We start from the raw sequence: 54,958 nt of genomic DNA on the forward strand, positions 1-54,958 counted from the left end.
CCACACACTTCAATTCCACGTCCCATTCCCATTCTGATATGTCTATCCACGGCCTCCTCTACTGTAAAGATGAAGCCACACTCAGGTTGGAGGAACAACACCCTATATTCCATCCGGGTAGCCTCCAACCTGATGGCATGAACATTGACTTCTCAAACTTCCACCAAGGGCCCACCTCCCCCTCATACCCCATCCGTTATTTATTTATATACACATTCTTTTTCTCCCTCTGTCCCTCTCACTATACCCCTTGCCCATCCTCTGGGTTCCCCCCTGCTTTTCTTTCTCCCTAGGCCTCCTGTCCCATGATCCTCTCATATCCCTTTTGCCAATCACCTGTCCAGCTCTTGGCTCCATCCCTCCCCCTCTCACTTTCAAATCTCTTACTAGCTCTTCCTTCAGTTAGTCCTGACGAAGGGTCTCAGCCCGAAACATCGACTGTACCTCTTCCTAGAGATGCTGCCTGGCCTGCTGCGTTCACCAGCAACTTTGATGTGTGTTGCAATGTCTCTACTTACTGAGGAGTCTCAAGAGAGGTGGACTATACACATCACGTCATTCTACAGAGGGCAGTACAGAGTATCCTAACGTTGTATCACTGCACGGTACAGAAACTGCACTGCGGCAGACAGGAAGGCCCTACAACAGGTAGTCAAATCTGCCCAACACATCATTGGCAGCAGCCTACCCACCATCAAGGACGTATATACAGAAAGGTGCCAGAAAAGGGCTATCTCGCTCATGGACTGGTGTCCCATTCTCATCAGGGAGGAGGCTACATAACATCCACACTAGGACCACCAGACTCAAAAACAGTTATTTCCGCCAAACAGTAAGGCTGATCAACAGCTCCACCTATTATCCCACCCCACCACCAGTACTTTATCAGTTCCTGTCAGTCACCTTATGTACAGACACTCCTTTGCCTAGCATCACTTTGTGGATCTACAATTAATCTACATATATAAGCAATCTTATGTATTTATATTTATTGTGCTTTTGTTAAATTATTGCACTGTTTATCTTAGTGTTTTTTTTTGAGTTGCATCAGGTCTGGAATAACAATTATTTCATTTTCCTTTACACTTGTCTCCTGGAAATGACATTAAGCAATCTTGACTCTTAGAAATCACATCATTGTAAACTGCATTGATCTATCACAAGCAAGGCCTTTGCAGACATTGGAACAGGGGGCAGGGATTCAGATTTCTGGAAATTGGGACATCTTCTGGGTCAGTGTGACCCGTACAAAAGGGATGGGCTGCACTTGAATCAGAGGAGGATCAATATTCTTGCAGGCAGGTTTGCTAGAGTTGTTGGGAGTGGTTTAAACTAATATGGCAGGGAGATGGGAACCAGTGTGATAGAGCTGAGGATGAGCCAGCAGGTTTACAAGCAGATGATGGGTGTAACATGAATGTAAGGAAGGACAAGCCAATGATTGGATACAAATACAGACAGAGAAAATAGTTAAATTGTACCACAGACACAAAATTCAAAAAGGCGAAGAATGCAGGACTGGACATAGTATTTGAAATAATGTGGATGAACTCCTGGCACAATTAGATTGGTCCGTATGAAGTTGTGGGCATCACTGAGTTGTAGCTGAAAGGTCATAGCTGGGAGCTTAACATCAAAGGATATATTTTGTATCCGAAGAACAGGTAAGAAAGTATAGACAGTGGTGTGGCTCTGTTGGTAAGATATCCTGGACACCTTCAAAACGAGATGCCTCAAGAAGGCAGCATCCATCATAAGAACCCCCATCACCCAGGACTTGCCTTCTTCTCATTGCTACCATCAAGGAAGAGGTACAGAAGTCCGAAGGCATACACTCAACATTTTAGGAACAGCTTCTTCCTCTCCACCATCAGATCTCCGAATGGACACTACCTCACTATTTTCCCTCTCTTTTTGCACTACTTATTTAATTTTTAAAAATGCTTTTTATTGTAACTTATAGTTTTTATTATATTTTGCAATATACCACTGCCACAAAACAACACATTTTACGACGTATGCTTAAGAACATTGGCCAATCCTGCTCAGCTTCTCCTCACCACTGTTCCATTCATTTTGGTTACCTGTCTTGTTCTGCTTTACCTGTCAACACCTGTCCTGTTTGCATACTGCTGTGAAACAGCAACCTTCATGATTCAGTGCAGAACATTAAGGTTAAGAACCAAAACCCCAGATTTTAACCACACATCTTAGAATGAGGACAGATCATATGGAAGTCTCTGAAATCTCTTCCAAGAATAACCTTTATTTTGAAGAAATTTCTTACTGAAGGAAATAATGTCATGTAAAATTTTCACTACTCATGGTTTTGTGAATGAAAGTCTAAGATTTACATTTAAACTACAAAAACACAACAGTTCAAACTGAAGAATCCAGTGGGTCAAGTAGCATTTGAAGAAGCACAGGGATAGTCGACATTTAAGGTCAAGATCCTGCATTAGGTCTGACAGTGCAGACGGAATACATTTGAGTACCTGTAGTATATATTTATAACCAGCTTTCATGACCACACCCCATCCATTTAACTGCAATGATAGTTGCACTGTAGTAGACTGTAGGTGTATTTGTTTCAACTTATTTTAAAATATGCACCTACAGTTTACTACAGTACAGTCATAATTACAGTCAAAATTGCTTCATAGGGTGGGGTGTGGTCATGAAAGATGGTATATAAATGTATATATACCAAAGACCATAACATCTGGCTCTTGAATTAAGTGCATATCTTGCAGCTTAACTCTTAACCAAGTTACAATCACTGCAGGCGTACTTCAAAAAGATAGTATTAACCAACTTCAGTCAGTCTTTAAGACTAAGATGTCAACTCTTTTGCGCCACGTGGTTGTTCGATGGATTGAATCTAATAAAAGCCGCAACTTGTTTGGTATTTGACTCCCTTAAAAGTTCCAGCTGTCTCTGTCCTCTCCTCAGCAGGTACTCGATGTGCATCACATCCATTCTGGGTATTTGGGAGTTCTTATGAAATTCATCCCGAATCAGAGGCAAAAAGCCAGGTTTATCTTTAGCAGCTTGGAGGAATTGTTTGTAAAGTTTTAACACCTGTTTCTGTAATTTGCTGTGTCTAACCATTATGTCAAATCAGTCCGGGTTAATCTGGATCTATGAGAAACACAGAAATTAGGTTATGAAGCCTTCTGTCAGTCATTTACAATCAAAATAAAATGTTCACCAATTACAGTTTTAAAAATTATTCTTGTTCAACAAAGTGGATCCAAATGCCAAATTAATATACTCAAATCACATTGATTTAATTCCAAATAATTAGAGTTTAGATGGAAAAAAATAAATTGGGTCAATGAAATCATCATCAGAATGCTCCATTCTTTTTAATGGCTGACCATGAACAAGAATTAACACAGAAAATGCTGGATATAAAGTAAATTTATTATCAAAATACATATGTCGGTGTCAAAATGATTGTTGCGTGGTAGTGCTTGTTGCTCTCATTTTCAGCTTTGGCCACCACTGGCCAGCAGTTTTGCGAAAAGGAGAGCTGAGTGAGTAAGTCTCTCCCTGCCGGTACCTAGCCTCTCCAACAGCAAGCCTCATGTAGTGCCTCCTCGCTGGCGACACACGGAAACTGCACTCCTTTTGGACTCCGGCTGAACTACCGAGGACGGGGAGGATATCTGGACCCTGCACGTAGCACACAGGCCCATTGGCATGTGGACACACCCTGGTGCTCGTAAACCAGATCCCTGGCTCCACTGCCTTGTGGGCAGCCTCGGGAGAGATGAAGGATACAGGAGTAAACCCAGACAGCTAATCTGCAGTGGAGCCCCTACGGCGGCTGGACGTCACTGAACATTCTTCCGGCAGCTCCTGTAGCCAAGCCGGTGCCATATGTATCACTCCATAAGCTTTCCTTTGGACTGCACTGGTGAGGCCGAGAGGGGGATCTTGATGACTGGGCATCTCAGGATCTCCATACTTTCCACCCAGGCTTGTGATGATTATCACCACCCATTATCCTTTGAGACAGACATTTACCAACCAACCACATATACCTCACCATATACAACCCCGAGATTCATTTTCTTGTGCATACTCAGTAAAGAACACAATAGAATCAATGAAAGGCCATACTCAACAGAACAAACAACCAGTGTGCAAAAGACAACAAATTATGCAAATACAAACATAAATAATAATTAGCAAGTAATATTGAGAACATGAGATGAAGAGTCCTTGAAAGTGAGCTCACAGGCTGTGGGATCAGTTCAGTGATGGGGTGAGTGGTTATCCCCTCTGGTTCAAGAACCTGATGGCTGAGGGGTAATAACTGCTCCTGAACCTGCTGGTGTGGGTCCTGAATCTCCTGTACCTTCTTCGTGATGGCAGCAACAAGAAGAGAGCACGGCCTGGGTGGTAGGATGCTGCTTTCCTGCGACAGCGCTCTATGTAAATATGCTCATGGTATTCATTGAGCTGTCACTTCAAGTTCGCCCTTAATTTAGTACCCCAGAACTGAGGGCTCTACCCGTGACAGACTGGGCTGTGTCGTATCCACTCCTTCTTGTAGGATTTGCCATTCAAAGGCTTTGGTGTTTCCATACCACGCCATGACACAACTGGTCAATATACCCTCCACCACACATCTATTGAAGTTTATCAAAGTTTTAGACCTCATGCTGAATCTTTGCAAACTTCTAAGGAAGTAGAGGCGCTGCTGTGCTTTCTTCATAATGGAAATGACAGATCCTCTGAAATGAAAACACTGAGTAAGCAGCTGGTCAGGTCCATAAAGAGAGGGGAAAAGAATAAATGTTTCAGGTTGGTGAGCTTAAATGAGAGCTGCCAATTAAGTTGTTTGGTGGAGGAAAAGGAGTAAGGAGAGGAAAGAACTAAAGTACTACAGTCATAAGAGATGTCAATGATGAAGAAGAGAACACAAATTTAAAGAGGTTCCATAAAGAGGACCGGTCAACGAAGAATTGTGTGCCTCTGGATGTTTTATCACACCAATCTCTGTAAACATCCCAGGAGATGGTCAGTTTCTGAGATACTCAAACCTCTCTGTCTGGCACCTTTGACCATTCCGTGGTCAAAGTCACTTAGATCACATTTCCTCCCCATTCTGATGGGTGAATAAATGCTGAATCTCTTGACCATATCTGCAGGCTTTTTGGCATTGAGTTGCTGCCACACGATTGGCTGATTAGTTGTACCAATAAGCAGGTGTATCTAATAAAGTGGCCACTGAGTCTAAGGGCCATCATAAAGAAGGTACAACAGCTCCTCTACTTTCTTAGAGGTTTGCATAGATTTGGCATGTCACCAAAAACTTTGACAAACTCCTATAGATACACTGTGGAGAGTATCCTAAACATGAGAAAATGTGTAGATGCTGGAAATCCAAAGCAACACATAGTTGTGAGAGTACCCTATCTGGTTGCACTGCGTTCCATTGCAGTGGCTGCAACACCAATGCCCAGGAAGTGACAAAGGTGAAGGTGATGAAGGTGCTGCAGTCCATATGGTGTATATAAATTTTAGTAAGGCAGATGACAACGGTTCCCCAAGGTAAGCACACCCAGAAAGTTAGGATGCATGGGATCCAGGGAAAATTGGCTGTGTGGATTCAGAACTGGCTTGCCCATAGAAAGTAGAGTGGTTGTAAATGGGAGTGTAGGTCCCTGACCAGTTGTGTTTCGCAGGGATCTATTCTAGGAGCTGTGTTCTTTGAGAGTTTTAGTAATGACTTGGATGGCGGAGTGGAGGAGTGGGCTGGTATATTTGCAGATGGTGGTGGTGTAGATAGTGCAAAAGGTTGTTGAAGGTTACAATAGGACATTGACAGGATGCAGAGCTGGGCTAAGAAATTGCAGATAGAGTTCAATCTTGAAAAGTGTGAAGTGATTCATTTTGGAAAGTCAAACAGGAAGGCAGATTACAGGGTTAACGACAGGATTTTTAGCAATATGGAGGTACAGAGCTATCTTGGGGTCTACAACCAGAGTCCACAAAGTTGCCATGCAAGTTGATAGGGTGGTTAAAAGTCATATAATGTGTTGGCCTTCATCAGTCGGAGGATTAAATTCAACAGCCACGAGGCAATGCTGCAAATCTATAAAACTCTGGTTAGAGCACACTTAATCTATTGTCTGCAGTTCTGGTTGCCTCAGTATGGGATGTAGAAAGTGCAGAGGAGATTTACCAGGATAGTGCCTGGATTAGAGACATGTTTTATAAGGACAGCATGGGCTTTCTCTTTGGAGTGAAGGAGGTGAATAAGATAAGATGCATTATCATCTTATCAAGTTGGACAGTCAGTGCCTTTTCTCAAGGGGCTAATATAAGTGGGTCATAATTTTAATGATTGGTGGAAGGTATAGGTGGGATGTCAGAGGTGGGTATTCTACACAGAGAATGCTGGGTGCATGGAACATACTGTCAGGGGACGGTGGTAGAGGCATTAGAGATATTTAAGAAACACATGGATGAAAGAAAAATGGTTATGAGGAAGGGAAGATTTAAAGTGAACTTGCAGTACGTTAAAAAGTCAGCACTATATCCTACGTCGAAGTCCTGTTCTGTTCTGTGATCAAAAGAGGTAAATACAGCCCAGTCCATCATAGGTAAAAACCCTCCCCACCACTGAGCACATTTACATGGGCCACTAACACAAGAGAGCAGCATCCATCATCGAAGGCTCCCACTATCCACTATATACTCTCTTTCTGCCACTGCCATCGGGCAGGAACTCAGGACCCACACCACCAGCTTCAGGAAATTATTACACTTCAACCATCAGGTTCTTGAACCAGCCTGGATAATTTCACTAAGTACTCTGACCTGATTCTACAACCTGCAGTCTCAACAACTCACGTCCTCAGTGATATTTTCATTTGACTTCTTTTACACATTGGTTGTTGTCAGTCTTCATTTATAAAATTACTTTTGTATTTTTCTTTTAAATGTCTGCAAATAAATGAAACTCACGGTAGCATATACATGATTTGATGATAAATTTACTTTGAACTCCGTGTTTTCTTTGCCCTCGTCAAGTTTTATTTCCCACCAGTTACCGGGCCTGGGAACAGCAGCAACCAAGACCATCACCCGGCTGCCCGGCCTTCCTCTCTCCCCTCAGCAGCTGTTCGTGCTTCAGCTACCGGCCAACAAACAGAAAACGAACCGCAACGACGTATACATCCAGTAATTACGTAAATTAACTGCGCAAACACCCGCCACCATTTACCGACCTTCGCAGAGAACCTCCCTTCTACCAGCGCCGCGTCAACGCCGGCTCCCCCAGTCCTCCAAGCGCTGTACCCTCCAACCACTCCGGTCCTCCGAGAGCAGCGCCCTCCGACCACTCCCGGTCCTCCGAGAGCAGCGCCCTCCAACCACTCCGGTCCTCCGAGAGCAGCGCCCTCCGACCACTCCGGTCCTCCGAGAGCAGCGCCCTCCGACCACTCCCGGTCCTCCGAGAGCAGCGCCCTCCAACCACTCCGGTCCTCCGAGAGCAGCGCCCTCCGACCACTCCGGTCCTCCGAGAGCAGCGCCCTCCGACCACTCCCGGTCCTCCGAGAGCAGCGCCCTCCAACCACTCCGGTCCTCCGAGAGCAGCGCCCTCCGACCACTCCCGGTCCTCCGAGAGCAGCGCCCTCCAACCACTCCGGTCCTCAGCAGCGCCCTCCAACCACTCCGGTCCTCCGAGAGCAGCGCCCTCCAACCACTCCGGTCCTCCGAGAGCAGCGCCCTCCGACCACTCCCGGTCCTCCGAGAGCAGCGCCCTCCAACCACTCCGGTCCTCCGAGAGCAGCGCCCTCCGACCACTCCCGGTCCTCCGAGAGCAGCGCCCTCCAACCACTCCGGTCCTCCGAGAGCAGCGCCCTCCGACCACTCCCGGTCCTCCGAGAGCAGCGCCCTCCAACCACTCCGGTCCTCAGCAGCGCCCTCCAACCACTCCGGTCCTCCGAGAGCAGCGCCCTCCAACCACTCCGGTCCTCCGAGAGCAGCGCCCTCCGACCACTCCCGGTCCTCCGAGAGCAGCGCCCTCCAACCACTCCGGTCCTCCGAGAGCAGCGCCCTCCGACCACTCCCGGTCCTCCGAGAGCAGCGCCCTCCAACCACTCCGGTCCTCAGCAGCGCCCTCCAACCACTCCGGTCCTCCGAGGCAGCGCCCTCCAACCACTCCGGTCCTCCGAAAGCAGCGCCCTCCAACCACTCCGGTCCTCCGAGAGCAGCGCCCTCCGACCACTCCCGGTCCTTCGAGAGCAGCGCCCTCCAACCACTCCAGTCCTCCGAGAGCAGCACCCGCCAACCACTTCCGGTCCTCCGAGAGCAGCGCCCTCCGACCACTCCCGGTCCTTCGAGAGCAGCGCCCTCCAACCACTCCAGTCCTCCGAGAGCAGCACCCGCCAACCACTTCCGGTCCTCCGAGAGCAGCGCCCTCCAGCCACGCCCGGTCCTCCGAGCGCAGCGTCAATTCACTCCCAGTCCTTCGAACTCAACGCGCCGCGAGAACACTCCCTGTTCTCTGAAAGCAGCTACCTACTCCGAGCCCTCTGACCACTCCCAGTCCTCCAAGTGCATCATTTCCGATGCTTCGAAATCAGTGCGCCCCGACAGCACTCTCGGACCACCGAGCGGCCCTCCCAGCTGGTCAGACAGCATTTATGGAGAGGAATAAAGGGAGACCCTCCATCACGGCAGCGCAGCGTTCCGAGACAACTACGGAATACAGCGCCCTCAGCCTGTGGAAGAAACGGTTTATAAATAAACACAGCCACCTATGTCAAATAAACATGATTTCGTTAGGAAAATGTACTGTGGGTGATGTGCGGCATTGATTGGAAGGTAAACGGCAGGTTGTCTTTTAGTTCAAGAATAGAGATGAACCGATTGCAACCTGATGAAACCTTCTGTTAAGATGGTGGCGTGCTCGGGCGTAGCGGCTTTCATGGGGTCAACCAAAGGTATTATTGTCTTTTTCAAGCATTTTTTTTACGATAGCAAGACCCAGTTGGATATTATCTACCCCATCAGTGCGTTGCTCGTTGCTGGAGAAACTGAAGAAGCTGAACTTGATGCGGACCGTAATGCTTTTTTTTACAAAATTCTTTATTACAAATGTCGGTGCTATACAATATTTACAAACCCAGTGACTAACATATTTACTACACTACAAACAGACAATACATCTTAAACCAATATATTGCCATCCTCATCAATGATGGCATTTACACCCCGCGGAGCCCAACGGTCCCGGAACACCTCTACGGTCGCCGTGGACTGTGCGTATTCCTTTTCAATGTTCACCCGGGCACGAACATACCCCCTAAACATAGCCAGGCAGTCCGCCCGGGGAGAACCTCCTGCCACCCTTTTCCAGGAGCCACGGATGGCAATTTTCGCCAGCCCCAGGAGCAAGTTGACAAGGACATCCTCATCCCTCTGTGCCCCCCTCCTTACTGGATGACCATATATAAATAGGGTGGGACTGAAATGCAACCAGAAGGCGAGAAGCAGCCCACGCAAAAACGCGAAAAGGGGCTGCAGCCTCACACACTCCACGTACATATGGTACACGGTCTCCTCCAGCCCGCAGAAGTGACACGCGGCTGGGAGATCCGTGTACAGACTAAAGAACTTATTGCAGGGCACCGCTTTATGCAGCACCCTCCAGCCGAGATCCCCAAGGTGCATGGGGAGGACTCCCTTGTAAAGGGACTTCCATTGGGGACCCCCCTCACCTCCAGGTGGAAAGACCGACCGCCATGGCGTGTCGGGACGGTGGACAAAGGCTAGGAAGTGGAGGGTGTGGAGCAGCAGCCCATAAAGGTACCTCCTGCCTGCATCCCTGAATGGGATTGTGGGTGTCGATGAAAGACGGCTCAAGTTGTGTGGATTCGTCTCTCGGGTAAGGCTGTGGAGCCTGGGCCCGACGAGCAGCTCAGCTTGAGTCGATCCACACACCTGAGCCGCACCGACATCCGCTGAGGCAGGGCAAGGGTCGGCCAGGACCCCGCCCTCTGCCAGAGGAGGGGATTCCCGGCCTGAGGCAACCATGTTCCAGACTCTCAGTAGGTCCTGATAGAAGCCGGGCAGCCTCTGCAAAGCGTGCACTTCTCCGTGGATTGTCACCTTGTCGTGGTGGAGAAGCTTGTGCAGTCCTGTGATCCCGAGAGCAATGCCGTCTGGAGCTATGCTCCTGGTAGGGTGAGGACCCTGACAAAGAACAATCCAACCAAAACCTCAGCGGTGGAACATCAAGTACACGTTAAACAAATACACGCACAGGCATCTTCGCTCCGTGGGCCACTTCTTCAGAACGAAGACCATCATCCTCGACCTCGAGGGATAGCCACGACGACGCAAAGAGGCGTCAGTGCGTAAGGGAGGTGTGCAGTCCAGCTTTTCTTGAACATTGGTGGTGTGGAATGTTGCAAATCCAATTCATTGATTTATTGGCGAATGGCAGTGGAGCTGCATGGTCTCGGGATCAAGGCATCAAACTGCAGTCACATTTTAAGCTACCCACAGGGAGGTGTCAGAGTCGGGAGTGCCGGAGGCACTGTATGTGGTATAAATGCTGGAGTCAGTGTTGCCCCCCCTCCCCCGTGTTCGCTTGAGAGAAGACAAGCTGTATTGTGTTCGACTGTAGACTGCAGCCACATCCATGGACTCGTATCTTTTTGTGTGTCTGTATTTTACTGCCATAATAATATGTGCCTTGTGCTGTGATTGGCTGTTGGTACTGTGTTTTGCACCTTGGCCCTGGAGTAACGCTATTTCATTTGGCTGTATTCAGGTATGATTGAATTAAACCTGAAGTTACATAAATTTGCAATTTGGGAGCTTCATCAGATTGATTCCTGGGATGAGGATTTGGCTTAACTTAAAAGATTAAGCAGTTTAGTCCATTCCACAAAAAAAGTGGTGAGCTTGGATGCAGGTCTAATGACAATTAAACTTGAACTTGTACTCTATTTAACAAGAATGATAAATAATTGTAATGAAACTGAATTTTTTTTTTAAAAAAGGAGCACAGAGTAAAGATTGGGATGATATTTCCCCTGTTCTACCTCTAGCAGAGGTAGCTAGAGAAGATGATGAAGATAAATTTTTGAATCAACAAAAAAACAACAATTAAAGCAGAAAGGCCTGCACAGAAACACAAGAGGGTCAATAAAGACTAGCATTTACTGGATAGAGAATCAATGTTACTATTATATCTACATCCCATCATACTGTTGCTATGGTTATTCTCCACCTCAGGGAAAGAACTATATTGCTGTACATAAGAACAATTTGGATGCACTAGAATCATTGGCTCAGATTTATTACCCATTTTGCAGCTGTATAAACCACTATCTTTTGATCATGTATTTCAATTTCATTTCCAATCAATAACCAAGACCCAACTGCAATGAAACACCACCGTGGGTAAAGATGCTTTATTACGCCACTTTGTTTTACAGAGCAGAAAACATCGATATACATGTGTTGAAATCTTGTTGCAAGAAATACCTCGGTAGTGCAGCCAACTGTCAAGTGTGTTCAAAACGTGCTAAGGTAACAAATCAGTAAGAAACTTTAAAAAAAAATTATGCATGAAAATTATGGAGTGAGGCTGTGCAATAGAGATTAACCTTTTAATTAATAGCAATAATAACCAGTAGTACATGTTAAGGCAAAAAAAAAAGCAAACTTTCCTTTCAATATCAAGAAACAGAAATCTTACTTGCACACCCTGGCTGAAATAACATTTGAGCAATGTGGAAGAAGTCACTAGCTCATCTTTTAAACGGTAGAAAAAGAATGTTTGGCAAGAGAACAAACTTTAAAGATCTAGGTTATAAACTCCTAGGAAGTAAAAATGAAGCATGTTTTACATAGCTGATGCACACTGTTCTCTGCATAAACACCTTAGCTCAGTATGGAAGCAGGACTGATGAAAGATTGCAAATACTTAGAGTTTGTACCTATGTCTCCCAACAATAAATTAAAGTAAAATTGAGTAACAAGGGAACTAATTTGTCAACCTTGTGATAATTACCACAGTATATGGCAGTATTATCTAAAGGTACTTTGGCAATCAATAGATCATTTTCTTCAGCTGGTATCTACCATAGTAAACAGAATCATAAAATACACAAGTATAAAAAGATAGAACCCGAAAGAAGATAACTCTTTGCTTCACAGAAGTATCTATATCAGGGGTTCCCAACCCTTTTTATGCCGTGGAATCCTATACCGTTATCCAAGGGGTCCATGGACCCCATGTTGGGAACCCTTGATCCACAGTAATGATGGGCATTGTTCAGCCCTGATTATGGTCAAGTGTATTATTGCTTACATCTGGACCAATAATTTTACACTGCAATTTTACAAAGAGTCTAAGTGTTGATTAGCCTTTATTAAGAGTCAATTAGCCTTTTGTCAAGCTAATGTGTTTTGTAAATTCTGTCTGGATTTTCAATATCTAGTGTCAGTTGCTAACTAGAAATGTTTCAAATGTGCAAATGTAAAAAGTAATGGACATCTCTATTTCATCATGAGGCAAACAACCCGCACAGCATGTTAGCCAAATAAGTGCATAGTCCCAACCTGTTCAGGAACTCCAACAACTTGAATGCAACTGTAACAAGGAATTATTGAATTCAGGATTATCAAGATACAAGTCCACTGTGCAATGCTTCCAAGATATAGAATGATTAGCAATCATATTTCATCATTCAGGCCATAGTCTTCCTCTGGATAATCACCCACTGTTACAGACTGTGGCTTCACAAATGCTCCATACTTGGACTGACATTCAAAGTATCTTTTTCCATTTACACTGCAGAAGGAACAAAATTATTGATGAGGAACAGTGAATGAACATTTGCAATTCTATTTTTCTTTCATTCAAAATCACCAAGTGCTGAGGGCTTGGGATTCACAGGAAAGACTTTACCTGCCATCATGCTTTCCTAAAGGTTCATCATATTTCAGTCCAATCCAGTATCCAGGTTTAAATTCTGTTTCACCTGAAACAGCAAGACTAGAATTAGATGGAAGCAGAATGTTCAGCCAAGATCCAAAAACACTCCCACTAGGTTTCTAATTGACAGTAACTGATTTAACAGGCCTGTGGATTCTTGATATATTATTAGAAAAAAAGTTCCACTGGAACCAACAAGCAGATCTAATTCACTATTTTATGTGAGGTATATTTTTTAGCCCACTTAAATGAATGATCTGTAGAAATATGCAGTATTTATCAGAAGTATAACATAACTACTAAGGCCTATGAAGAATAAATCTGCTGAAAGTACAATAAATGGCCAGCATAACTCTTATTACCTCCTGATGCTAGCTCAAATCTTACCACTCTGTGTTTGAACTTGATGTAATGGTTGGCTAAAATTTTAAATTCAAAGTGGAAACAAAACTGCATGGATGCAAGGAGTCTGATCTACTTTAGACTTGCTACAGATATATTTAATTACTGTCTAACTTCCTAATTTACATCAAGTAATTTATACTTAGCTCAAATCACAGACTTAACAATTGTCCTGCATGAAGAGTTACTGAAAAAAAAACTGCAGATGTGCTGGTATGAAAAAGACAGAAAATGCAGGAAACACTCAGCAGGTTGCAGTTTCCACGAAAAGAAGAATTTTAATGTTTCAAATCAGAAACTCGGAAATAAAAAAAACTAATTTTAAGTTGCTGAGAGGCTAGGGACTGCTGGACAGGACAAAGAGAATTCCTCTGATGGTGAGAGGCCAGACCGCCCAAGTGATGACAATATTTTCAGTCCTGATTCAACTGACCTGGTTCAATTAACATTGCATTATGCTCACCCAATATGTTCTTGGGCTGTATTATCCACTGCATAACCTTTTTACAGCCAACTTACCAACATACATCACTGTGCCTCGTTTGGTTGGCTGTCCTGATATTATAACCTCACACCTTGAACCTACTAGGATGCCATCTGCCAAAGCCTTCTCCTCTTGTCGTTTCTGCTCCATCTCCAACTCTTCTTTTGCTCTCTGCTCCTCATTATGCAAGCCCAGCTTGTTGCGTTTCAGAAATAAACGAGCTGAATCTGAAATAAAAATCAGTCATTGTTACTAGGCAGCCAGAAGTACTTTCAGTTAAAACCACTTCAACTGCAGATGTAACTTAACATGTTAATTATCTGAATGGCTAGAATCAATAAATAACATGTAAACCACTTGCAGGCAAAAAAATAATAAAGTCGCAGAAGCAATTTCAGACTCATATACAAGTTAAGCAAAAGGGCTTTGTGACTTTGTGTGATTTTCTTTTGTTTTGCCTAGGAGTGGTTTACATTTTCTTTATCGATTCTAGCTACTCAATTGGCATGTTAAGCTACACCTACATGTGCAAAAGTCTTAGGTGCATATACATAGCTCAAATGCCTAAGACTTTTGTACAGTACTGTAGTAATTTTATGTATTGCACCGTACTGCTGCAACAAATAAAACAAACTTCATGACATCCGTGAGTGATGATAAATCCAATTCAGATATGGGTCTATTGTGGATTGAGAATGGGAAGGGGGTAGGGAGAGGGGAATCATAGTTGGGAGAAGGGGAAGGAAGCAGAAAACACGAGAGACATTCTGTAATAATCAATAAACCAATTGTTTGGAATCAAAACACCTTGCCTGATGTTTCAGGGCTCGGTGTGTCTGCACCCACACCAACCCTCGCACCTGACACTCCTCTGTCACCTGTCCCACACTTGCCATTCCCAACACCCTTTGATCCACCAGATTTACAAACTCACTCTCTGCTCCATGTTGATAAATATAGTACTGTGCAAAAGTCTTAGACACCCTAGCTATGTACATGCCCTTAAGACTTTTGCACAGTACTGTACATTGAGAATAATATTCCATTTAATGAAGTATACAAATTTTCTTTCAGAGTGATGCCCATGTAAGAAAAAGATAGTGAAAAGGTTAAAAGGACTGACATAAATCCCATCCTATACAACAGGGCATCATGTTTAGTTTGCGGCAAATCTTAACTTAAGGACAACAGGAGTGCCAACAACATGGTCAAAAAGAATGAATGTTACATCCAAATTCTCTCACGTTACGTCTCAGTATCTTCTGTGAATTTCAGTGTATTGTTCAAGACCAATGTAGTAGAACGTTGGCTATCTAACCAAGTAATAGTTACAGAAATAAAATCAAAGATGATAGCAAAATATTTAGTTCATTTAACATGCAAAATACCTACAAATTCATTATTTTAAATGGGAAAGAAACTTGTCAAAATTAACTAGAACGTGATTTTACTCCAAGTGTCTTACCTGTTCTCTTTTCATATGCTTCATTGGACATTTCATATTTAATAACTTTAGAAACATCCTCATATTCTCCCATCTTTACTCCACTTTTGTCTATTACCTAGAAAACACATATTTGAAACAATCATCCCAGTTAACTTTAAGGAAAGTAGCAATAACTATTCTGCATTGTGGCAACCTGTCCCAGTACCCAAACAAAATTTTATCAACTACACTGCTTCAGTTTTGTCCCAAAACATACTTCCTGTTCACGCTGAATCTGATAAATCCCCAATTCTTTTAATGGATTTAAATATAGAATTAACATTTAACCTCAGTGAATTCCTGCTTTTGACAGCCCAAAAGAATCCACTTCAGCATAATAATTTTATCCAACTCCAAAAGTTGTGATATTAAAAAAAGCAATTTAAATGCAAAAAAACATTCTGCTGAGATCACATCTTGAACATTGGAAACATGTCTGATTTCCCTGGCCAAGGAAGGATTTTGCAGGTCTCATAAAGGAATCTCTGCTACAAGAATTTTATTTAATTTGTCACAGAGTAAATATTTCATTTGTTGCAACAACATGGAGTGAACACATGAGAACTCTTTCAAATATGGGTCAATGAAAACTAGTAGCATTTAGCACACACATTTGGGAATAAGTATGAAATAAACAAGCTATTTAAAAACGGGAAAACAAGTTGCTTGGGCATCCATGTTGCTGCATCTGGAAACAATGGCCAATGTGGAATGACTTATGAGTTTTAGCTTGCTGAAGTCTGTCAAAACAAGCATAGCTTGTGATTGATGTACTCAATCTTTATGAGGAGTAGAAGAATTAGCTTCTGATTTAGTTCCTTACTATTCCCAGAAATAAATATTCCAGCATAACCTACAAGATTTATTGTATCTCCTGTTACACAAGTCTTTGAAAATCTCAACCCTTTTTTAACTAGAGAGACTATTAATTATGATAGAGGGAGTCTGGTTTGCAACGTTTGTTTACAAGGAGAGATTAAGCAGACAGGTCTACACCAGAAATTAGTTAGCAAAGCAAGAGATGAAAGGAACCTTTTTTCAAAAAATAGGGTTGACCAGGTACAAGTGCAATTGATGTTTAGACAAGTTGTCAAAAGGCAGGGATCGCAGCCTCAAAAGAAGCAGGCCAGGCATCTTCTCTTCTACCCTCTCTATTGGGCAGATACAAAAGTCTGAAAGCACCCACCAACAGGCTGACACAGCTTCTACCCTACTAAGACTATTGAATGTTTCCTTAGTATGATAACATGGACTTAACCTTAATCTACCTCTGACAGACAGAAAGCAGCTGGTGGGAATAAATGGGGCCTTTTCTAGATGGCTGCCAGTGACCAGTGGTGTTCCTCAGGGGTCAGTATTGGGTCCACTACTTTTCAATATTATTTATTAATGATTTGGATAATGGAATTGATGGCTTTGTGGCAAAGTTTGCGGATAGATAGGTGGAGGGGTAGGTAGTGCTGAGGAAGCAACGTGATTGTAGTAAGACTTAACAAATTTGGAGAATGGGCAAAAAAGTGACAGATGGAATAGTGTTGGGAAATGTACAATAATACATTTTGGTAAAAGGAACAATAGTGCAGACTATTATCTAAATGGGGAGAAGGTTCAAACATCAGAGGTGCAGAGGGACTGAGGATTCCTTGTGCAAGACTCCCAGAAGGTTAATTTACAGGTTGAGTCTGTGGTAAAGAAGGCAAATGCAATGTTGGCATTTATTTCAAGGGGAATAGAATATAAAGGCAAGGAGATAATGCTGAGGCTTTACAAGACACTAATCAGGCTGCACTTGGAGTTTTGTCATCAGTTTTGGGCCCTACATCTCAGAAAGGATTGGAGAGAGTCCAGAGGAGGTTCACGAGGATAATTCTGGGAATGAAAGGGTTAACATACGAGGATTTGGCAGCTTTAGGCCTGTACTCCCTGGAATTTAGAAGAATGTGTGCCCCGGGGGGGGGGGGGGCAGGTGATTTCATTGAAACTTACTAAATGTTGAAAGGACTAGATAAGATGGATATGGAAAGGATATATGCTATGGTGTGGGGGGGGAGGTATCCAGAACTAGAGGACACAGCCTCAAAATTGAGTGGCGACCTTTTAGAACAGAGGTAAGGAGGAATTTTTTTCAGCTAGAGAATAGTGAAGCTGTGGAATGCTCTGCCACAGACTGAGGTGGAGGCCAAGTCCGTGGGTATATTTACAGCAGAAGTTGATAGTTTGATATGGCGAGAAGGCAAGTGTATGGAGTTGCGTGGGATCTGGGATCAGCCATGATGGAATGGTGGAGCAGAATCGATGGGCTGAATAGCCTAATTCTGCTCCTATGTCTTATGGTCTTAAAAGGCTGGAAGTGAAAATGAAACGAATGCATATTGTGACCCACAATTACTGTCTAAATGCACTGCATGCTGTACTGTAATTCTTTATTCTGAAGTCTGTTGCTTTCCTTTGTACTACCCCATTGCACTGTTGTAAATTAATTGATCTGTAAAATAATAAACTAATTTACCAACCATTAAAAATTAGAACTTTCTTTACTCAGAGGACATTTAATTGTTAAGAATTCTCTACCTAAGCTGGCTAAATCACCAGAACTATTACTACATTTTTAAATATTATGAGAATCACAGGACATGGGGTCAGTGCCGGAAAGTAGCACCGTCAGAAGAACTTCAGAGTGTAGACAGATGTTTTCCTCACACAGATGATACAGTTTTATTTAGATACAGAGTGCAGAACAGGTCCTTCCAGCCCAACACACAGCTCTGCCGGGTACCCACCGAGGAAGCCCACGTACTCACAGGAAGGATGTACAAACTTTCTGACAGAGGATACTGGAACTGAACTCCGATGCCTCGACTGTAATAGCGTCGCACTACCCACTATGCTACCATTAGATTGGATACTGGAATCTGGAGCAGCATATAAAATGCTGGAGTAACTCAGCAAAGTCAAGACCTGAAATGTTCAACTGTCCCTTTCTCTCCATAAGTGCAGCCTGGATCGTTAACCTTTCACATCTTGACTTTGCTGACTTGCCCTAGTATTGTGTGTTGACCCAGCAGACTGTTTGCTGGGCTAAATGGGATAACTGTTTCTATTTTTTCTTTTTGTATGTCAGAGCAGGAGACTGTGGAAGTAAAACTACCCAAAATAAATTAATAGGAACAAGAGGCAGAAGGAAATATTCAGTAAGTTCATAGCAAAAGTTGTCACCTCGATGGCATTCTCCTGATTTGATACAATAATCATTGTTTCCCTTAATATCCAAAAGGATACCAATCATTTCTTAAGGCATCAGGTCCCAACTCAAGAGGGAATCACATATTGTTAGCAGCTGATAAGTAATTGTTAACATCTATCTCAGATAATTACAATGAAGCAGAAATAAAGGAATAGGGTATAGTAATTGGGACAGAATGAGATCAATTTACAGACAAATAGCAGAATCTATTTGCCAGTGTCAACAAGTGAACATCCCAGGGTTCCCGATCTTTCATTATGCCATGGACCCCTACCATTAACTGAAGGGTCCGTGGCCCTTGCCCATTCTCCCTGTAACCTTCGATGCCCTGATTAACCAAGAACCTGTCAAACTCTGCTTTAAATATACTCAATAACTTGGCCTCCACAGCTGTCTATGGCAATGTATTCCACAGATTCACCACGCTTTGGCTAAAGAAACATTTCCTCATCTCTGGATGTTGCCTCAAATGGATGTTCCTCTATTTGGAGGCTGTGCCCTCTGGACCTAGACTCCCCCATTATAGGAAACATCCTGTCCATATCCACTTTACCTAGGCCTCTCAATAGGTTTCAATGAGGCCCCCCGCCAATTCTTCTGAATCCCAGTGATTAAAGTTCCAGAGCCATCAAATGGTCCTCATATGATAAGCCTTTCAATCCTGGAATAATTTATGTGAATCTCCTTTGAACCCTGTCCAATGCCAGGACATTTTTTTTTTAAGATAAGGAACCCAAAACTGCTCATAATATTCCAGGTGCGATCTGACCAAAGCATTACATCCCTGCTTTTGTATTCTAGTCCTCTCAAAATGAATGCTAACATTGCATTTGCCTTCCTTACCACTGACTCAACCTGCAAGCTAACCTTTTGGAAATACTGCACGAATTTTTTTCTCCATTTAGAAAATAGTACATGCATTCATTCCTCTGCAAACACCCTGCTTCCTCAACACTACCTACCCCTCCACCTATCTTTGTCTTCCTTCATTGATACATAATGTGAAAAGAAGTGGTCCCAACACCGACCCCCATGGAACACCACTAGTCACCGACTGCCAACCAGAAACTTCCCTTCAATCCTTTTGTAACTTTTTTCCAGTCTAATTTTCCAGTCATACGTTTTTGGGATGTGGGAGGAAACCAGATCACCAAGTACAAATCCACATAGTCACAGGTAGTAAAAAAAACTATACATTGACACATTGAAAGTCTTGTGTTACTCAAGTTTTACAAAGCTTTCTAAATTTTGCAAACTGCAACAAGTACTATTCAGTAATCTCTTGCAGAAGACAGTTGAGTTGTTTTCAAGCAACACAAAGTTGCTGGTGAACGCAGCAGGCCAGGCAGCATCTCTAGGAAGAGGTACAGTTGACGTTTCAGGCTGAGACCCTTCGTCAGGACTAGGGTCTTGGCCTGAAACGTCGACTGTACCTCTTCCTAGAGATGCTGCCTGGCCTGCTGCGTTCACCAGCAACTTTGATGTGTGTTGCTTGAATTTCCAGCATCCGCAAAATTCCTGTTGTTTGACTTGTTTTCAAGCTTCCTGATCAAGTAGTACTGAGAATGCAAACAAACACAGGCCAGATCCAAAAAGATGAACCACTGATGTGTTGCATATAGGATATGTAACATCCTGGGAAAGGTTTCACTGCTAATGTAATGGTTTTTCTGTAGAAGCAGTGTTTGGGTTATGGTTAGAGATAACAGTGCTTTGCAATGTGAGCCGTCCAATGATGGGAGGTGTTTTCGTGCCGTGTGCCTGACACCAGGATGATCTGGGTCTTTTGTTCACTGGGAGATGGAGAGAAGACGCCGGAGCGGAACCATGATCCGAAGAAGGCCGGGGAGATCGAAGGAGGATTGGTAAAGGGGAAACCATGAGCTCCAATTTGTGCCCATTAGATGTTACATTAAAATGGGCCCTTTTCTTATTTTTTGCTTTTTCTTCTCGAATCCTTTAGTCAAATTAAGAATTATAAAGCCAAATCATTTAATTGTATGTAGTGTACAGTCTGTTATTTCATGGTACTGATTTAGAAACATAGAAAATAGGTGCAGGAGTAGGCCATTCGGCCCTTCGAGCCTGCACCGCCATTTATTATGATCATGGCTGATCATCCAACTCAGAACCCAGCCTTCCCTCCATACCCCCAATTTGTAACAGGGTAACACATCACGCAGCATCCATACAAACGGGGTTTTCAGGGTGGACTTGCATCACAATCTCACCCGTTTGGCAGGACCTGAGATTGTCTTCCCTAGACTTACGCAGCCCAACAGAACCTGAGGGTTACAATTGTGGGGGCTCATCCAGGATCGATTTCGTTGGATGCTGTGTGATTGCCCTGAGCATTGTGTGTTTAAGTCTGTGCTAAGCTATTGTCTAGTAAAATAATTATGATACGTGGGTATGGATGCTGCCGGGGTCAAGCGGTGGTGTGAATCCACGGGGTTAATGGTAACGAATGCGTGCGTGTTGAGTGGGGTACATGTTCGTACTCTTGATGAATTGTTAATTCGACTTTTATGTACTGTTATAACTGAGGTGACGACGGACAACAATCCTCTAGCTTATATGCTGACCTCAGCAAAATTGGATGCCACAGGCCATCGGTGGTTGGCAGCATTGTCTGCCTATGATCTCAGCCTGAAGTACCGGCCAGGAAGTAGGAATATTGATGCTGATGCTTCGTCCTGATGTGTGCATGAAGGGCGAAGAGTGGGAGAGCTTTCCTGCCCCGGGAGTGAAAGCCATGTGCCAGTTTGCCATCACGGTGAAGGCAGAGGGAAGGCAAGGGCAGGATCAAGTAGATCAATTGGGAGCTTCTGATGACGCCATTCCACAAGTTTACTGTAACCACACTACTCTGAAAACAAACCAGTTGCTGGAATTGAGTCCTGGGGAAGTGGCAGCTGCTCAGCGAGATGACCCATTTGGGCAGTGGTCGAAAAGGGAGACGTGGCCCAAGCAGAGAAGATGAAACACACTGCGGTGCCTCCATTACTGAGAGAATGGCCCAGATTGGAGTTGAGGAACCAGATGCTGTATCGGGTCACGTCGCCTCCAGACCGGCCTCGGCATTCTCAGCCTAAGAAATATCAGAGGATTGTGTTGAAGTCACTTTATGATGATTCTGGACATTTGGGGGTTGAAAAGACCTATGGATTGCTCAGAGGTCGGTTTTACTGGCACCAAATGAAGCCAGAGGTTGAAGAACACTGTAATTTTGTGCATTTGAGGCATACGGAGGAAGGTGCTGCCTACGAGGGCCGCTCTATTGTCCCACTTGCAGAGTGCGGGGCCCCTTGACCTGGTGTGTATGGATTTCCCGTCAATAAAGGCAGATGCCTGCAACATGGCGAATGTCTTAGTCATCACGGATCACACCAGATATGCGCAAGCTTTCCCTACCGAGGATCAGAGGGCATCCACGATGGCCAAAGTGTTATGGGAGAAGTATTTCATTTATTATGACATAGAATATAGAATAGTGCAGCACAGTACAAGCCCTTCGGCCCACAATGTTGTGCTGACCCTCAAACCCTGCCTCCCATATAACCCCCCCCACCTTAAATTCCTCCATATACCTGTCTAGTAATCTCTTAAACTTCACTAGTGTATCTGCCTCCACCACTGACTCAGGCAGTGCATTCCACGCACCAACCACTCTCTGAGAAAAAAAAACCTTCCTTTCATATCCCCTTTAAACTTCCCACCCCTTACCTTAAAGCCATGTCCTCTTGTATTGAGCAATGGTACCCTGGGGAAGAGGTGCTGGCTATTCCTCTTATCTTGTACACCTCTATCATGTCTCCTCTCATCCTCCTTCTCTCCAAACAGTAAAGCCCTAACTCCCTTAATCTCTGATCATAATGCATACTCTCCAAACCAGGCAGCATCCTGGTAAATCTCCTCTGTACCCTTTCCAATGCTTCCACATCCTTCCTATAGTGAGGTGACCAGAACTGGACACAGTACTCCAAGTGTGGCCTAACCAGAGTTTTATAGAGATGCATCATTACATCGCGACTCTTAAACTCTATCCTTCGACTTATGAAAGCTAACACCCCATAAGCTTTCTAACTACCCTATCCATCTGTGAGGCAATTTTCAGGGATCTGTGGACATGTAGCCCCAGATCCCTCTGCTCCGCCACACTACCAAGTATCCTGACATTTACTTTGTACTCTGCCTTGGAGTTTGTCCTTCCAAAGTGCACCATCTCACACTTCTCCGGGTTGAACTCCATCTGCCACTTCTCAGCCCACTTCTGCATCCTATCAATGTCTCTCTGCAATCTTCGACAATCCTATATACTATCTACACCACCACCAACCTTTGTGTCATCTGCAAACTTGCCAACCCACCCTTCTACCCCGACATCCAGGTCGTCAATAAAAATCACGAAAAGTAGAGGTCCCAGAACAGATCCTTGTGGGACACCACTAGTCACAATTCCCCAATCTGAATGTACTCCCTCTACCACGACCCTCTGACTTCTGCAGGCAAGCCAATTCTGAATCCACCTGGCCAAACTTCCCTGGATCCCATGCCTTCTGACTTTCTGAATAAGCCTACCACGTGGAACCTTGTCAAATGCCTTACTAAAATCCATATAGATCACATCCACTGCACGACCCTCATCTATATGCCTGGTCACCTCCTCAAAGAACGCTATCAGGCTTGTTAGACACGATCTGCTCTTCACAAAGCCATGCTGACTGTCCCTGATCAGACCATGATTCTCTAAATGCCCACAGATCCTATCTCCAAGAATCTTTTCCAACAGCATTCCCACCACAGACGTAAAGCTCACTGGTCTATAATTACCCGGACTATCCCTACTATCTTTTTTGAACAGGGGACAACATTCACCTCCCTCCAATCCTCCGGTACCATTCCCGTGGACAACGAGGAAAGAAAGATCCTAGCCAGAGGCTCCGCAATCTCTTCCCTCGCCTCGTGGAGCAGCCTGGGGAATACTCCGTCAGGCCCTGGGGACTTATCCATCGTAATGTACTTTAACAACTCCAACCCTTCCTCTCCCTTAATATCAACATGCTCCAGAACATCAACCTCACTCATATTGTCCTCACCATCAAGTTCCCTCTCACTGGTGAATACCAAAGTATTCACTGAGGACCTCGCTCACTTCCACAGCCTCCAGACACATCTTCCCACCTTTATCTCTAATCGGTCCTACCTTCACTCCTGTCATCCTTTTGTTCTTCACATTGAAGAACTGTGAAGAATGCCTTGGGGTTTTCCTTTACCCTACTCGCCAAGGCCTTCTCATGCCCCCTTCTTGCTCTTCTCAGCCCCTTCTTAAGCTCCTTTCTTGCTTCCCTATATTCCTCAATAGACCCATCTGATCCTTGCTTCCTAAACCTCATGTATGCTGCCTTCTTTCACCTGACTAGATTTTCCACCTCACTTGTCACCCATGGTTCCTTCACCATACCATTCTTTATCTTCCTCACCAGAACAAATTTATCCCCAATATCCTGCAAAAGATCTCTAAACATCGACCACATGTCCATACATTTCCCTGCAACAACATCATCCCAATTCACACCCGCAAGTTCTAGCCTTATAGCCTCATAATTTGCCCTTCCCCAATTAAAAATTTTCCTGTCCCTCTGATTCTATCCTTTTCCATCATAATGCTAAAGGCCAGGGAGCGGTGGTCACTGTCCCCCAGATGCTCACCCACTGAGAGGTCTGTGAGCTGACCCGGTTCATTACCTAGTACTAAATCTAGTATGGCATTCCCCCAAGTCGGCCTGTCCACATACTGTGACAGGAATCCATCCTGGACACACTTAACAAACTCTGCCCCATCTAAACCCTTGGAACTAATCAGGTGCCAATCAATATTAGGGAAGTTAAAGTCACCCTTGATAACAACCCTGTTATTTTTGCACCTTTCCAAAATCTGCCTCCCAATCTGCTCCTCTGTATCTCTGCTGCTACCAGGGGGCCTATAGAATACTTCCAATAGAGTAACTGCTCCCTTCCTGTTCCTCACTTCCACCCACACTGACTCAAAAGAGGATCCTGCTACATTACCCACCCTTTCTGTAGCTGTAATAGTATCTCTGACCAGTAATGCCACTCCTCCTCCCCTTTTTCCCCCTCTCTCTATCCCTTCTAAAGCACTGAAATCCAGGAATATTGAGAATCCATTCCTGCCCTGGTGCCAGCCAAGTCTCTGTAATGGCCACTACATCATAATTCCATGTATGTATCCAAGCTCTCAGTTCATCACTTTTGTTCCTGATGCTTCTTGCATTGAGGTACACACACTTCAGCCCTTCTACCTTACTACCTTTACACCGTTTATTCTGCTTCTCTTTCCTCAAAGCCTCTCTATATGTTAGATCTGGCTTTACTCCATGCACTTCTTTCACTGCTCTATCGCTCCGGGTCCCATCCCCCTTGCAAATTAGTTTAAACCCTCCCGAACCATGCTAGCAAACCTACCTGCAAGGATATTGTTCCCCACTGAGTTCAGGTGCAACCCACCCAATCTGTACAGGTCCCACCTTCCCTAGAAGAGATCCCAATGAACCAAAAATCTAAAACCCTGCTCCCTGCACCAACTCCTCAGCCATGCATTGCACTGCCATCTCCTCCAATTCTTACCATCACTGTCACGTGATGGCCTCCCCAGGTGGATGGATACATAGTGATCAGGGACGGGATTTTGAGAGTAGGCTCATACATCAGTTACCAGGCATGCTTGGAGTCGAAAAGTCGAGGACTATGCCTTATCAAGGACAAGGGGATCCCCAGTCCGAGAGGTTTAATTGGACCTTGCTAGACATGCTTGGAACCCTAGAAATCAGCAAGAACAAGAAGTGGAACCAACATATTGGACATTTGGTCCACTGCTACAACTGTACACAAAATGAAGCTACCGGGTACTCACCATAATACCTTATGTTTGGGCGCAAGGTGAGGTTGCCCATCAATCTTTGTTTTGGGACTGGCGAGGAAGACCTACCATTGAAAACTTACAGGTATCCAAAGTATGTGTCTGATATGAGAAGGGAGCTGAAAAAGGCTGATAAATTAGCAGAAGTAGTAGCTGCCAAGTAGAATCAAGGAAATAAGAGGAGGTATGATCAAAAGTTTAGATTTTTCCCAACTCGTGCCGGAAGACCGAGTCCTCACAAGGAATTTAGGGCTACCTGGGAAGCATAAGTTGGCTGACCGCTGGGCGGCTATGCCCCATGTAGTGGAGAGTCAGATGTCAAACATACCAGGTTTCTGGGTGAAGCCAGAGGATGGGAATGGGCCTGTCAAGAATCTCCATCGGAACCACCTTCTCCCTCTGGGACAAGGGGTGCGGGTTGACCCAGAGCCCAACCTGGAGCCTATACTTAGTAAGAGGACTCCGCTGCGTCACGGTGCGATTGGTGGACCAACGGCAGGAAAGATTAGATAGGCCCCCGCCCCTGAATGGGATACTCTCTCAGAGGATGAGGAAATTGGGGTGTGGTATATGCTGCCTTTTGCTAACTCCCCACTGATTGAGGAAGAGATTCCCAACCCTCCTCATACCGAGTCAGGTGAAATCAAGGAGGGCTATCTGTGGACAGACTGGGTTTCAGCAGGACCCTGTAAGGGATGAAGGGGAGGACCTATTGCCCTGGGGAGCTATGTCATTACCTTTTACACCTGGGTTGGACTTGGTGCTTTGTATGAAGGATTGGCAAATTATCTCAATGTCATGAGGCATGACTAAATTTGGTGGGGGGGGGGGCAGCCTGGGAAAGGTTTCACTGCTAATGTAATGGTTTTTCTGTAGAAGCTGTGTTTGGGTTATGGTTAGAGATAACCGGTGCTTTGTAATGTGAGCCATCCAATGATGGGAGGATGTTTTCGTGCCGTGTGCCTGACACCAGGATGATCTGGGTCTTTTGTTTGGCAGGAGATGAAGAGAGAAGACGCCAGAGTGGAACCATGATCCAATGAAGGCCGGGAGATTGATGGAAGATCGGTAAAGGGGTAACGGTGAGCTCCAACTTGTGCACATTAAACTGTTCCCTTTTCTTTAATTTTTTGCTTTTTCTTCACTAACCCTGCAGTCAAATTAAGAATTACAAAGCTAAGTTGTTTAATTATGTGCGGTGTACTGTCTGTTATTTCATGGTACTGAAAACAGGGTCACACATCACGCAGCATCCATACAAATGGCTGGGGGGGGGCGGGGTCGGGGTGAACTCGCATCGCATCTCAATCTCACCCAGAGATAGCCTTCCCTACACTTATGCAGCCGACAGAACCTGAGAGTTACAGCTACATTAGAACGTATCTAAGGTCATTTTAAAATATAAAAACAAGTATAACATTAATAAGCACTGAGGTTAATAATTTTGTTAGAAACGTGGGTGGCAAGCTGAAGATATGTACCTATTTAAGGATGTGCAAGGTGCTCCCTTCCTCTGCTAGCCTGCAGGTCACCCTTGGGCAAGGTGTAGCACCTGCTTAGGTCCCCGATCAGGGTCACGAGAAGCTACGGGAGCAGGTGGTGCACATCACAAGTCCTGGTTATGTGATGAACTGACGCCAGGCAGACAATCTCTGAAGATTATTGATATTGGCTGGGGTCACTCATCGTATAAAGACACTACTCAGAAGAAGGCAATGGCAAACCACCTCTGTAGAAAAATTTGCCAAGAACAATCATGATCATAGACCATGATTGCCCATGTAATAAGACATGGCGTAAAATGATGAAGACACTTAGAAAAAAAGTAAATTCAAATTACAATCTAAACAGTTGGATGAGCTACGTTCATGGAACTTTATGAAATAATTTCATTGTACTCACATGTATCCGGCAGCGATCATCTACAGGATATGATCCAAGCAATGCATCATCTTTGTCCATCAAGCCAATGAATTTGTCATCTGCATTGAATAACTCCAGCTCCATGGACGAGGCAGGCGAGCCCACAATCAGTTCTAGTTTACACTATTATAAAAGTGATCAAAAATAATAGAAAGTAAGCACATCAATCTTTACCTAGAATTTAAACAGTGTGGGCAAAGCTACAGTCTTCAATTTTTAAATTTAAAATTGGTATATTTTCTTCCTGTAGAATAATAGCAATAAGTTTTCACCTGTTGAACCAATTTCACTCAAATCTCCTCAATGCAACTTCTTGACAGCTTTATGCTTTCTAAATATGTGACTACATGTGCGGCATCCCATTTCAACTGTCAGCCTACACTCGTTTCGTCTTCATTTAACAGCAAGAAACAGAAAGGTCATGAACTAGCCAAGATAACAGAGGAGACACAAACACGAGAAAATCTGCAAAGCAAGCACACAAAAGTCCTGAAGGGCCTCAGCCTGACACATCGACTGTTTAACCTTTCCTAAAGATAACAGGGAAGATATACAGGTGTGTCCCCCACTTTTCGAACGTTCGTTTTACGACACCTCGTTGTTACGAAAGACCTACACTAGTTACCTGTTTTCACTAACAGAAGGTGTTTTCACGGTTATGAAAAAGGCAGCACGCGTCCGAGCAGCCAAGCTCCTCCCCCGGAACTGCATTCTAGCCGCCACTGCTTAAACATGTGCTTTATCTCGATTTATTTTGTGCATCTGTTAGCAAGATGAGTTCGAAGGTACTGGAAAAGCCTAAAAGAGCTCGTAAGGGTGTTACGATTAGCGTAAAACTGGACATAACTAAGCGTTTTGATCGTGGTGAACGAAGTAAGGACATTGTCCGTGCATTGAACTTGCCTGCGTCCACCATTCGCACTATTTATATGCAGACAGAAAGGATCTTGAAAGCTGCCGATGTTACTGTTGGTTCTGCTCATAGCAAAGTGGTCTCTCTTAGTCGGCATCCAGTAATAGATAAAATGGAAAGTCTATTGCTTGAGTGGATTGATGGGTGTACAAAGCGTGGTGTTCCGTTAAGTTATCTTATACTTAAGGAGAAATCAGTCAGCCTTTTTAATAAGCTGAAACAGAAAGCACTAGCCGATGGTGATGGAAGTGTTGCGAAAGTGGAATTTAAAGGTAGTCATGGGTGGTTTGATCGGTTTCTGAGGCGAGGGCAGCTTCATAGTTTAATGTTTACTGGAGGGAGTGCTTCGGCTGATACTGAAGCTGCCGAAAAGTTCCCAGCAGAACTGAAGAACATAGTTACAGAAGGTGGTTATTTGTATAAGTGTTTAACTGTGACGAAACTGCAATTTATTGGAAAAAATTGCCGAGTAAGACATTTATTTTGAAAGAAGCAGGCTAAGGAACATAAGGCATCGAAGGACAGATTTACCCTAATGCCTATTATTAACACCACTAAGCCTCTACTAGTGTACCATTCAGAAAATCCGAGGGCACTTAAAGGCGTTGATAAGAAAACACTTCCCGTTGTGTTCCGTTCACATCCAAGTGGTTGGAATACCCAAGTGCCTTTTTCTGAGTACGAGTGGATATGTTAGTCCCTTTGTTGAAAAATACTGTAGAGAAAATAACCTCAATAATAGGTGTCTTGTGATTGTCGATAATTGTGCTGCTCATCCACCCGGTGTTACCGAGTATGGCAGTAACATTCGTGTTGTGTTCTTACTGCCGAATACGACATCGTTGCTGCAGCCATGCCACCAAGGCCTAATAGCCACAATTAAGGCTTACTATACACAAAATGTGATGCGTTTCATTGTAAGTGCTATTGACAGAGAGGGCAACTCTGAAGCATCTTTGTGAGAGATCTGGAAAGACTACAATATAAAATTGGCAATCGCCAACATTGGAGATGCTCTTGATAGGCTAACAAGTCTCGATGAGAAATGGCGTTTGGAGGAAACTATGTCCTGAAGCAGTGAACGATTTAAAAGGCTTTGAACCATCAACAATAAATACGGCAATAGTGAGCTTGGCTAAGGAGGTTGGGTTTGTGTAAGTTGACAAAGATGATGTTGAAGAGGTTTCGGCATCCCATGACCAAGAACTGACAGATGAAGAGCTGATGCAATTGCAAGAAGAAAGGATAACAATCGAAGCAACACGCACAACACGCTGGAGGAACTCAGCAGGTCGGGCAGCATCCGTGGAAAAGATCGGTCGACGTTTTGGGCCGGAACCCTTCGTCAGGACTGTAGGGGGAAGGGGCAGAAGCCCTATAAAGAAGGTGGGGGAGGGTGGGAAGAAGGCGGCTGGTAGATCCCAGGTGAACAGCCAGTAAGGGGAAAGATAAAGGGGTGGGGGAGGGGAAGCAGGGAGGTGATAGGCAGGAAAGGTGAAGAAAGAATAGGGGAAAACACAATGGGTAGTAGGAGGCGGAACCAAGAGGGAGGAGGTAGGCAGCTGGGGGAGGGGGCAGACTGACATAGGGATAAGGGAAGGGAGGGAATTACCGGAAGTTGGAGAATTCTATGTTCATACCAAGGGGCTGGAGACTACCTAGACGGTATATGAGGTGGTACTCCTCCAACCTGAGTTTAGCCTCATCATGGCAGTAGAGGAGGCCATGTATGGACATATCTGAATGGGAGTGGGAAGCAGAGTTGAAGTGGGTGGCTGCAGGGAGACCCTTTCTATTTTGGCGGACAGAGCGGAGGTGCTCGACGAAGCGGTCCCCCAATCTGCGTCGGGTTTCACCGATGTAGAGGAGGCCGCACCGGGAGCACCGGATGCAATAGATGACCCCCACAGACTCACAAGTGAAGTGTTGCCTCACTTGGAAGTACTGTTTGGGGCCCTGAATGGTGGCAAGAGAGGAGGTGTAAGGACAGGTGTAGCACTTGCGCTTACAGGGATAAGTGCCAGGTGGGAGATCCGTGGGGATGGACGTGTAGACAAGGGAGTCGCGGAGGGACCGATCCCTACGGAAGGTGGAGAGGGAAAGATGCGCTTAGTGGTGGGGTCCTGTTAAAGGTGGTGGAAGTTGCGGAGGATAATGTGTTGGATCCGGAGGCTGGTGGGGTGGTAGGTGAGGACAAGGGGAACTCTGTCCCTGTTGTGGTGGCGGGAGGATGGGGTGACAGCCGAAGTGCGGGAAAGGGAAGAGATGCGGGTGAGGGCATCATTGATGACAGCAGAAGGGAAACCACAATCCTTAAAGAAAGAGGACATTTGAGATGTCCTGGAATGGAAAGCCTCATCCTCAGATGCGGCGGAGACAGAGGAACTGGGAATAGGGAGTGGCATTTCTGCATGTGGCGGGGTGGGAAGAGGTATGGTTGAGGTAGTTATGAGAGTCAGTGGGCTTGTAGAAGATGTCAGTGGACAGTCTGTCTCCAGAGATGGAGACCGAGAGATCGAGAAAGGGGATAGAAGTGTCCGAGATAGACCAAGTGAATTTGAGAGCTGGGTGGAAGTTTGAAGTAAAGTCAATGAAATTGACAAGCTCAGCATGGGTGCAGGAAGCAGCACTAATGTAGTCGTCAATGTACCGAAGGAAAAGTTGGAGAGCAGTACCAGAATAGGTTTGGAGCACAGACTGTTCCACATAACCAACCAAGAGGCAGGCATAGCTAGGGCCCATGCGAGTTCCCATAGCTACACCCTTGGTCTGAAGAAAGTGGTAAGAGCCAAAAGAGAAGTTATTGAGTGCGAGAACCAGTTCCGCCAACCGGAGGAGGGTAGTGGTGGTGGGGAACTGGTGAGGTCTATTATCCAGAAAGTAGCGGAGGGCTTTGAGGACTTCATGGGGAATGGAGGTAATGGAGGGGAATTGTCTCCCGTACCATCACCGCCCTTATCAACTCTGGTGACCTTCCATCCTCAGCCACTAAACTCCCAGATATGTCCATACATGGCCTCCTCTACTGCCATGAGGCTAAACTCAGGTTGGAGGAGCAACACCTCATATACCGTCTAGGTAGTCTCCAGCCCCTTGGTATAAACATAGAATTCTCCAACTTCCAGCAATTCCCTCCCCCTCCCTTCCCCTATCCCTATGTCACTCTGCCCCCTCCCCCAGCTGCCTACCTCCTCTCTCTTGGTTCCGCCTCCTTCTACTACCCACTGTTTTCCCCTATTCCTTCTTCACTTTTCCTGCCTATCACCTCCCTGCCTCCCTTCCCCCACCCCTTTATCTTTCCCCTTACTGGCTCTTCACCTGGAACCTACCAGCCTTCTTCTTCCCATCCTCCCCCCACCTTCTTCATAGGGCCTCTGCCCCTTCCCCCTACAGTCCTGACGAAGGGTTCCGGCCCGAAACGTCGACCGATCTTTTCTACGGATGCTGCCCGACCTGCTGAGTTCCTCCAGCGTGTTGCGAGTGTTGCTTTGACCCCAGCATCTGCAGATTATTTTGTGATAACAATCGAAACCGAACGCAGTAGCAAAGTCGTCCAGGAACTGAACATGAAGCAATTGCGTGAGATTTTCGCTGCGATTGTCAACGCTGCAATGATTGCAGAAAAGTATGACTTTAATTTTGAAGGGGTATGTAGGTTTAGGGCAGGTTTGCAGGATGTTTTGAGTGCTTACAAAGAACTGTATGATAGAAAAATGCGCGCGGCTAAGCAGTCAAGCATACTGTCTTTTTTCAAGCCTTGCCAATCAGCCACAGCAGACGACAAACCTTGACTTTCGACATCGAGGCAGGCAGGCATAGAAGATGACCTGCCTGCCCTAATGGAAACAGACAACAATGAGATGACACCCCAGTCTCCTCTACCTCCCACCACCCCAATCTCCGACGACTCAGCATAACACACCATCTCGATTCCCATAAGTGAAACTACACTGTACATACATTAATTCTACTTTAAATAGGCTGTGTAACTTTGTGTTATTTAGTATGATTTGTTATTTGGTATGATTTGGCAGCCTCATAGCTTAAAGGTTACCGGAGAGAGTGTTTCTGCTGAGAGCGCCTGCGCCCACAGTGTTTCCGCCGAGAGTGCTTCTGCCGGGAGCGCATGCGTGAGATTTTTGCTGCACTAGACAGTGCTTCAATGGTTGCAGAAAAGTATTTCTACTTTATATAGGCTGTGTATTTATCATATCATTCCTGCTTTTACTATATGTTACTGTTATTTTAGGTTTTATGTGTTACTTGGCATGTTTTTGTAGGTTATTTTTTGGGTCTGGAAATGCTCAAAAATTTTTCCCATATTAATAAATGGTAATTGCTTATTCACTTTACAACATTTCAGCTTACAAACCGTTTCATAGGAATGCTCTACCTTTGGATGGCGGGGGAAACCTGTATTTTACAACTTACAAGGCAAATTATAGAGTTTAGAGCAACAAATCTAGACAATCATTTCTTATTCAAAGCACCACACTCAAATGATGGTGAAACTTAACAGGTCAAACAGCTTTAATGGAAATGAATAAACAGTTAACGTTTTGGGCCGAGACCCTTTATCAGGACTGAAAAGGAAAAGGAAAGATGCCAGATAAGAAGGCGGGGGAAGGAATATAAGCTAACTGATAGGTTGAACTAGGTGGGTAGGGGAGGGGGAACAAGTAAGAAGCTGGGAAGTAGTGAGAAAGGTAAGTGGAGGGCTGTCAGAGGTTACAACGGGAGACTAACAGGATGCAACTGGGCTAAGAACTGGCAGATGAGTGTGAGGTGGTTCATTTTGGTAGGTCAAATATGATGGCAGAATACAGTATAGTATTAATGGTAAGACTTTTGGCAGTGTGGAGGATTAGAGCACAGGACACTCAAATCTGCTGCACAGGTTGACTCTGTGGTTAAGAAAGCATACGGTGCATTGGCTTTTATCAATCATGGGATTGAATTTAGGTGCCGAGAGGTAATATTCCTGGTCAGACCCCACTTGGAGTACTGTGCTCAGTTCTGGTTGCCTCACTACAGGTAGGATGTGGAAAACATAGAAAGGGTGCAGAAGAGATTTACAAGGATGTTGCCTGGATTGGGGAGCATGCCTTATGAGAACAGGTTGAATGAACTCGGCCTTTTTTCCTTGGAGCAATGGAGGATGAGAGGTGACCTGATAAAGGTGAATAAGATGATGAGAGGCATTGATCCTGTGGATAGTCAGAGGCTTTTTCCCAGGGCTGGAATGGCTAGCACAAGAGGGCACAGTTTTAAGGTGCTTGGAAGTAGGTACAGAGATGTCAGGGGCAAGTTTGTTTGTTGTTGGTTTTTGTACGCAGAGTATGGTGAGTGTGTGGAATGGGCTGCCGGAAATGGTGGTGAAGGCAGATACGATAGTGTCTTTTAAGAGACTCCTTGACAGGTACATGGAGCACAGAAAAACAGAGGGCTATGGGTAATTTTGTGGGCCAAAGGGCCTGTATTGTGCTGTAGGTTTTCGATGTAAATAGCTAGTGAAGAAGGAATCTGATAGGAGAAGGAATTCAATCCATTTTGTTCACATGGGAGGAACTCTTATTTGTCTTTATTAAAATTCATTTTCCAATTCTGTCCTTTCACTTAACAACTCAAGTTTTTCTCAATAAAAAACATAAATATCTTAAAGTCAAAAACCATTAACCACTTTTCAAAAATTGAGGAACTTTTGTTGACATAAAAAAATCCCTCTGTAACATCCATTAAAGGTCTATTCAAAAATCCAAGCAACATTATAGAGAAAATGAAATCTATGCCCCAATGCAGATCCCTGTCAGACACCAGCATACCCATGTCTTGTTTTTTTGAGTTCCCAATCACTATGGCTAGAGAGGTTTAAAATTAACACCAAATCATACCAACTATAAATGATTTTCTAAAGTGATACATCACTCCAAATTGTCCATTAACACTTTCAGAGCACAACAGCTCAATCACATCACCAGAAACATCTTTTGTTCCTCCTTTATAGTAGTGCCAGGTATATGCTATTTAAGGCGGCCTAGGACAGTGCTTTGTTCCCCATATTGGTGCTTCAATGATTGAATGAAGCTGTTAAGAAGGAAATATCCGAATTTCTCCTGAGATATCAATTAAAAAAAAGCATCTTAACTCAATATTGATACTGATTGGAAAAATACCCGTTTTATTCGTGTCTCTCACTTTGCATGATGGGAACAGAGATGGTCATTTAGCTTGAGCCTTCCTAGCGAAAGAAACTCAAAATTAGGAGTACATTTTCAGGCCATTTCATCATGAGTCTGCTTCACTTTTATCATCCTGGCTTCATTCTCAAGTATTTTATGACATGACCTGATATTTCTTTGTTCTAAACTTAGCCTATTGAACTATAAGATATAGGATCACAATTTTTTTTTCTTAGATTATGAAGACACGCAGTCCCCTTTCATTGTCATTTAGTAATGCATGCATTAGGAAATGATACAATATTTCCTCCGGTGTGATATCACAAAAACACAGGACAGACCAAGACTGAAAAAAACCAACAAAACCACATAATTATAATATAGTTACAACAGTGCAACAATACCATAACTTGATGAAGAAGTCCATGAGCACAGTGAAAACTTCAAAGTCTCTCAAATGTCCCACATCTCACGTGGATGGGAGAAGGAAGAAAAACTCTCCCTGCCATGCCTGACCACAGTCCGACTCCGAGTTATCCGAAAACTTCGAGCCTCTGATCAGCTCTCTGACACTGAGTACTGAGCACCATCTCTGTCTGAATGATTCGGCTTCAATCTCGGTTGCAAACAGCAGGCAAAGCCGGGGATTTTGAGGCCTTCCCTCCAGAAGATTCCCGACCGCGCAATAACAACAGCAGCGAACTGGCGTTTCAGAAATTTCTCCAGATGTTCCACTGTGCTTTCACGTCTGTCTCCATCAAATCAGAATTGTCCACGGCCCCTATTTAATGGATACGATATCATTTTTCACAGGAGGGCTGCGCACACGCAGCGCACTACTCTCTCTCCTCCCGCCATTTGGCCCATTGAGTATGCTCTGCTATTTCATCATGGCTGACCCATTTCCCACAGCCTTAATCTCCTGCCTTCTCACCGTATCCCCTCATGCCCTGACTAATTTATCGACCTCTGCCTTACATATACACAATGATTTGGCCTCCACATCCACCTGCGGCAACGAAATCCACAGATACACTACTTTCTGCGGAAAGAAATTCCTCATCTCCATTCTAAATGGATGTCACTCTATTCTGAGGCTGTGTCTCTGATCCATGTGCACAACGTCCACCGATTCACCTTTGTCTATTCTGCTTGTCATTTCCACAAAGAATTTCAACAGATTTGTCAGGAAAGATTTTCCCTTCAGGAAATCATGCTGAGTTTGGCCTATTTTATCTTGAGCCTCCAAGTACCCTGAAATCACATCCTTCATAATCAACTCCAACATTTTCCCAACCACTGGCCCATCTTCTGCTTCTTCCCTTGAAGGGTGGAGTGGCATTTGCAATTTTCCAATCCTCCAGAACCATGCCAGATTCAATTGATTCTGGAAAGATCATTACTAATGCCTCCACACATATGTACAATGTTACAATCTTCTTTGTGTTTATATGAAATCTTCCTTATTCTCCTAAATTGTAGTAAATGTAGCCCTAGTTAATTAATCTCTTCTCAAATGGCATTCTTGGCATCCCAGGAATCAGTCTTCAATACATTCCTTCTATGCACAATAGCGATTTTAGCTACTGAGAGCAAAACAGTACAATACTCCACGCGTGGTCTCACCAAAGCTTTAAAGTGTTAGCAAGACATTCTGATTCTTGTACTCAAAAGATCTTGTAATGGATGTCAAGATATCTTTTGCCTTTACAAACCCACAGTACATTTTTGCTTTAAGTGACATGCGGGTCCATTTGGTGCAAGAATACTTCCTAATTTAATCACTAAATAATAATCTGCCTTTTGTTTTTTTGCTAGAATGGATAACTTCACATTTTGTACATACTATACTGCATATGCCAAGTACTTCTTACCTGTTCAACTTGGGCAAGTCAATTTGAAGCTTCTTTGTATCTTCCGCACAAACACACAATTTCTTGTGATCAGCAAACCAAATCATTGATATATATTGTGAAGAGCTGCGGCCCCAAACAATAATCTGTATGATCACCAATTAGCCACTGCCTGTCACTCCAAAAACAATTTCTATTTCTTATCTGTCAACCAATCCAGAAACCATGTACAAAATATCACCATCTAATGTGATATAATTTTACACATTATCCTCTTTTGGTAATTCCTGTGGGAGTTTACCAAAAGGCCTTCATTGACAAAATTCCAAACATAACACATCCACTCCCTTATGGATTCTACCATACTGTGGCTGGTTGAGTATCCAACTCTAAATACCGATCTATTTGAAAATTTGTCTACAAAATGCATCATCACCCAGTTACAAAATGGTGCCAGTGGTCATTGGCGACATTCTGTGGGCTACAGAAAATTGTTCCAAAAATTCTTTTAAATATACCTTTTTTGATCTACTCTCACTGCAATCTTCCACATGCAACTTCCCTGTAAGCAATGCATTTTTAAATCAACTGAATGATCTTTAGATCTCACGAATGAGAGGACCTGGCAGACCAAGCAGCATATTTAGGAGGTTGAAGGCTCATCGCCATGGCTGAAAGCAAGGTGGGGAAGAGATAACACTCCAAGTCGGGCTGAAATGCAGAGTTGAGGCCTCCTCTACACAACATCTTGCTGGCAAATGTGCAGTTGCGAGAGAAAAAGAATGAGGACCCAAGGGCAAGACTGCTTTAATGAAGAAAACTGAGGGTCTGTTCCATTGTACGTTTGACTGAAACGTGGCTTTCCCTGGGCACGCCAAATATAGCCATCAAAATTCAAAGGCCTCTTAATTTACAAAATGGACCGAACTGCTGATTCAGTAAAGGCAAAAGGAAAGGCGTGATAAACACTCACTGGCACTCCGATGTGATGGTCTTATCGGACTCATGTTCCCCAACCATGAACACCTAATGGTCAAATGTCATCTGTTCTATTTATCTTGGAAGTTGTACATAAGATCAGAATTAGGTTATTTGGCCCATCAAGTCTGCTCTGCCATTCAATCATGGCTGATCTTTTTTTCCTCTCCTCAACCACTCTCTAGCCTTCTCCCCGTAACCTTTGATGTCGTGTCCAATCAATAATCTATCAAGCTCTGCCTTAGTACACCAACGACCTGGCCTCCACAGCTGCCTGTGGTAACAAATTCCAGAAATTCACCACCCTCTGACTAAAGAAATTTCTCCACATCTCAGTTTTAAATTGACACCCCTCTACCCTGAGGCTATGACTTCTTGTCTTAGACTCCCCCACCGTGGGAAACATCCTCTCCACGTCTACTCTGTCTAGGCCTTTCAACATTCGAAAGGATTCAATGAGATTCCCCTCTCATCCTTTTAAATTCCAGCGAGTACAGACGCAGAGCTATCAAACATTCCTCGTACAATCACCCTTTCATTCCCAGAATCATCCTTGTGAACCTCCTCTGAACCCTCTCCAATGGCAGCACATCTTTTCTTTGATGAGGAGCCCAAAACTGTTCACAATACTCAAGGTGCCTTATAAAGCCCTAGCATCACATCCCTGCTTTTCTATTCTAGGACTCTTGAAATGAATGCGAACACTGCATTTGCGTTCCTCGCCACAGACTCTACATCCTGACAAAGGGTCTCGGCCTGAAACATCAACTGTGCTTCTTCCTATGGATGCTGTCTGGCCTGCTGCGTTCCACCATCATCTTGTGTGTGTTGCTTCCCTTTCCATCTCAGATTTTTGGATTTTCTCCCCGTTTAGAAAATCGCCTGCACATTTATTTCTTCTACCAAAGTACATGAACATGCATTTTCCAACACTGCATTTTATTTGCCACTCTCTTGCCCATTCTCCTAATCTAAATCCTTTTGTAGCCTGTTTCCTCAACACTACTTGACCCTCCACTAATCTTTGTATCACCTGCAAACCTGGCAACAAAGCCATCTATTCCACCATCTAAATCATTGATACACAGCATAAAAAGAAGTGATTCTAACACTGACCCCTGCAGAACACCACTAAGAGATCTTTTTATTCCCACTCGCTGTCTCCTACCAATCAGCCAATGCTCCAACCCTGCCAGTAACTTTCCTGTAATTCCATGGGCTCTTAACTTGGTAAGCAGCCTCATGTGTGGCAGTTTGTCAAAGGCCTTCTGAAAGTCCAAATAAACAACATCCACTGCATCTCCTTTATCTACCCTACTTGTAATCTCCTCAAAGAATTCCAACAGGTTCGTCAGGCAAGACTTTCCCCTAAGGAAACCACGTCGACTTTGTCCTATCTTGTCCTGTGTCACCAAGCACTCCATAACCTCATCCTTAACAATTGACTCCAACATCTTCCCAACGACCAAGGTCAGGCTAAATGGCCTACAATTTTCTTTCTGTGCCTTTCTCCTTTCTTAAAGAGTGGAGTGACATTTGCAATTTTGCAGTCCTCTGGGACCATGCCAGAATCCAATGACTTTTGAAAGATCATTACCAATGTCTCCACAATCTCCTCTGCTACCTCTTTCAGAACCCTAGTATGCAGCTCTTCTAGTCCAGATGACTTATGTACCTTTACGTCTTTCAGCTTTATGATCACCTTGTCCCTTGTAATATTAACAGCACTCACTTCTCTTCCCTCCCATATTTCAACATTTGGCACACTGCTAGCGTCTGCCATAGTGAAGAATGATGCAAAATACTCATTTAGTTCATCTGCCACCTCCTTGTCCCCCATTATTATTTCTCTGTCCTCATTTTCTAGCGGTCTTATATCTACTCTCATCTCTCTTATTTTTGTCTTTACATACTTGAAAAAAACTTTTACTATCCACTTTGATATTGTTTGCCAGCTTGCTTTCATATTTCACCTTTCCCTCCTAATGATTCCTTTAGTTGTTCTCTGTAGGTTTTTAAAAAGCTTCCCAATCCTCTATCTTCCTGCTAATTTTTGCTTTATTGTAGTCCCTCTGTTTTGCTTTTACATTAGCTTTGACTTCCCTTGTTGTACTATTTTGCCATTTGACTATTTTTCTGTTTTTTTGGAAGACATCTATCCTGCACCTTCCTCATTTCGCCCAGAAGCTCGCATCATTGCTACTCTACTTCCAATTTAATTTGGCCAACCCCTCTCTCATACCATTGTAGTTTCCTTTACTCCACTAAGATACTGCTCCGTCAGACTTTACTTTCTCCTTTTCAAATTGAACTCAGTCATATTGTGATTACTGTCTCCTAAGGGTTCTTTTACCTTAAACTCCCTAATCAAACTCCAGTTCATTAATATATCACCCAATCCAGTATAGCTGATTCCCTAGTAGGCCCAATGACAAACTGTTCTAAAAAGCCACCTTATAAGCATTCAAAAAACTCACTCTCTTGAGATCCATTACCAACCTGATTTTCCAATCGACCTGCATGTTTACATCCCTCATGACTATCATAACATTGCCCTTTTGATGTGCCTTTTCCGTTTCCCATTGTAATCTGTGGTCCACATCCCAGCTACTGTTGAGAGCCCTGTCTCTAACTGCCATTAGGGTCCTTTTACCCTTGCGGTTTCTTAACTCAGTCCACAAGGATTCAACATCTTCTGATCCTATGTCACATCCTTCCACTAATTTGATGCCATTCTTTACCAGCAGAGCCACACGACCTCCCCCCTCCCCATCCCTCTGTTACAAAGTGTAACTTTAGACATTCAGCTTCCAAGTACATCCATCCTTCAGCCACGATTCACATCATACCTGACAATCTGTAATATTGTAACAAGATCATCCACCTTATTTCTTATACTCCGTGCTCAGATATACCCTTTTTAATTCTGCATTCCTAATGCACTGATACACACCCTGCTGGCTGCAATTTTGTCCTATCATCTGCCTGCCATCCTGACTGTCTGACTGCATGCTATCTTTGCTTTTTTACCATCTGTCCTACCCTGAATCCCTTCACTCCAATTCCCACTCCCCTGCCAAGTTAGTTTAAAACCACCCCAACAGCTCTAACAAGGATATTAGTCCCCCTCGGGTTCAGCTGCAACCTGTCACTTTTGTACAGGTCATATCTCCCCCAAAAGAGATCCCAATGATCTAAGAACCCGAAGCCCTGCCCCAGCTTCTCAGCCATGCATTAATCTGCCAAATCATCCTGTTTTTACCCTCAATGGCGTGTGGCACAGGCAGCAATCTTTTCAGGACCTCTTTGCTTTTCCTGCCTATTGGTACCAATATGTATCAATCTGGCTGCTCTCCCTTCCCCTCCAAAATGCTGTGAACATAATCTGAGATGTCCCTGACCCTGGCACCTAGGAGGCAACATACCATTCGGGTGTCCCATTCACATCCACAGTATTTCCTGTTTGTTCCCTGACTATTGAGTCCCCTATCACAACCGCTCGCCTTATCTCCTTCATTCTCTTCTGCACCATGGACCCACGCTCAGCACCAGTAACCCGGTCTCCATGTCATTCCCCTCAACAGTATCCAAAACGGTATACTTATTACTGAGGGGAACTAATGGCACTAACTGCGTAACCACACTTCCATTTCTCCTGACAGTCACCCAGCTACATGCCTCCTGCAACTTAGGGGTGACTACTTCCCTGTAACTTTGATTGATGATCTCCTTACTCTCCCATACAAGCCAAAGATCTTCAAGGAGCTGAGGTGAAACCCGACGCAGATTGGGGGACCCTCCGTCGAGCACCTCCGCTCCGTCCGCCACAACAGATAGGATCTCCCAGTAGCCACCCACTTCAACTCTGCTTCCCACTCCCATTCAGATATGTCCATACATGGCCTCCTCTACTGCCATGATGAGGCTAAACTCAGGTTGGAGGAGCAACACCTCATATACTGTCTAGGTAGTCTCCAGCCCCTCGGTATGAACACAGAATTCTCCAACTTCCGGTAATTCCCTCCCCCTCCCTTCCTCTATCCCTATTTCACTCTGCCCCCTCGCCCAGCTGCCTATCACCTCCCTCAAGGTTCCGCCTCCTTCTACTACCCATTGTGTTTTCCCCTATTCCTTCTTCACCTTTCCTGCCTATCACCGCCCTGTTTCCCCTCCCCCACCCCTTTATCTTTCCCCTTACTGGTTTTTCACCTGGAACCTACCAGCCTTCTCCTTCCCACCCTCCACCCACCTTCTTTATAGGGCCTCTGTCCCTTTCCTCTACAGTCCTGACGAAGGGTTCCGGCCTGAAACGTCGACTGATCTTTTCCATGGATGCTGCCCGACCTGCTGAGTTCCTCCAGCGTGTTGTGAGTGTTACTTTGGGACTTAACAGAGATATTTAAAATTATGAGGGGGATAGATAGAGTTGACGTGGATAGGCTTTTTCCATTGAGAGTGGGGGAGATTCAAACAAGAGGACACGAGTTGAGAGTTAAAGGGCAAAAGTTTAGGGGTAATTTGAGGGGGAACTTCTTTACTCAGAGAGTGGTTGCTGTGTGGAATGAGCTTCCAGCAGAAATGGTTGAGGCAGGTTCGATGTTGTTGTTTAAAGTTAAATTGGATAGATATATGGACAGGAAAGGAATGGAGAGTTATGGGCTGAGTGCAGGTCGGTGGGACTAGGTGGGAGTAAGAATTCGGCATGGACTAGAAGGGCCGAGATGGCCTGTTTCCGTGCTGTAATTGTTATATGGTTAATACACCATGGTTGTAACAGACTTTATTAAAACTGCTGTAGACGAATGTGTCCCCACTAAATAATAGTTTTAACCAATCAGAGGCCCTGGATGAACCATGAGATCCGAAATCTAGCAAGACTCAGATCAGAAGCGTTCAAATCTGGTAACAAAGAAAGTTACAAGAGGTCCAGGGACAATCTCCTGAAAGCCTTCTCACATGCAAAGTGAAAATTCTGGACCAAACTTGAATCAATGAAGGATGCTCGACAGTTGTGCCAGGGCTTGAATACTATTACCTCTTAAAAAGTTAAATCAAATGACATAGCAGACAGCAGAAGACAGATAAGCTCAATGCTTTCTATGCTCACTTTGACCATCAAAACATGGAGGAACATCAAGAACTCCCACAGATCCTGATGATCCTATGATTTCAGTCCCTGAAGCTGATGTGCTTCAGGAGGTGAACCCATGAAAAGCATCTGGCTCAGAGGGGGTATCAGGCCACATACTAAATACCTGTGCAGATCAACTGGCTGGTGTGTTCACTGAGATCTTTAACCTCTTGCTTCAGCAGTGTGCTGTAACCACCTGCTTCAAGCAGGCTCCATCTTGCCTACAGGAGCAACAGGTCTAGAGCAGATGCCATCTCACTGGCTCTTCACTCAACCCAGAAACATCTGGACAGCAAAGATGAATACATCAGGATGTTCTTTATTGACTACAGTTCAGCATCCAATGCCATCATCAATAAATTCCAAGACCTTGGCCTCAATACTTCCATGTGCCATTTGACCCTGGATTTCTTCAGTTGTAGACCAGTCAATTCAGATTGGCAGGAGGCAAAGGGTGTGAAAAAAGGAGCCTTTTCTGGTTGGTTTCTGGTGACTAGTGGTGTTCCACAGGTTTCTATGTTGAGACGGTTTCTTTTCACATTATATATCAATGATTTTGAGGATGGAATTGATGGTTTTGTGGCCAAGTTTGCGGATGATACAAAGGTAGCTGGAGAGACACATAGTGTTGAGGAAGAAGCAAGTCCGCACAAGGACAGATTAAGAGAATAGGCAAAGAAGTGGCAGAAGCAATAGTGTCGGGAAGTGCAAGATCATGCACTTTGGTAGAAGGAATAAGGGTTTCCACCAGGGGTTCCCAATCTTTCTATGTCATGGACCCCTACCATTAACCGAGGGATCTGTGGTTTAGACTATTTTCTTAATGGAGAGCAAATTCAGAAATTGAAGGTGCCAATGGATTGGAGAGTCCTCAGGCAGAATTCTCTAAATGTTAGCTTGCTGGTTCTGTCGATGGTGAGGAAGGCAAATGCAATGTTAGCACTCACTTTGAGAGGACTAGAATATAAAAACAAGGACTTAATGTTGAGGCTTTAGAAAGCACTGTTGACACCTCACTTGGAGTACTGCAAGCAGTTTTGGACTCCCGCTGTAAGAGAGGATGTGCTGGCATTGGAGAGGGCCCCGAGGAGATTCACGAGAATTATCTCAGGAATGAAAGGGTTTACATGAGGAGCATTTGATGGCTCTGGGCCTGTACTCGCTGGAGTTTAGCAGTATGGGGGAGGGGAAATTTAATTAAAACCTAAAAAACATTGAAAGGCTGACAAACAGAGGAGTCTAGAATGAGAGGGCACAGCTTCAGAATAGATGGACATCCCTTTGGAATAGAGATGAGATTTAGCCAGAAGGTGGTGAATCTGTGGAATTCATTGCCACAGACAGCTGTGGAGACAAGTTAATTGTTATATTTAAAGGAAAGGTTGATATGATAGGTTGATGTCCTCTAGGCTCAGAGATTCTTTCTTCTCTGCCTTTACAAGAGTACTGAATGGTTCCTAGTATAAAATGGACTCTTGACCTCACATTATGATCTTGCACCTTATTTTATAGCTGCACTGCACTTTATCTGTAGCTGTTCAAGCATATTTCCTCGTGTTTGCATCTGTAGTTGTTCCACTTGATTCTGCATTCTGCTATTATTTTACTTCATATTACCTCAATATCAAATGGATCTTATGAACATTAAAGAAACTTTTCATTGTACCCTGGTACATGTGACAATAATAAGACAATTCCAATTCCGCCTACACGAGGAAATCTGCAGATGCTGGAAATTCAAGCAACACACATCAAAATTGCTGGTGAACGCAGCATCTCTAGGAAGAGGTACAGTCGACGTTTCGGGCCAAGACCTTTTGTCAGGACTAACTGAAAGAAGAGCTAGTAAGAGGTTTGAAAGTGGGAGGGGGAGGGGTAGATCCGAAATGATAGGAGAAGACAGGAAGGGGAGGGATGGAGCCAAGAGCTGGACAGTTGATTGGCAAAAGGGATATGAGAGGATCATGGGAGAGGAGGCCTAGGGAGAAAGAAAAGGGGGGGGGGAACCAGCAGATGGGCAAGGAGTATAGTGAGAGGGACAAAGGGAGAAAAAGAATGTGTGTATACAAATAAGTAACAGATGGGGTACGGGGGGGGGGAGGTGGGGCATTAGCAGAAGTTTGAGAAGTCAATGTTCATGCCATCCCTACACGACTCCCTTGTCCATTCGTTTCCCCCCCCCACCCAATCCCTCCCCACCGATCTCCCTCCTGGCACTTATCCTTGTAAGCGGAACAAGTGCTACACATGCCCTTACACTTCCTCCCTTAACACCATTCAGGGCCCCAGACAGGCCTTCCAGGTGAGGTGACACTTCACCTGTGAGTCAGCTGGGGTGATATACTGCATCCGGTGCTCCTGTTGTGGCCTCCTATATATTGGCAAGACCCGAGGCAGACTGGGAGATCGTTTTGCTGAACACCTACGCTCTGTCCGCCAGAGAAAGCAGGATCTCCCAGTGGCCACACATTTTAATTCCACGTCCCATTCCCATTCTGATATGTCTATCCGCAGCCTCCTCTACTGTAAAGATGAAGCCACACTCAGGTTGGAGGAACAACACCTTATATTCCATCTGGGTAGCCTCCAACCTGATGGCATGAACATCGACTTCTCTAACTTCCACTAATGCCCCACCTCCCCCTCGTACCCCATCTGTTACTTATTTAAATACACACATTCTTTTTTTTTCTTCCTTTGTCCCTCTGACTATACCCCTTGCCCATCCTCTGCGTTCCCCCCCCCCACCTTTTCTTTCTCCCTAGGCCTCCTGTCCCATGATCCTCTCATATCCCTTTTGCCAATCACCTGTCCAGCTCTCGGCTCCATCTCCCCCCCTCCTGTCTTCTCCTATCATTTTGGATCTCCCCTCCACCTCTCAAATCTCTATCTCTTCTTTCAATTAGTCCTGACGAAGGGTCTCGGCCCGAAACGTCGACTGTACCTCTTCCTGGAGATGCTGCCTGGCCTGCTGCGTTCACCAGCAACTTTGATGTGTATTGCTCCAATTCCGCCTGATATGATTGACCTGTCAGTCTCACGTGAACATTTGACCCCGCCCACAGATAATCACGTGAGTCTGGGCACCACCCACAGACAATCAGGCGCCTCCCGCCACCGGTTTCTCCGCTTCCCCAAACCACGCCCACTCGCCGGGCCGGGCCTTTAATTTAAGTGAGCGGCTAGACCACTTTCTCACCTTGAATTCGGACACGGTAATACCACGGTTGAACCTTTTCTCCGAGATAAACGAAGTTAGGGAGCTGCCAATCCGCAGATTCACCACCGCCGGCGACACCACTTGATAGGTGTTCGCCTCCATCTCCGCTAGTCACAGTTCGACACCGCGTGGGATGGAGCTCCTGCTCCGACCGTCGGTTGCTGCCCTCGGCTTCAAATTGGCTTGGTGTCCTGTGAAAGGCCGCCGGATTGAAGCTGCTGGAGACGATGTTCGGCCGCTCCCAGCTCCGGTTTAAACCTTTGTGCCGTTGCTCTGGCGCAGCCCCGCCGTTTCTGGAATATTCCACCACAACTCAGATCTCGACGCTGATTGGCTGATCATATGTCAGCTTCTGTTTCCCACCGTCCAATCATGATGCCGCGTCAAGTAAAGGGGCGGGAATAGAAGGTAGAGGTGTAATTTGGTGAAGAATGTCGAAGAGGGTGAGGACAGAGGATTTTGAATAGGATGGGACAGAGGGGGTTGTAGGGATAAGCATTAAACAGGTTAATGGAATGATTAGCGGTAGAGGCTACGGGGGGAGGGAAAAAAGTGGCAAATGGAGAGGTAATTTGTGGAGGTTAGTTTATTGTCTATAGACATACATACACAATATAAAGCCATGAAAATTAGCTTTCTGCTGTGTAGCACAGTGCATTACAAATGTCAGTTAAATGTAAATTTAAATCAAAAAATTATACTTTACGTGTGCAAAATAAATAACACTAGTGCAAGATTGAGGGAGTGAAAATGAAATATAGTCTGAGGTAGTGTTAGGTACCTCAGGTTGGTTCATGTGGGAAAGAAATTGTTCTAAACCTTGAGGTAGCTGCTGCCTGATGACAGCTTTGACAAGAGCCCCAACGTCTCTGACAATGACCTCTTGAGACATCACTTCTTCTAAATGTTGCTAATGCTGGGATGATCTGTTCTCATAAAATCCTAATATATGGAGCAGATTTAGACCACTGAGTCCAGTCAGCCATTCAATTGTGGCTGATTTTTTTACCACCCCCAATTTCCCACCTTCTAACCCTCTTATCAGTTAAGAACCCATCACATCTGCCTTAAATACACTCTGAAACTTGCCCTAAGTAACAAATTCCATGCTGTCTGGCTGAAGAAATTTCTCCTCCTATCAGTTCTAAAGGGATGTCCCTCAGATGGCTGTGCCAGTGAACTCTGAACTCTCTTCTCCTACCCAGGCTTTTCAGTGTTGGGTAGGTTGAAATGAGGTACTTCTTATCCTTCTGAATACCAAGTACAGACCCTGATCATCAAATATTCCTCATACATTAAGCCTTTCAGTCCAGGATCATCCTTGTTAAGCACCTCGGACTCTCTCCAGGGCCAGCACATCTTTTTTTGGAATGTACCTGTGATGGAATGAGTCTACTACTCGCTGTGGCCTCTTGCCTTCCTGTGCCAGTCAGTGCTTTCCATTGTACATCTATAGGCATTTGTCAACTGTAGAAGGTGGAGGGTTGGATAGAGGGAAAGGAAATAATGGGATTAGGGGTGGTATAAAAGGGGAGAAATGAGAGGCACGAGAGACTACAGCTGCTGGAATCTGGAGTGAAAAATCTGGTGGAAGAACTCAGCTGGTTACGCAGATCTGTGGGGTGAAAAGAAATTGCTGGAGTTTTGTGGTCGAAACCCTGCATCCGAACCTTTGCGGGGAGAATTGAGAACTGATGGGGATTAGTATGTGGGAGGGGGGGTACAAGCAGGAAATTAGGAGAAGAGAAGGCCGGGGTGTGTAATAAGGAGGAAATGGGTAAAGAGGGAAAGCTGGGGGAAATAAGATGAGTGAAGTAGAGCTAAGATGGGAGCAAAAGGGACTGAGGGAAGGACATATATTTAAAGTTAGACAATCTGTGTTTAATATGTACATTGAGAGATGGACTGCATTTGCAGGTGTTGGGAAAGTTAAGCCATTAGAATGAGTTGTAAAATATTCTGATCCTATAATCACATAATTAACTTATTGATAATAAGTAGGTATTTTATTGAAATTTGGTCGCCAGTGAGCTGTAGGACACTCAAAAGCTAAGCAAGGTCCCACAATATTCAATGGTAGCGTAAAATCTAGCTAATTTAGTCTTGGGCATAAGTCCTTGACTAAGCACGTTAAAGTTGTACCTTGGGATTTTATCTCCACCCGAGAGGGAAACTAAAGCTTTATCTTTTCATCATATCGAAATAACGACATCTTCAACAGAGTAAGGATCCAGAGTTTTCTGTGATAGCCCATTCAATGGCATAAGAACCCCGAGATTTCTGTGATTGCACATTCAATGGCGTAAAGATCTCAAGGTTAAGTCCGCTTGGTAGTATTGCATTTCCTCCTATGCTGCAGTAGCTTCCCATTGGGCGACTGAAGGGCAGGGAAGGAACTCTGTCTGCAATGCTTTCCTTAAAGCTTTACAGACCTCCAAAATTATGGCGGACCCTGTGCTTGATGCCAGTTTGTAGCTAGCTGCTACAGCCTGTTGACTTTCACCTGAAGCTAAAACTTGAATGGTGATTGCCAGTCTCTGAGTATACTGTGCGTACGCTGATGTGAAATAAATGGTTGGAGATGATGAACCAAATCGTCAAATCTACCTGCTGACATCCGAAAATATTTGAAATGCATTTCCTTGTCCATGTCTCCCAGTGGCCGGACAAACACAGAAAATTCACCCTCCTTCAGTTTCAGTCGCCATTGTTTGAAGTTTGAGTTTCTTCGTGTTGAGTTTCAACACGGAGAAACTCAACACAGTTGCATAGAAACCCCACCGCCAATTGGCGTTTTGGCGGTGAATTGCAGAGCAACGCAGACACACCAACACACAAGTATAAGTGCTCACAACGGTGTAGCCCACTTGCTTAGGCTACGGCGTAAGCTAATACGCACAAGTATAAATCAGCCTTAACTCAGCTTGGATATTGGTGAGTGGTAGTGTTTCTGTGTGTTGGCTGGGAAGGGATCAGGGGTCATTTACAGGTTAATCAGTAAAGTACAGTACAGTCTTTCACCTTTGCCCCAGTAGGAGGCAGGGCAGTACCTGCAATATCACAGTTTGAAGATTGAGGTCAAATTCCACATTGCAGAGGAACTGAAGATCTGATCAGTTGCATTAATAATTGGGCAATAGTAGCAGGCAGCCATCCATCCCAGGGGATCATGGGTTTGCACTCTAGTGGACTGTGTCCTCTCCAGGGTGCAAGCCTGGGCGGGAGGATTTGGAGAACCGGCTGTTGCCCATGCAGCGGGATCCCTCTCTTCATGTCACTGGTGTAGTCCAAGGGAAGGGCAAGCGCTGATACAGGTTGGCACCAGTGTCGTTATAGAGGTTGTCAGAGTGAAGTTGTAAACAACATCAAACTGCCTTAGGGACCCCGGCTCCGGATTTCTTCCTCGGGGGTTTGTTCCTGAAGCCTTTCCCATGGGTGGGTATGGCCGCAAGGCAGCAGAGGTTTAAAATCAGTTTTCCTTTTCCTAAGCAGGCTGACGAGCCCCACCTACCCAATTGGACAAATACAGGGTAAGAATTGACAGGCAGACCAAAAACAATCTCAAAACACAAAATTATTCCCTGTAGAACTATCAAACGAGCCAAGGCTTCAGAGACAGTGGCATTTTACCTATTACTTGGATATCCAGTCTTGTGATCTGTGTAGTATTCATTTTAATCATCAAATTAAAAATTGGCTATCAATTATTATTTTACTACCATTTTTAATGTAAAGCTTTGCAAAGAGTTTCCAACTTTACACCTACTTGCTACCCTTGAGTCATTTCTCCCCTCTCTTTCACAATCTTCCTTATGTTTATGTGTCTTTGCCACCCCATGGCCCACAACTCCCTATTTTTGCTTCAATATTTTTTTTTACTGAAACAGATAGGAAAGTTTTAATTCCATTTAGAACATTAGAAAATGCAACATTCCTATAATTTTCCAGATAAACCCATGGGCTGAAAGCTGACCTGAATTTACTCAGAACCATAGATGTTTATAGGAAATGGGAATAATTACCTTAGTAACTAAAGAAATTACTGTATACGCACCACAATAACGTAGCAGTTAGGGCATTTGAGTTCAAATCCGGGTCACCTGTCAGGAATCTGTACATTCTTCTCTTGGAATGAGTGGGTTTCCTCCGGGTGCTCTGGTTTCCTCCCACAGTCCAAAGACATACCAGTTAGTAGGTTAATTGGTCATTGTAAATTGTCCCGTGATTAGGCTAGGGTCAAATCGGTGGTTGCTTGGCAGTGTGACTCAAAGGGCCGGAAGGGCCTATTTCGCTCTGTATCTCAATGTAAATAAACAAATATTATGCTATATTACAATAAATAAATAAACAAACAAACCTTATATTTTTCCTTCAACCTGTCATATAATTCCATTGCAAACAAGAGAAAATCTTCAGATGCTGGAAATCCAAGCAACACACACAAACTGCTGGAGGGACTCAGCAGGCCAGGCAGCATCTATTGAAAAAGAGTAGAGTTGACGTTTTGGGCTGAGACACTTCAGCAGGACTGGAGATAAAAAGCTGAGGCGTAGGTTTAAAAGGTGGGGGGAGCAGAGAGAGAAACAAACACAAGGTGATAGGTGAAACCTGGAAGTGTGTGGCAGGGGAATGAAATAAAGAGCTGGGAAGTTGATTAGTGAAATAGATAATCGGGAATAGATAATACTTCCACCATCTCCAATAGGAACCCACCACCAAGCACATCTTTCCCTCTTTCCCACTCCCCACTGATCTCCCTCCTGGCACTTATCCTTGCAAGTGGAACAAGTGCTACACCTGTCCCTTCTTCCTCACTACCACTCAGGCCCCCAAACAGTCCTTCCAGGTGAGGCGACACTTCACCTGTGAGTCTGTTGGTGTCATATATTGCATCCAGTACTCGTGGTGTGGCCTCCTGTATAACAGTGAGACCCGACATGGATTGGGAGACCGCTTGGCCAAGCACCTCCGCCAGAAAAAGCGTTATCTCCCAGTGGCCACCCATTTTAATTCCACTTCCCATTCCCATTCCAATGTCTATTCATGGCCTCCTCTACTGTCATGATGAGACCACACTCAGGTTGGAGGAACAACACCTTATACAGTATTCCGTCTGAGTAGCCTCCAACCTGATGGCATGGACATCGATTTCTCGAACTTATGCCCCCCACCCCCTTCACCATTCCCCATACCCTTTTCCCTTTCTCACCTTATCTCCTTGCCCGCCAATCACCTCCCTCTGGTGCTCCTTTTATTTCTTCCATGGCTTTCTGTCCTCTTCTAACAGACTCCCCCTTCTCTATCCCTGTGTCTCTTTCACCAATCAACTTCCCAGCTCTTTACTTCATCCCTCTCCCTCCAGGTTTCGCCTATCGCCTTGTGTTTCTCTCTCCCCTCCCCTACCTTTTAAAGCTACTCAACTTTTTTTCTCCAGTCCTGCCAAAGAGTCTCAGCTTGAACGTTGACTGTACTATTTTCCATAGATACTTCCTGGCCTGCTGAGTTCCTCCAGCATTTTATGTGTATTGCCTTGATGTAATTCCACAGTATAGCAGAGCCTGATTTGAACTGGTAAAGTAAAAGCCATTTGCAATAAGCTTATTTGTTATTCCTTTCCGCGCCTTGTGGCATATCAGGTGGCAACTTTGCTGTTTCTGTAGTGTTTTTGTCTTTTTTTTAATGAGGCCAAGTTGCTAGCTTGACAGTCAACGTGGCATGGATGGAAAGCGTGAAAGGAGGCGGCTGGATTCAAACCCAGGATCATTCGCCTCGAAGTCCAGTGGGGATGCTGCTATACCACTGGCTGGCTTCGCAATCAGCTTAGATATAGTAGAAGGGGTTAGCTTTGTTCAGAGTCTCAAGCATGGGACCAAAGGAAACCTCATCCACTCTTTAAAGTGAATTAATATGTACTTCTCTGCTATTGATTATCAATAAGTGCACAGTAGAGAGTCTTACTAGTAGCTTCTGATTAGCAAGAGATGAGTTGAACATGGAAGTTAAAATGGATGCAGGGCCAAACCCTTCTACTCCAATCTCAATTTTTAAATTGTTAACAACAGGAATTCTGCAGATGCTGGAAATTCAAGCAACATACATCAAAGTTGCTGGTGAACGCAGCAGGGCAAGCAGCATCTATAGGAAGAGGCGCAGTTGACGTTTCAGGCCGAGACCTTCCTTGGAGCTGCCATTTCGCAGATCAACTAATATATTTGGGGTCCAAATGCAAGACCATGAGAAGTTTTGCACGGAAACAAACTGTCAGGCCGTCCTGGTCTCGGCCCGAAATATCGACTGTTAATCATTTCCATAGATGCTGCCGGATCTGCTGAGTTCCTCCAGCATTTTTGTGCGTGTTGCTATCCTGCTTTCTACCTAATTGTGACCTTCAATCTTCCTCAACAGCTTCTGCTCCAAGGAAAACAAACCCAGCCTCTCTAGTCTTTCCTCATAACTGAGGCATTCCATCCCAGGAAACAAATAAATGAATCTCCTCTGCATCTTCTCCAGTATAATCATGCCCTTCCTATAGTGTGGTAACCCTTCTTCAGCTGTGGCCTAATCGGACTTTGTACCAGAATCTCCCTGTTGTTATATTTCCCTGAAGGTGCGTCTTGTATTTTCCTTCTTACCATCTTTCTACCTGAGCTACCATTTTCAGGGACTCATGGACTTCGATATCCCTTTGATTCCCCAAGACCCTAGCAATCGCTGTGCACGTCCTACGTTTATTAATCCTCCCAACAGGTGTCACCTCACACTCATTGGGATCAAATTCCAGTATTCATTGCACTACACACACATCTTTCCAACTAATCAATATCATCCTGTAGCCCACGACAATTCAAACTATCAATAGTAGTTATAGAACACAGAAACAGACCCTTCAGTCTGCACTGAACCATTAATCTGCCTAGTCCCATTGACCTGCACTAGGACGATGATCCTTTATGCTCCTCCCATCCACGTACCTATCCAAAATTTTCTTAAATGTTGAAATGGACCCCGCTCCATCACCTCCAGTTCCACACTCTCACCACTATCAGAATGAAGAAGTTCTTCTTAAATATTTCTCCTTTCCCCCTTAACCCATGACCTCTAGTTCTAGTCTTACCCAACCTCAGTGGAAAAAGCAACAGACATAAAAGTTGCAGTGGAAAAAGCCTGCTTTCAATTATCCTATTTATACCCCTCTATCAAATTTCCCTTCAATCTTCTATGTACCTTTTAGAGAATGAAGTCCAAACTATGCAACCTTTCCCTAGGACTTGCTCCTCAAGTCCCAGAGACATGCTTGTAAATTTTTTCTGCACTTTTTCAATCTTATTTACATCTTTCCTGTAGTTAGGTGACAAAATCTGGACACAATATTCTAAATTAGGCCTCACCAAAATCTCATACAATTTCAACGTAACATTCCAACTCTTGTACTCAATACCTGTACATAGATTTATTAACACCAATTTGCTAAAAGCTTTCTTTATGACTCTATCTACCTGTGACACCACTTTCAAGGAATGATGGATCGGTATTCCCAGGTCCATTTGTTCTGCTACTTTCCTCAGTGCCCTACCACTCACTGTGTAAGACCTTATCCTGGTTGGGCCTCACAAAGTGCAACACTTTGCACTCGTTTGCATTAAATTTCATCTGCCATTTTTCACCCATTTTATAGCCGATCCAAATCCTACTGCACCTTTTGACAGTCTTCTTTGCTTTGATCCAGGTTACATTATTCTGCAAATTGTTGATACAGCACTGATCCCTTCGGCACACCACTAGTCATAGGCCTCCAGTTAAAGAGGCAACCATCTACAAGCACTCTCTGGCTTCTTCTGCAAAGCCATGTCTAATCCAATTTACTACCTCATCTTGAATGCCATGCAACTGAACTTTCTTGACTAACCTCATATGTGGAACCTTGTCAAATACCTTGCTAAAGTCCATGTTGATATCATTCACTTCCTTTCCTTGAAAAACTCTTAAGATTGGTTAGACATGACCTGCCATACACAAAGCCATTGTGATTATCCCTAAACAGTCCCTGTCTAACCAAATACTTGTATATCTGGTCCTTTAGAATACCTTCCCACTACTGATGTCAGGCCCGCTGGCCTGTAATTTCCTGGTTTATTTTTAGAGCAGTTTTTAAACAATAGAACAACATTAGCTACAGTATTCTCCAATCCTCCGGCACCTCACCCGTGGCTAAAGATGTTTTAAATATCTGCTAGAGCCCTTGTAACTTCTGTACTAGCCTCCCGTAGAGTCTGAGGGAACACACTGTCAGGCCTGGGGATTTGACCACCCTAATTTGCCTCGATAGCAAGCACCTCCTCTACTGTAATCTGTAATCTGCCCATGACCTTGCTGCTGCATTGCCTCACATCTATAGACTCTGTGTCCCTCCTGCTATATCACAGGGAAAGCTCATCCAGCTTTCCTGTAATACTTCTTGCAATGGAATATACATAGCTCAGAAATTAGTCTTACAATGCTCAACCTTTCCATTCCCGAATTTGTATCTAGATTTAACAACATCTTTCCCCACAACCACTCCACTATGTTCTTTGGTGCTCTTGCTCCCATCCCCCTAAAACTCGAGTTTAACCCCCACCCCCCACCCCACCATGCAGTACTAGCAAATTTCCCACTAGGATATTAGTCCCCTCCAGTTCCAGTGCAAATCATCCTTTGTACAGGTCCCACCTTCTCTGAAAGACAGCCCAATGATCTAAAATTCTGAGGTCCTCCTGCACCAACTCCTTCGCCATGAGTTAAACTGTATGATCTTCCTATTTCTTGCCTCACTAGCACATGGCACGGGTAACAACCCTGAGATCATAACTCTGGAGGTCCTGCCCTTTAGCTTAGCACCTAATTCCCTGAACTCACTCCCTCTTACCATTGGTACCACAACCTCTGGCTGCTCACCCTCCCACTTAAGAATGCTGTGGACTCCATCTGAGATTACCCTGTCACCCAGGAGGTGCAAACCATCCAGGAATCTCATTCTCGTCTATAGAACTTCCTTTCCGTTCTCATAACCAATGAATCTCCTATCACTACAGCTCATTTTTCCTCTCCCCCCCCCCCCCGCCCCACTTCCCTTCTGCGCCACAGAGCCAGACTTAGTGCTGTGGCTTTTGCTATGTTAGGTCATTTCTCCCAACAGTGTTCAAAGAGGAGAATGGCCACCGCATGCCTACAAACATTAGTAGTTCACAGC

At 44.5% G+C, this 54,958-nt stretch overlaps 2 protein-coding genes across 2 annotated transcripts; both read right to left on the reverse strand.

Moving 5' to 3' along the window:
* Nucleotides 1-3,003: 3,003 nt before the first annotated feature.
* On the reverse strand, nucleotides 3,004-8,664 carry LOC134352521 (uncharacterized). The gene is made up of 3 exons (XM_063059787.1): nucleotides 8,546-8,664; nucleotides 7,248-8,458; nucleotides 3,004-3,141 (listed from the first exon to the last, which is right to left on the reverse strand). Exons 1-2 carry the CDS (start codon nucleotides 8,662-8,664, stop codon nucleotides 7,282-7,284), a joined length of 1,296 nt encoding a protein of 431 aa, XP_062915857.1. The 3' UTR covers nucleotides 3,004-3,141; nucleotides 7,248-7,281.
* A 2,780-nt stretch (nucleotides 8,665-11,444) lies between these two features.
* Nucleotides 11,445-46,043, reverse strand: tbcb (tubulin folding cofactor B). Its single transcript, XM_063060375.1, has 6 exons — nucleotides 45,709-46,043; nucleotides 27,435-27,578; nucleotides 15,328-15,424; nucleotides 13,898-14,089; nucleotides 12,950-13,022; nucleotides 11,445-12,832 (listed from the first exon to the last, which is right to left on the reverse strand). Exons 1-6 carry the CDS (start codon nucleotides 45,829-45,831, stop codon nucleotides 12,715-12,717), a joined length of 747 nt encoding a protein of 248 aa, XP_062916445.1. The 5' UTR covers nucleotides 45,832-46,043; the 3' UTR covers nucleotides 11,445-12,714.
* Between the last annotated feature and the right edge of the window lie 8,915 nt (nucleotides 46,044-54,958).

Source organism: Mobula hypostoma, chromosome 10 (genome assembly GCF_963921235.1).
Source record: "Mobula hypostoma chromosome 10, sMobHyp1.1, whole genome shotgun sequence".
NCBI classification, from domain to species: domain Eukaryota; kingdom Metazoa; phylum Chordata; class Chondrichthyes; order Myliobatiformes; family Myliobatidae; genus Mobula; species Mobula hypostoma.

Coding starts and splice junctions, on each gene's coding strand:
- LOC134352521 (XM_063059787.1), bottom strand. CDS start 8,664: ATGCTGTCTGACCAGCTGGGAGGGCCGCTCGGTGGTCCGAGAGTGCTG. Junction 8,459..8,545: donor GAGTGGTCAGAGGGCTCGGA/GTAGGTAGCTGC, acceptor CTGCGCTCGGAG/GACCGGGCGTGGCTGGAGGG.
- tbcb (XM_063060375.1), bottom strand. CDS start 45,831: ATGGAGGCGAACACCTATCAAGTGGTGTCGCCGGCGGTGGTGAATCTG. Junction 27,579..45,708: donor TTACCGTGTCCGAATTCAAG/GTGAGAAAGTGG, acceptor CTTTTATAATAG/TGTAAACTAGAACTGATTGT. Junction 13,023..13,897: donor AGGCACAGTGATGTATGTTG/GTAAGTTGGCTG, acceptor TTGCTGTTTCAG/GTGAAACAGAATTTAAACCT.